Source organism: Triturus cristatus, chromosome 10 (assembly GCF_964204655.1).
Source record: "Triturus cristatus chromosome 10, aTriCri1.1, whole genome shotgun sequence".
NCBI classification, from domain to species: Eukaryota; Metazoa; Chordata; class Amphibia; order Caudata; family Salamandridae; genus Triturus; species Triturus cristatus.
The window spans coordinates 760,802,485-760,874,573 of NC_140593.1; the positions used below are offsets into that span (position 1 = coordinate 760,802,485).

Genomic DNA, 72,089 nt, shown 5'->3' on the forward strand with positions numbered 1-72,089 from the left:
TTTGTTCAATTTAAATTAATATCATTTAATTAAATTTACTAATATATATATATATATATATATTTTCAAAACCATTGAAGTTAATAATTTACATGAAATATTTTGAAAAGTAACGAATGGGTCTCCTAATTTTTTGGGGGATTGGTTAGGGATTTTTTTATTTTTAGTTAGATTAATTATTATACCTTTTGGGGGACACAAGTAATATTATTTTTATGTTACTATTGTAATTGTGTAGATTTTAAGTACGCCATTGGGGGTTCACTGTTTATGATTATTTATACATTTAAATAAAAAGTTACATTTTATAATAATTGGGGGTTCATATTTAGTTTTTATTATTTTTCAAATGAAAGCTTTTTATGTACTTATATATTAGTTTATAAACAAAATTATGTAGTAATTTTAGAAATAAAAATAGCAGTAGTATTATTTACTACAGAATATTCAATTAATATTAAATATTTAAAATGTCATTATTTACATTTTCATATTTAATCAGTTATTAATATATATTTAGATTTACTACAGTTTGCTTATTTCCAATTAGGACATCAAAGCAGAAGCCCCTACCCCACTCTTCAGATCACTTATTATTTGGACAACGTTTGTGGGACTGGAGCTAGAGTAAACTCTCTGTCAAGCCAATACATTAACTTTTTGCAACATTTGTAGGAGTGGAGTTAAAATAGTAAACCTAACACTTCCTCCTCAATATAAGCATTTTCCCCAAAGTAAGCTGGGTTGTAGTTAGATTAGTAAATGTGAAATTTCCCTAATGTAATTGGATCAGGAATTGAAATAGTAAATCTGATGCCCACCCCAAATTATGCACTTTCCCCCAAGGCTTGTTGGACTGGAGTTAGAAAAGTACATCTGAGAACCTCTACGCCAAAAAATATATGCTGTTTCTCCTACGTTCGATGGACTGGTGGGAAAGTATTAAATTCCGTCTCTCCAAATATTTGTATTTTCCTCAGTGATTGCTGAGCTCAAGTTATCATGCTAAATCTCCATCCCCCCACAAGATGTGTATTTTCCACAGTGTAGGTGGGAATGGGCTTAGAACAGTAAATGTAAACCCCAGTAACTGCACTTTTTCCAGTGTAAGCAAGTGGTCCTGAAATTGGAGTAGTCACCCCTCCCCCACACACGCACATTACATGCATTTTCCCCATTGTTTTTGAACAGGAGTTGGAATAGTACATGTGACTCTCTCTCATGTATGCACTTTCCTTTTTTGCCAATGAGGCTGGAGTTAGCATAGTAAATCTAACCACCACAATATATTCCAAAATGTTTGCAGCACTAGTGATATAAAAGTAAAAATGAGCCGTCCAAATATACCTGTTTTCCCTACTGTTTTGGGGACTGGATTTAGAACAGAATATCTGACATGTGGGACTGCAATTCACACAATATGACTGACAAATCTGCCTCAACATCTGCATTTCCATCAATATAAGTTGGGTTAGAGTTAGATTAATCATTCTAACTCCTAATAAATACAATTGAAGTAGAATATGAGTTGAAATATTAAATGTCAACCACCAACATACCATATTTGTTGAACTACAGTTAGACTAGTAAATCTGACACCAACCAAAAATATATGCAGTTTCTTCCTGGAGTTAGAGTATGAAATCTGCCCTCCCAAATATATGCTTTTTTCCCAATGTTTGGTGGACAGGAGTTAAAACAGTAAATGTGACTTGGCTCACAATATGTGCACTTTCCCCATTGTAAGTGGGATCAGAGTTAAAATGGTAAATCTGACCTGCCCTAATATATTCACTTTTCCCAATGTATGTTGGATTGCAGTTAGAGTAGTACACCTAAACCCTACTCAAAGGTGCCGATTCTGATGATGGAAAAATTTTCCCCGTACGACTCGTATCCGGTCTTTTCACCGTACGAATCGTACAAGTAGCGTACAAACTGCCAAGTACGATTCGTATGGGAAAAAGTCCATACGAATCGCATTCGGAAAATTTCCCCACACGTCCTCGGGTCAGAAAAAGTGTCCGACACATCCCCGGACGATTTTACGTACAAATGTGAAAAGTGAAGTCCGAGCGCGCAAGTACGATCCATCCCGTGCGTCCGATGTTACAACCGTATGGAAAATGCACCGTACGGACCGAACTCCCATAGCAACCATGGAGACATGTGCCCGCATACGCGCCGAACACCCCCCCAGCCCCCGTGAGTACGCGCCGTACCCCCCCCAGCCCCCGTGAGTATGCGCCGTACCCCCCCCAGCCCCCGTGAGTACACGCCGAACCCCCCCCGTGTATGTACACCCGTGTACGTATGCATCGAACCCCCCCGTTCGACGCGTACGTACACGGGTGTACATACACGAGGGGGTTCGACTCGTACGTACACGGGTGTCCATACACGGGGGTTCGACTCATACGTACACGGGTGTACATACACGGGGGGGTTCGACTCGTACATACACGGGTGTACATACACGGGGGGGTTCGACTCGTACGTACACGGGTGTACATACAAGTATGTATTTGCTCCAGTGTTGTTGGACTGGAGTAGGAATTGTAATTCTGACCCCTCTCACCCTGTATAGCCAATTTCCCAGTCATTTGTGGGACTATAGTTAGAATCATAAATCTGTTCTCCTAAATATATGCAATATTTGATGGACTGGAGTTAGAATAGTAAATCCGACTACCGCCCTCAAATATATGTACGTTCTCCGATGTAAGTAAGTGCCTATTTAGAATGGTACATTTGTTTCCTTTCCCCTGTGTATGTATTTTTTCTTAATGTTTGTTGGACTGGAATTAGAACAGTAAATGTGACCCTCTCCCACTTATGAACCTCCCCCTATCAAAGCAGACCATAGCTAGAATAGTAAATATCATCTCGCACAATATATATACTTTAGGAAATGTTTGTGGGACTAGGAATAGAATCCGAAATATTACCCTTCCAAAAATATCCACCTTCACAAATGTTTGCGCCTCACCGTTTAGAATAATAAATGTAACCCATTTTACTAAAGCCCTTTCCCGAATTTTAGTTGGATTAGAATTATGTATGTATATCTCACCCCTATGATTTAGGTGACTTCCTCACTGTTGGAGTTAAAACAGTGACTCTCACCCCCTTTAATTTATTCACTTTCCTCTCTTTATGTTTCATGGGAGTTATAATAATAAGGCACATCCCAAAATTAGCTTCCAGTACACTGTATCATTAAGGGGCCCATTACCAGCATCCTGAATGTTCAGTGTTAATTCCACACCCCTGGAGTTACCAATAAACTGAGGGGTCCCAGTAACTCTGGCGGTGTGAAATGTATGGCTGTAACAGCTGGAACCCGGAAGTTCCTCAGAGAAATTAGGAACTCGAAGGGACAGCGGCAATTCCATGTCTGATTCTCCTATTTATTCCAGTTTTTCCTCAGTGTCTCACTCAGCGATTTCAGCTGCAAAAGCAAAAGAAATATTGAGGGGAAAATAAACATCTGTGATTTTTATGGCGTTTTATAATTGCAGCTCAGCAAGAAATCCACCATTATTGGCCCCATTAAATTAAGGTGCCCCTTTAAATCATGGTCTAATAGTAATTCGAAATTCAGTGCTTCAAAACTTGTACTTTCTCCAAATGCACTTCCCCATACCTAAACTCAGTAAGGAATACCAGAGCAATTGCTCACTGTGGTAATTTAGTTTATACCATAGCTTGGTTTGCACACCATCATGAAACGCTGAAAATCTTCAGGACAATTTATGTTTTGTGACTTTTCTTGGGGGCCGCTCATCCCTCAGTTTCTTGGAATGCAGAAGCGAAATTGCACGTACCGCTGCAATTTCGCTGCAGCAGGCTGCAAAAATAACTGACTCATTCTTTGGCTGTGAAACAATCAAATGAACGCTTGCCCAGCCTCAAAGGCCTGCCTGCAGAGGCGTGTGCTGATACATGTCTTATCAAGGACACTGGCACCCTTCCAAAATCTTGCTCATGCTGTGGAAAAAATGTTCTTCCTCAATGAATTCTTCAAATAGTCGGGTTTTGGTAACTATGGGGCATATTATCAAGCCAGGCGATAAACTTATCGCTAAAACGGCGATAATGGGCTTGATAATATTCTCTATGGAATTCCAATTGAAGCTCAGGTTAGATGTCCTTCACATTTAACAGTTTTCTGCCGCTAAAGTGGCGATAATTGTATCGCCTGGCTTGATAATATGCCCCTATCTTCTTGTAGGAGTAAAGGGCAATATATAACTAGTTCTTCGTGGCTGATTTATTCAGAAAGTGGAATACGATAACTGGGACAGCAGTATTTGGGGAACATTTTTGATTTTTTTCCATCCATAAAGCACAGGCCAATACAGGCGTCCATAAACCCAGAAGGGAGAGCTGGAAGATTTAAGAAGAGGGGAGAGGATGTGGCCTAAAGGCTAGGGTGGTCAACCTCAAACTGGGTTAGAGTCTCGGCAACGATGCTCAACATCCTGTGATTCTTGGCAGATCACTTAGGGCTATATGTAGAAAGCTATCTAGCATTCGCAAACAGGCCAATTTACAGAATCGTCCCGTTTGCGAATGCTAAAAAGGCTTTTTACATGTATCAAAACCCATTTTGCGATTCGGCAACCTGTTACCGAGTTGCAAAATGGGTTTGCGTTTTGCTATAAGGAAGGGGCGTGTTTAGGGCGTCCCTTCCTGAAACTGAATCGCATCAGTATAGAGGAATGTTTTATGACCGAAATGCGGTCGCAAAACATATACATTTTGTCACGTATTTCAAGTAGGTGGTAACCCACTCGCAAATGGGAAGGGGGTCCCCAAGGGACCGCTCCCCCTTTGTGAATGTTTGTAACAGATTTTTTTAAGTGCAGGCAGAGCCTACTCTTAAAAAATAAAACTTTTAATTTTAGTTTTTGACACGCATCCCATTTTCCTTTAAGGAAAACGGGCAGCATTTCAGATGAAAAGATTGCTTTATTTAAAAGCAATCACAGAAATGGTGGGCTGCTGACCCCAGCAGGCCACCATCCCTGTGATTTTAGCGATTCCTAAGGGGTCGCAAATTGCGATCTGCCTCAATAATATTAATGAGGTAGAGCAATTTACTACCCCCTAGGAATCGCTATATGAAACTCTTTAAGTTTCATACATTCTAAATTGCGATTACCTAATTGCGATTCTCAGATATTCGCAATTAGGTATTCACAATTTTTTATTTTGATACACGTAGACCTTAATCTTCCTGTGCCTAACAAAAATGAATGTGTCGGTCTGTAACAAAACTGGTGCTCATGTAAAGTGCTCTGATACCCAAAACCTACGTGTCAAGGTTGCGCTATATGAACCTCCCAAAAAAAAAAACACTAAAATGAAAATTTATTTCTTGATTGAGATTTCGAAGATGCCAAATTGCCATGTTATTATTCCCCCCCACACCCCCACACCCCGAGAACTATTTTCATCAATGTCGAACAGGCAAAGAGTCTTCTTTTTGCAAATTTAGTGTTGAAACTGCCCTGCTTCCTGTTTAATCGTAGCATTGAAAAGATACTTGCAAGAGCTTAAGCTATTTAATAGTTGCCTTTAAATGCCTTTATCTCATTATCAAAGGTTCTGTTATCAGCATGCAGAATTATTGGGTACTTCAGGCTGGAATGTCAGCCAAGGGCACGATGATAGCGCCAGAAAATATTTCACTAGAAATAATCCGAAAGGTGAATAATGAGTGTGTTTTGATGATATATTATAATATTGCTCCACCCTAGTTCCTAGATACTATTTGTCAGCGTTATTGGACATACTTTTGACTGTTTTAAAGCCCATTGTGTTGCTAATCGCCTCATACAAGAGGGAAGTAATACCGGAAGGTAATATTTGTCTTACAGTTGAAGATGTCACTGGTTGTATTACTACATGGAGTGCCCTGGGCAAAACAAAGTTTAACCCCCCCACTTTACCTCTTTAATTGCCTTTGTATCAATACTTGGTAAGGAAGGAGGGAAGGTGAGGTTAGGGAGAGCCAGGAAAACTGATGCAGGGCGCTCCAGAGCCCCTATGCAGGTCATCGCCCTGGGTGTGGGCACAGCTCGCCCATATTAAAGGCCTGCCCTGACTGGCACAGTAAAAACTGTAGATATATTCTGTTGCTGATTTTCAGCTGTTACATTGCACTGTTACATGTAAGGTGAAAAAAAATTAGAGAGACCGTGAGGCAGATTTACTACGGTTTACGCAGTGCAGACACGCTGCACCAACAGACACATTTAGGGGCTTATTTACAGGCCCCTTGTGCCGTTGGAAGTGATGTTCCGGTGGTGCACAGCGTTTAGTCGTATCTACAAGGCCACGTAAGGCCACCCCGCATGGCTTTTCATGGCCTTGTAGATATGGAGTGAGGCAGCGCAGCGCATGTCACTGCGTTGCCTTACATTGCGAAGGGGAGGCGTGCCATGTGCGTAACTTTGGGTGTTCCCATGTAACACCCACGGCATTTGACACATTCCCAGATTTACAAGAATCTGTAAACCTGTGGATGCATCAACATCTCACGCCGCCCCAGGGGAGGCGCAATGAGGAGAAATATCTTTATTTCTCCTAATTTCTCCTCATTGTTTCCTCTTGCAGCACATATAGAAAGAGGAAGAAGCCTCCATGGATTTTTGTACAGGAAGGTGTCCCTTCCTACACAGAAACAATCCTGGGCCATATTTACAAGCCCCTAGCACCACAGGGGTGTCACTTTTGCTGACGCTCCAGTGGCGCTCTATTCAAACCCATACTTACAAGGCAGCACTAAGCCACTTCACATGGCTTAAAACAGTCTTGTAAATATGGCCCTCTGCAACGGTTTTTTGTGGCAAGAGGGATGCAATGGGCGTTGCTGTGGGCATTCTCAGCAACCCTCATGGCTTTATGAAATAGCTTCAGATTTACATGGATCAGTAATACTGAGGCAGCACCAAAAACTAGCGCCTTTCAAAATTCAAAATTTCAAAATTCTGCAGCACATATAGAAGGAGCAAAGCTGCATTAATGAGTGTTTCTATTCAGGAAGGTGTTCCTTCCTGCACAAACACAATCATCCCTGCAACATAGACAGACACCCTTGCACCATGGTACAAGGCTGCCTGCATTGGCGTTAGCCAGCTTTTTTAGCAGCAGCGCAGGTTTGAGCACAGGGATGTGCACTATTCTCATTAATACAGCGCATCCCTTCTTTTATAAATGATGCAGCTCGGGGCAGTAAAATTGCTTGCGGCATCACGCTGTTCCATTTCCATGTAAATATGCCCCCGTCTGTGACACAGGCATCCTTGCACCATGGTGCAAGGATGCCTGTGTCAGCACTAGGCAGCCCATGTGCACCAATTCAGGGGATGATGACAGAAATGCGCTGTATCTTGTAGATATGGTGTATTTCTGCCCTTTTCTGTGGCACAGGGCAATGCAGCACGGTTACCTGCTGCGTTGCCCTGCACCACAGGGCTTTTTAATGAGCCCCTCAGTGCAATATGTCGCGAAGCGATAAGGTCATTGCTGACTCAAATGCAAATAATGCAGCTAAATGTGATTTAGCAATGCGCTAGCTGCGCAGGCTATCAAGCTTTGTCTTGGGTGACTTGCCCACTCCAGGCAAGGCATTGAGTACAATTATCATCACGCTACAGTAAATCGCCAAACATGGGCTTTCTTTGTGATGGTTCCACATATTGCGCACTGAAAAATCACAGGTCTCGATTCTCAGCTTTCGCTCATCGTTTGCACATTTTTCATTTGGCGTAAATATTCCGCGCAACGCTAGGTAGCACCCTTCATCGTGATTTTAACGGGTAGAAATTTGTGCGAAATCCTATGGGCACTTGTGCTATTCGCACTGCGTCATGCCCACTTTGCATGCACAATTCAGACGTTAGCGCTACGTGATGTAATGTAATTTAGCATTACAATCAATCTTTCAATGCAAAAACATTTTTGACCAGTAAGGCTGATCGACACTTGTTTCTGTCACACCAGTGGCCGAAAAACAAGTTGAGTAAATCTGGGCCTTTGTATAGTCGGCTCCAAATGTGAATTGGTGACAATCACTGTCATGGTTGGATCCTTGATTTGTCGGGCTGTGTCTTGCCAAAACATCTTTTAAAGCAATCACATAAAGAATGAAACGTTGAAAGACACAGCTTTCTAACTCTGAAAGAATGCACGTGCTGCATATTCTTCCGTTTCAGAATTGTAAATTGATGGAAGTGTTCCAAATCTGCTACAATAGGCTGTTGTTCAGACATGGTGAGCTTGCAAAAACAGGTGTGAATAAGCGATCACCTAAGTGAAGCAATCACATTTATTTTGCATGTGAATGTGAGGCAATAAAAGTATTTAAAAAATGCAATTTACTTAAAAACACTTTGGCACTTTATTTTGAGTACAAAGCAAATCCTTCTGAATGTTGGTAGCTTAACTTTGCAGATAGACAAACTAATGATGTAACCATTCAGTCATGCAGCTCGCCTACAGCACAAAGATATAAACGCACTACCATGGGAGAGTGCACATTAAGTCGGGGCAAGATTTATGTCAATTTGATTTTGCGTAATTTCTGGCCTTTCACATTACGGATGTGATGCTTCAAGCTTGAGACTACACCATTACGCCACATTACTAAAACGAGATTTCATTTGGGTTTAAAATCTATTGTGTGGACACAGGAAGAACAGTAAAAGGCTTAAAACCAACTCGAGCGGCTATTGTTTTTAATCAACTTCACATTTTTTAGATGAATTTTTACCTCAGTGAACTGTTAGGCTCGCTTCTGTAGTGCAGAATGCATCTTTATTTATTTCCACTTTTTTACAGGGAAAGTGCCATAGAGAGTGAGGTTATCATACATAGGTGATAGGCTTCCATTTCCAGTGTTGAAGACTCTTTCCTACTCTTTGTTGAGACCTTTGGGGCATATTATCAAGAACGGCGTTAAAATTATCGCCGCTTTAGCGGCAGGAAGCTGCCACTAAAGCGGCGATAAGGGGCTTGATACTATGCCCTTAAGAATTCCCATAGGAGCCCATGTTCTGGTGTGAACCTGGGCTTCTATGGGAATTCACAAGGGCATATTATCAAGCCCATTATCGCCGCTTCAGGGCATTTTCCTGCCGCTAAAGCGGCGATAATTTTACCGCCGTTCTTGATAATATGCCCCTGAGTCATTTTGGACTTGGATTCTGGAGTCAAAACATCTCTCTCCCTTTGTCTTCGCTCTCTGCAGCTTCATACTATGGGCCTAATTACGATGTCGGTCGGAGTTGGCTGCGACCGACACCGTTTCGAGGAAGGAACCACCCGACCATAGGTCGGCGGTTCCAACCGCGCAATTAGGATGCGACCGCACATGGTGCCGCCGCAAACTTCCATTATTCAAATGGATGAAGGGTTAGCGTCTCACTGCTGGCTTCCTTTAGTCTGTAGCAGAGTTTAACCTAACTGACTGGTGATGGATTGCTTGACTAAGCCAAATTCAAGGCGAAGCTGGGTTGGAGCCGAGTATGTTAGCAAGAAAAAGACAGCCTTGAAGAGTTTAATAATGGCATTGTCCAGGTAGACAGTGCCTCTCCCCCTTAACATTTCTCGTACATAGGCACTGGTGGGAATTACTTTAACCTAAATTATTTTCAAAAGTGGTAGAAGTGTGGAGGACCTGTGGCTGCTTTGATGTGCTTAAAGTGCCAGTGAGAACAACTGATTTCCGGCGCTGAAGCTCCAGGCGTGGTTTTAAAGAACCCTGGCTGTCAAAAAGGTTAACCCGGTATTTGTGTTCTCGTACCTCATCAATTGCATCCTTGCCCATATGCCACTAGTCTGGGCTCCAAGAAGGGTTGGTGACAAGTGATGTTTCCCAATTTGCCATTCAACCCTGAGCTTGAGCTGTTAAAGTCAGGGACGATCGTGTATGGGGAGTAGATCAATAGCTTACTTCTTCAGTAGTTCTGGTATGCCATCTTGCAAGTCAAAGCATCTTGCCCGATGCTTTGTCTATATAGTACTTACCACTGTAACATCTGGGGGTTGGCTCTTAATTCTATCCAAAAGTTGTTTATCACTATCGCAACGCCCCTGATGTATCATAGATTCTTCCAATGTGCTTACAGCTGACACCACCAACTTCTAAACTGACAACCCACTGATAATCAGGGCTACTTCTGAACAATAGATTTTTCAGGGTCATATTCTGTATGCAATTCTAAGGCGAATATCTGCTGACTGGCTTCCAAGGCTGTTCTGCTTATTAAGGCTGACACTTTAATAGAATGTATATTGCTGTTGCACAGCAACTACTACTATTCAATGCAGTCTAGAGTACACAGGCAGTCATCTTCTTGTATGTATAAGGGAGCTGAAAACATTGATACACATAATATTCCTTTGCCCATGTTATTATAATCTATGGGCAAAGTGGATTATCCCCCTTTGCAGGAATTCCAATACTAGACTGCACCTAGATGCATACACAATACTCAGTACTGATACAAGTAGAGCAGTGGTTATTGGTGTGGCCAAATACTTGATGGCTCATTGGATTGGGCACCCTAAATGCATCGCTAAAAAGTGAATAACTGAGGTGGGGATTGTGAGCATAATAGCACCCCCCTCTAATATCTAATATACCAATCAGTTTATACTATACTAGCCAAGGCTATCTTACATAGAGGGAATGCAATGTAGGCAACTCTTGCTCTGCCTTGTCCATATATGCTTTACTGTTGGGTATATGATCCTGCCATGGGCAAATGATGCAATTGCATGAGTACTCCATATTGAGATAAATTCCTTTAAAGTTTGTTTTTATTATAATTTTGTGCCCACAATATACTGAAAAAAGTCCGGGGACTGTAAAACACGCAGCTTTCCCCCCCTCAGTATATTGAGTGGGCCAAGCTGAAACTGTGTGGGTTTTATTTTATCCTATTTTATTTAGTGTGGCTAATGCTGATTTTGGTTTTAAATGTATTTTAATTGAAAATAGTGTGGGGTTGGTCACCACAAGCTATATTTGCACTTTCCACTTTAACTATAATGGCATATTTAATTTTGTTGCTGTTGAAAAGACCTGTATCATTAATTGACACTAGTTAAAAACTATACAACCCAGTCCATTTTGAGATAATGCCATGCTAATGATCAAGATTAATAAATGGTGTGTGTTGTTGCTAATGTGTTTTGATTCATATATTTTGATGAGGCTTTTGGGGATTTTACTGTATTGCATATTTAATTCTGTGATCTATTTTTCTTTTCCATATGTTTGTATGTATATTTATGTGTAATATTTATGTGTGATGTAGTTTTATGATCTTAGTGATCGAAAATAAAGTTTATGATTAGACAATATTTCCCTTTATCCATCAATGCATAAAGGAACACAGGCCTCTCAAAAGAGACTGGACATATCATCCCATAGTGGTTGATTCTAATTGTCATAGTAGACTGGCATAAATCATTTTCAATGTGTCCTACACTTTTTTATCCACTATATATGATGGTACTATGACTATTGTCTGGTCTATCTACCAGACTAGGAATTAAGGAATGACTCTCAAGATATATGAGAAGATTGCCCACAGGTTACAATAGTGATATTGCAAGTGGCATGACTATGTTATTTGATTCCTTCCATTCTCACAGAAGTGCCTTTTTAATGGAAGCCAACACAACCCACTTTAGGATGATTCTTAATGTAGGAAATTGGGTTACTGGTTGAGGGGGGTGAAACCCTTCTCAAGCAGCAACCACAATATTTCTCTGGGTGAAGTCAGAAGCAAACCCTAAATTAACTTGTGCTCAACCCTCAGGGTAGCTTGGCACAGAGCAGGCAGGTTTAACTCAGAGGGAATGTGCAAAGTATCAGTGCTACACTTTAAACAGTAACATAGTGAAGACACACCACAAAAGGATCCCACACAGTTTAGAAAGATATATTACTTTTCATAAGACAAGACCAAAAAGACAAAAATCCAATCAGTAGAACCGGAGATATTACATTTTAAAGATTTTTGTAAAAATATCATCAAAAGGCATAAAGAGCCAACTGTGGAAATCTGGTTGTTCCGGATCGGGAGAAAGGCACAAGTTAAGGCATACTGCGGTGGAGTGAGGGCCAGCTACAGGGACCCAGCTAGGCCTGCAGAACTGACAGGAGTACCTTAAATCTTGGTTTAGGGAGCGCGCCAGGATCTGTGTCACAGATACATCAGTTCTGAGATGCAGCGAGGCTGCTGTGCGAGGTCCTGCGTCACCGTCAATGATCCCGTCAAACAGGGCTTGAGATGTGAAGTCCAGAGGCAAGGATATGAGTGACGGCACTGAGGATGGATTGCACCTTGGTGGTTCCAATGAGGTCATGGGGTGTGAGGCGGTTCGGGTATTTGGAGCGGTTCCGGTCCACGCAACAGAGGCAATGTGTCAGTTCTACTTGGGTTGCTCCACTTAGCATAGGAGAGGTGTCAGTTCTGTTAGATCCACAGAGGCTGACAGAGCACCTTAGGCCCACTTCCATAGATCCAGTATTGGGGTGGCACCCCTTGACAGAGTAGACTCACTGATGGCAGAGTCCAGGTGCAGGAGCAAGGTTGTGCGAAGCCTGTTGTGTCCCTGAGACTTCAGATCATGAGGCCAGTCAGCTAGCCCTTGGAGTCACTCTGGGGTTCTAGGTCCAAGAGATGCAGGTCCAGTCCTTTTCACAATGGAAACAGGCAGCAGGTCAGCACAACAAGGTATTAGTCCAGCAAGGTAGTACAGCAGGGTAGCATCCCAGCAGAGTAGCAGTCCTTCAACAGCACAGCAGTCTTTCTTGCTGGAAGAGTATCCACAGGTCTAGAAGTATACTGAAGAGGTGATGTCCGAGGTGTAGTATTTATACCCAGTTGTGCCTTTGAAGTGGGGTAGAAACTTCAAAAGGTTTCCCATTGAAGTCCCCAGACATCCTGCCTTCCCTTTCCTGGCTCCAGAATCCAGGTGTATGGAACCCTTTGTGGGGAGGCAGGACACAGCCTATTCCAGTGCAAGTGGGGCTGTGCCAGCTCCTCTCTCCTATCCTGCCAGCGATGGACCATCCAGACACACCTAAGCTCCCTAGTATGTGTGGCTGTCTAGGAGGAATACAGAAAGCCCATCTGTCAACTACACCCAATCATGTGACCCAGAGACAGGCTATATTCACTAAATGACTAAGGCAGGAAAATACCAACTTTCTAAAAGTGGCATTTTCAAAATTGCTATTTAAACTCTGACTTTACCATAAGTTATGATGTTTCATTATAGTTCCAAAGACACTAAATATGAACTGGTTACCTGTTCCTATTTAGAAATTACAGCTTATTAAATGTAATAAGAAAACTCCAATTTTATCCTATGAGAGAGGTAGGCCTTGCAGTGGTGAAAAACGTATTTCAGAGTTTTTCCTGCCCGGACATATAAAACGTAAAAATACATGTCCTACTTTTTACATATACTGCACCCTGCCCTGTGGACTGGCCAGGGCCTACCCTAGGGGTGACCGATATGTATTAAAAAGCAACATTGGGACCTGACAAAAGGTTTGTTTTGTCTAAACTGAACACACAGGCTGGAATGGCAGGCCCGAGACATGTTTAAAGGGCTAAGTGGGTGGCACAATTAGTGCTGGAGGCCCACAGGTAGCATTTAATTTACAGCACTGGGGACATGTAGTACCACGTTACTAGGGACTTAAAGGTAAATTAAATATGCCAATTGGGGATAAGCCAGTGTTACCATGTTTTAAGGGGTGAACACATGCACTTTAGCACTGGTCAGCAGTGGTAAAGTGCACAGAGTCCTACGGTCAACAAAAACAAGATAAGGAAAAAGTGGAGGAAGAAGGCAAAAGGTTTGAGGAAAGACCACCCTAAGCTCTAACACTGCATGATTCATGCTAAGCAAATCTGTATTTGCAGAATGTCTAGCTTTCTCTGCTGGAATCCCTAGATGTGTGTGGACATACATCCTTATCTTTGGCATAGCCACGTTTGCTGTTTCATGATACATTTTCCTGCTGGACTTTTAACCTTTTTTCCTTCCACGTTTAGGAAAAGGAGCAATCATCATGCACCCCTCTGATCCAAAGGTGCTTACTAGCCATGTTGACCTTTTAATTATGGCTTGTAATTTCCAGAGCTAATTTAAGAAATGAGCAATAAGGGAAATTGTCCATAGCCCCCATCTTGGAAGACCCAAGGGTAAAGTAATCACTCTATCTCACTTCTGCCTCTTTCACTATCTCAATCTCTCCCCTTCTGTCTGACAGAGAAAGAGAAAGAAAGATTACATTGCACATGCCTTAATGCGGTTCTGGTGTAGTGAAACAGCTGGTTAGACATGGAATGCCACGTAAAATGTAGTTGCAGGAAAATGTTTAGATGCAACCCTACGAAAGTGGCTTATCAACGCTTATTCAAGCTTTCTTTGGTACTATATGTAGGAAAGTAGGATCTGCTTCTTATGGTTACCCCCACTTTTTCGCTTGATGTTTCACTGTTTTTGGCTAGTCTGACTGGGATCCTGCTAATGAGGACCCCAGTCTATCTGCGTTCTCCCTTAAACTGTCAGGCATGTACTTTGGTACACTCCAGATTGGATACTGGGGTACCCTTATAAGTCCCTAGTATATGGTACCCGTGTACCCAGGGCATAGGTACCCCAGAGGCCTCCCATGGGCTGAAGCATGTATTATGACACACATGAGAGGCCATGCAAAATGAAACTACATGTCTACTACTGAAACCTGTGTAAGCTGGTGCTTGCACCACTTACTTAGATATAGGTTCACTATATCTATAGGTCACTACACCTAAAACGTATAAGTCACCCCTTTAGCAGGTCTTATCAATCCTGAAGGCAGGGTGCTGGGTTTTTAGTGAGAGGGTGCTCCTGCATGAGCAGAGCCCTTCTGCAGCCTTCGGAGACCATTCTCCCGGGCTGTCTGTGACTCAGCTTGACAAATAGGTAGAGGTGCATTGTAACCTTGCGGTAAATGCTATCTCGAAAACGGCTGCATAGAAACATATCATGTTTGGTATCAAACACCTTGGAATCATACCTCCACACCAGTAACTGGTGTGGGAGGTATGATTGCACCCTTCAGAGGTGATCTTCGCGGGGTCACTGGTCTAACCGGTACCAGCCTTCTCGACCCAGACAGCACAAAATGGATGCTGCCAACCAGAGACACATTTCTGCCCTCCTGCTGCTGAGCCAAGCTCGAGCAGAGGAAGGCAGCACAATAGGCATTCTGTCACAGGGAGGTGTGACCACCTCCCAAGCGGGATTTAGTGTATTGGGGCTGGGTGGGTGCACTCTGAGAGTGCCTGAAAGTCTGCACTTGGGTCACTTTTGGTGTCCCTGTGCATAGTCTAGCTCAAACCAGTTCTGGGAGTCATTGGCTCTGGCGCAAAACTGGACAAAGGACATGAGTGTAACCACCCCTCTGTCCTGCCCCTCCCCTAGGAGGGTCCCCTGAATCTGTCCAACCCTCTCCCGTGGGTACAAAAGGGCTTACCTGGCTGTAAGACTTTAGATTTTACTTGGACAAGATCCGACAAGAAACCATTAACCTTCAACCGTCTGGACACTCTGGACTTCGCTGGACTTCGACTGGGTTCGACTTAGTCCCCCTTTCCTTCCGAAGCTTAGTTTGTACCTTTGCTCCATACAGGCTCCATGCAGGACGTGTGGTGCACTTAAGACAACTGAAGAATCTCCCTTGGAGTGAAGGAGTCACTTCCCTGCATTCGCAGGCACCTAACCGCAACTGACCAGTCTGCTGCTCCTGCGAACTCCAAAGATTTCAGCAACACAGGAGGTGGGTTTCCGAAAGTCCCTGAGGTTGATCTGCCCTCTCACTGAGTTTGAGGCCAGTATCCCTTGTGGGGGCTGCATAACCCGAACCCCTGTGCACTGTGTCCATTTGTAGTTGCATATGCTTGTTGGTAATTCCTGAGCTTGTGCATTGGAATCTTTGTAGTCCTGACCCAGAGCAGTATTTGCACCAAAGAACTCTGGCCTCCTCACACTGAGTGCTCCCTGGGCTGGTACTTTGCAATCTTGCTCGAGGTCCTCTCGCGACTCCTGGTCCTTTGGCATGTGGGTCCCCCTGAGGGTCATCTTGATTTCTGTTGGGCTTTCCTGGTTGCTCCAGACATGCCCTGACTCCCCATTGCTTCGTGAGTCCCCTGTACCTTGCTGGTCCACACCGTAACCTGTTTGACCTTCCTTCGTCGGTTGCGTTTGCCAAGGCTTGTTGGTGCTCCCGCCGGACACCGATGCCACAGCACTTGACATCCTTTGTGGAACAGCTCACCTCCGGCTCCTGGTCATCCTCAACATCTCCTGATCCTCGTGGCTGCAGAGTCAAGCATCCCTTCTTCGCACCTGAAGCACCCGACATCGGTGGGCATTCTTCTACCGAGCCCCTGGTCACCCTGAAGTGACCCAGATTCTGTCCCCTCTGCTTTCAGGTTCCTTCCTTTTAGAATCCAGGTTTGGATTCCGCCGAACCCTCTTCACCTTCATGGCAGCAGTACTTCTTCACAGCCCTCCATTGAGAACGACAGCGGTTTCCAACACCACTCCAGACCTATGCATCCGGCTCCTCTGGGATAGGTAACTTGGGTACTATGGTATCCATGGGTGGGGTGGCTCTCCAACCTCTTACGTTTCAAAGGGTTTGCTCGAAGTCCTCCTAGAAGGATTCTTAAACTTTAAAACTGTAACCAAGACTTTCCCATAGAATTGTACGGCGCCCATGGTCGTGTTAGCAGACTGCACCCTTCCTCCGTGGGATCCCTATCTACTCACCTTGGGTGGTTCCTTGAGATCCCAGCGATTCTACATGTTCTAGACTGTGTCTTGACTCAAGTCGAGATTGTTATACCACTATTTTAGTATATGGTTTGGTCTCCCCTTGGAGCACACTGTGTATTGTGCTACTTACAACTGTTCTATTGATCTCACAGTGTGTGCTTTGTGTTCTATCCCCGTGTAGAGGATAGTAGAGAATGTTAAATTAATAAATACATATTTTGATATAACTAGTGTGTGGTTCTCCTTTGTTTAGTCATTCAGGAGGTGACATTCTGGTAAAACAAAATTGATTTACATTCCTTCAAGATTAGGCCTGTAGGCTGCTCTCCACAGCTACCACTAGGATAGCTTTCTAAAGGTTATCTTTGACCTCATACATCATAAGCGTTGTTTGGACTGGTGCAAGGTGCCCACTTTAATTAGTGGACAGCATATACCAGGCCAACGTCTCACACTATACAGCTGTCAGACATTAGGCAGACTGAGCTTACGTCATGCCCCATTTCTGAAACGTTCTGAAACATTCATGTATAAATTTGTTGTTTGTTTCAAGCCCTCCAAGAGGGCTTGGATTGGCTAAAATGGGTAATAAATTCAATGTTGCGCCACAGCAAGGGCCACAAAATATGTCTTGCCCACAGCCTTATAAATCCTTTAGATGGCACTGATAACGTCAGGTTTGTTATGGCAAATGGTTGGAATCTTTCCCTGCTACTGTACCTGAGGCTCTCAAAGCTTTTTTTCTCCATGGCCCGCTTTTTAGAAGCAGAAGAGGGGGGGGGGGGTGTCTTTGGTGCCTTCCATGAATGGGGTTTGTTGCCTAATTACAACACCCAGTTCTTTTTAGGCCGAGCATTTGAGAGCTCTTTTATATACTTTAGTATATACTTATCTGTGTATGCACTTTGTGGGCTTTGGAGATCAGCCCTAGGACTTGTCTGCTTCCTCTTAGGGACTTCTTTTTCTGTTCAACTGCCTCTATTTAACTGTCTTGATAGAAAACGACCAGCAGAGGTCAGTAAAATACCAGAATCACTTTAGTATTCTCTAGATTCCAGTCCATAGAAATTGTCTTCCACGAGCACCTGTAGACAATAATATTTACTTTCCCTCCATGTTTAAGAACAGAAGATGTTTCAGCACCCAGGCTAATGTGCTGCATAGCTAAATACATATATGGTCCCACAGGCAAGACCGATTGCATTGCAAATGCTTGTTTAAAAAGCATCTGAACTTCCTGCTCCTTGGTTCTCCTCCCCTTATCTGTGGCGCCAGTCCAGAGCCCTCTGCTGCTCAGAATACTGCATGGGGTCATCCTCCCCGATAACTAGCCTCGCTGCATCTCACAGTCATATGCAATGGCTACCAACCGCCAGGCGTGGGTCTGACAAGTCAGTATGCTAACAAAACTCAGCAGTGTGGCCAGCCTCTAACGGTCAGATTTTTGCCCTGCCTAGCCTTTATTGTCAGTGCAACCCAGAAGTGAGGCCAGCCCCACACCCGAACTTCCACCCGTTATCCTGACGATGGTCAACGTATTCTAAGTTACGTACGTATCAGAGAGTACCACTACAGACATACAAACAGGAAGAGGAAGTGAAAAACCAAACGATCACACTGCCGAGAGGGTGAGGCTAAAACAAAGGAAAGGGTTTAGGATAAGAAGAAATGTCTGCCGCGACCTATACAAATACTTATAGAAGTATGTACTGTTTGGAGATAGATAATATACAAGGGGCGTAGCGCTTCGTTTTGCTGGAATAAAATGAACCCTAGACAGCACATGGCATGCATTTAGATGTAAAAGTGTTTCTACTCTCCTCCGTTTCCAACGAATAAACTTTTATTTGTACAAACAGATACTGCTGACTCATGTAAATTAACCTCAAATCTACATCCTTTATAAATCAGCGTCTCTCTGCTCTGCCATTTTACAGTTTGTGGTTTTTATTCTGCAGTTAATTTATGGTATTATCTGGAGCCAAACAAAGGGTGGGGTTCTGTCACTTAAATTGAGAAAGCCAGAGACTCGTCAGCAGCTGGTGGTTCACCGAAATTCTATTCGGGGGAATACCAGCCATAACTTCTGTCTTTTACAGCCCCTCTCACTTGATTAATAAGTCATGACTAGACGATTTCTTTCAGTCATTTATTGACTCACGGGATGTTCGTCGTTCCAAACCTAATCAGTTCAGAATGAATGCTGAGTTAGTCACCAACCGCCTTTGACCAGCTATCTTTCTGAAGAGCAGACACTTTTGCGGGTTTATTTTTTGCTCCTGGTGTATGGTGGCAGTCTGTGGGAGGTGGGGCTTGAGGGAGGGGGTGGCAGAAATACTCCAGCATCGTGAAACTGAAGAGGGCCCCATAAATCACGAGAACTGCAAGGTGTGAGGTCTATTTAAAACCAACTCCCAGTCATGTCACATATCTGCAAAACCGTTTCTCACGTATGCCATGAGCACACATCAAAAGGCGGGTTCAAGCTCTTTCTGATTCCTGCTTTCTGATTGGTGAGTTTTATGCATTCAGCTGGCCAATAAGAGTTGCAATAATCTCCCTTCCCATTCGCAAACTGATATTATGTGGTGAAAATTAATAGTAAAAAATAACAGCATGTAAGTTCCATTTCTGCGCTTTCATATATTGTGATTTTATTTATTTATTGTGCAAGAGCACGTTTAATACAATGGGCATAGGGGGAATAGGATCGACAAAATTCCACATTCCCAAATATGAACTTTAGTGTCCTACCATTGACACAACCCTAGTGAAAATTGAACATTTTTTTAACAGTTTCCAATGGCTTCTCCAGGATCTGGTTGATTGATCTGTGTTCTGAATAACTTTGGAGATTCCCTGTGATTCCTTTGTATCTTGGAACTGGTTATGGGGGATCCAGGTGATTGGATATATTCTTTCTTTTGATAATGTTCTGAACATTTTTTGAAAATCTTTCAGACGCCTGGGGGAGGATTTATTGGTTTACCTTCAACCTGCCCACCTCAGGAGCATATTAAATATCAGGTAAAGTATTTAAGAGAAAAGCACACTCTGTCAGCTTGATGGAGGTGCTGTCCCAGGGAACATTTCAAGCATTGACAGGAACAGTTGTCATGGCAGTTTCTGCCAATACAGTGTCAATTTGCCAGATAGCTGCATCAAACATGATGGAAAAAAATATGTAAAAAAAAAAAAAATTCCCAAGTATGATTTTGTCTTTAAAAAAAAACAAAAAACAATGCCGCCCTCAGCATGGACGTTTCCTCCCATGGCAAGGGGGGCATTGAGCACTTTTCAGGGCCCCTTACCTCGAGGTTACTCGTGGGGGTGATGGACATTAAAAATGGCTATATGTCCACCCATCTAATTGAGGTGAACGGACATGTAGCCAAACCTCTGACAACCATTACTCCGCCGGGCTGTCAGAGAAGTTTGGCCAGGGCGAAGAAAGAATAGTCTCTGCCGTAGTTACATAAATTTAAATTAGGTGGGCGGACCATAGTATTGGTGGGAGAGAACTCTATTGTTGGAACGCTGTTCCTGTTCCCAAGATACAAATCAGGCCCTGGGTCAAAAACACACCATTAATACTTTATTTTCAATGGGCAACAACTGCAGTATTTAAGCCCAGGGTCAGCTGGGACCAAGGGAAACTAGAGACCCTGGGGATCCAGGGTGGTGTGACTTGCATGGATACCAATAAACCTTTTCTCCAAGAATACACTGCAGGCCCAAAAAAACAATTTATTCTCAGTTTCTATGGGGAACTTTGCTGTATTTGGGCCCGGGTCAGCTGACACCGAGGGAACCCCTTCAACATTAGTCATTTCTGGAAAACTATACACCCAGAGGAATACACAGAATGCACTACAAATATGAAAGTATGAATAGAAAAAAGATAGAATCCCTCCAAAACGTCTGGAGAATGGGTAAGGCTGTACCACCCAACCACCCAACATTCAAACACATCTGAAAAAATATTACTCCCTGAAATGGAAAGGAATAGATTAAAACTCAGTTCATCTGAAAACTGCACTAACCCTATATTAACTTCACATGGTCACAGTTTCTTCCCATTCTTGTCCATTGCAAAAGGCTCATCCATGCATGAATGATGCTATTATCATTAGGAGAATCTTGGGATTGCTGGGTGGTACGAACTTTCCATCAAAGAAATGTAAGGAAATACTGTTTTTCAAAGTGTGATATTTTCAGGGCATTCTGGGTAGGAAAGGTGTGGGGCATTCTTATAAGCCACAACACCCCATAGTCTAGTTTTGATGAATATCTGAAGTAAGTAGATTTCCATGGGTGGAAGTCGAATGAAGCTTCAAAACTGCAGGTAGGCACATCCCAAAAATGAACCTAATTCTAAGTATCTTTACTGCCCTTTCACAGTCATATTCTGAAGCATTTTATTTGCAGGGATTTGGCATATGCACACACGTGTTGTTTCAATTGTTATCTTCCTTTACATTTCATGTCCCAAGCCTATTGTGCACCTGTGTATATAAGGAGAGATCTATGAACACATGGCACATGCAAAATGTGAAACATTTATTCTTCAATGCAATTTGTTTGCACTGAATGTGTCATGTAGTTTCCACTAATCAGTAAAAACTGCGCATTTGTGGATGTCATAAACATAGGATGTTGCCAGACTGATTCCATACAGTTGTAATAAGTGTCAAGACAGTGAATAAAACAAAGAGTTCCACCATCTTGCTGAGACAACTTATATATGCATTCATATTCAGTATTATAACAGTCTAGTGAACTCCTACAATGCAAACCCTAATCCACATAGTGAACTCCTACAATGCAAACCCTAATCCACATGTCTAAGGTGTAAATGTATGTTCAGCCAAAAAAAAACCTTCTGGATGGCCTAACCCTTTACCTGTTGGGTAAGAGTGTAGGACCCTGTCTTGGTCACGAACTGGTCAGCTGCTGGGTGAAAGCTTTAGCATGGAGGTACCCATTGTAATCAGCAAAGGTTTCTCCTCTGATTATACATGGGAATATATAGAACAAGCATTTACAATGCAACGGTCTCGGCATTGTTAAAGTTAGAGCTATTGGAATTGCTCATGACATTATTTTTGTTTATGTTTTTGAAACATGTAAAGAAACGGCATTGTTATTTACAATGTCAATAGCTTAATCTGTGTGTGGGTGCAAATGCACTAGGTCTCGCATTGGAGAGTGATTAAGCTATTGACATTGTAAATAACAATGCCGTTTCTTGAAATGTTTTAAAAACAAAAACATAAACAAAAATAATGTCATGAGCAATGCCAATAGCTCTAACTTTACCAATGCCGAGACCATTGCATTGTAAATGCTTGTTTAAACAGCAATCTCAGACATGGTGGTCTGCTGCATGGCTGCCATTCCTGATGATTCACAAACTGTGACCTACCTTATAATAATATTCATGAGGTTGGTCGATTTGCGACCCATTATGAATCTCTAAAGGAAACTCAATGAGCTTCATACATTAGGATTTCCGATGTCCTAATTGCAATACACAGCGAATCGCAACTAGGAAATAGGCATTCCTAATGCTTGTACAGCTGCACCGTCCGATGTTCTGAGCATGTCTGAAAAATTAAAGAATTTCAAAAAGAACCATCTGCGTTTGTCGCAAGTACCATTCACAGTCTTTTCGAGCCATTATTTAACCAGCAGCAGGATCAGATTATGAGCTTTTTCTCCAGGGATCTTCCAAATCCACACTCCACCTATTAGCACAGGAACACACGCTGTGCTGTTGTGGGCATGTTTGTGAATGGTCTGAAATGGCAGGAATGTTCATTTAAGGGGCCTGACACATTTCACATTTCATTTTTTTTCAATTAAAAAAGGATTTGAGGCAGATTGCTTGCAGTATTTTTTAAACTGCGGCTTTGATAAAGTTCATATAAAATATTTGTAAACCGTATAAAAAAATAAGACACATTATTTTTTAAACAATCTCACTAGAAATACCAACTTATTAGCACACTTAAAAAAACTACATACAGCTGAAAAGTTCCCAGAACCAATGTAATTTTTAAAGCCACTAATCCTGAACTCAATTTATTCTTTGCAGACAACAACGCTCTGCGTACAGTCAGTAGGGTACTTTAACCTCCTACCAACCCCCTCCCCCTTAGGACAACCTGGTAATCCAGAAAAATACGTAAGTATATATGTATGTATGAAGGACCTGCCCTTGGCAAGCTCATGCCACCCTTGTTTATTAAACCCAAAGCATGAAATAGTTTAGCAAACAATTTATCACTGTCTAAACTTCCTCAAAATCTATATGAATGGAGGAACCATTTGTCAAGATTCTGGTAGAAAAACAAGCGCAGGTGTGGCTAAACTGCATGGGTGCTCAAGACACTTGTCTCGTGCTCACGTGGCTAATGGTACATAATGTGCAGTTTGGCGAGCTAAGAGAAAAGCAAATTACATATAAATAAGGGTTGTGAGAATCAACCATAAAATCATTTCATCCTATGCCTTTTAATAAAAAAAGAGCAGTAAAACGAGAAATGAGTTAAACTAAGCACATTTTCCAGTAACACTTTTCCAGGTATATTTTCATAATAAACGTTCACAAAAAAATAGGTACGAGTGGTCAACATGTTTTGGTCTTTCTGTGAGCCACATGTCTTCCAAAATGTGAACGGGTATTTTATGGGCGGGGCGGGGGGAGTTCCCTTAAACGTCCCACTTCGATGCAGACAGAATCCCTGCCTCGGCCATATGTTCAAAAGATGTGTCCTTTGCAGTTGAAGTTGCTGGCTTGTTGTGAGGAACCCCTCTTCTGGACAGAAAAGAGGACGGTAAAAAATGCATTTTAAAATAGAACTCGGTTAAAATATCGAGTTGGCAGCAGGATTGTTTTAGCATCTCACCGATATTTGGGCGGGGTTGATTTAGAATCTCACAGTGTGCCATTGAGGTTACTCCAAGCACTCGTGGGATGACAATGACTTTATTTACAAAAGCTCACGGAAATACTGGCCCGTGGTTCATGTCACTGTGAAAGGACGGTGTGTTCATCGGAATTAGAAAGTTGTACCGGTTGTAATGTCCCTGTGTGAGGAAGGCTCACAATAGGACTCATCGCAGTGTGGTCATGTGTTCACTAGGCATCAGTGGATTCGGTTTAAAATTTCACGACAGGAAATACGGTTTGGTTTGAATCAGAGGTGTCCAAAGTTGGGCCCAGAGCCAAATTGGGCCCACAATTCAGGATCAACAGGAGTTAATAAACTGTTCTCATTTGATTTATTGTATCTATAAAGATCACACATGGATCTCTGGAAGATCTGTCATGGCGTGGGCCCTCGTGGACCAACATTGTCTTAAAATCTCCGAGAGGAAAAAAATGATTTGTTAAAAAAAACAGTGTAGCAGAGAGTTTGCTTAAAATCTCGAAGGACGTCAGCAGGGTCGGTTTGAACTCAGTCTGTTGGTGAGACCGGTTACATGTAATCAGTGTGTCGGCGGAGTAGGTGCCTGTGGACACGATTCATACACCAGGCCTCAAGGTGCTGAATTATTCACCCACAACAAAATTTACGAGCATAAACGGTCAATTGTGACGACTCCTGGCAAACTACGAAAATCACATAAAAGTTGAACATTAATTCCAAAAGTATGGGTAATACTACAGGAGCAAACTTCAAAATGCTTTAACCGGTCTTTTGAGAACTTTACCGTCTGTCAGGGAGGGTCAAGCTCCGCTCCACAAATCCACGGAACATCCGGTGAATGATGTCATTCATACCAGGTCTATAAGCCCATCGGACGTCATCAAATCCTCTAGCGGGCCTATTGTTAGTGAGTGTCCGACATACTGGGCTGGGCAAAGAGAATAGTTTTTCTCTTTACACTATCTGGCGATCCCTTGAAAAATCAGAGTTCTAATAGTTTTAGTCAATTTGTTGAGATACATTTCTCTGCTGAATGATATACCTCATTTCAAAAGACCTCAGGGTGCCCAGCACCCACTGCTTCTGTGTTAACGTGCGTTCCTTGCTGGCTTGTGTGCTGGACATTTAAGGGAAGAGCGATTAGGGCTGGGCTGCTCCCACCCTGATAAAAGGGCCGTGGAATGACTCGCCTTATCTAGGCCTGCGGGGACATGTGCAGTCCCTGCAGTGACGAACGCCGCGCGCCGATAGGATCACTTGAAACACTGAATTAATAAAAAGGCTCACGTGGAAACCGGATCTGCGATCACCCACATGGGGAGGGGAACGCCTGTTGTGTGCCCTAAGACAGGCATCCGGGAAGGATGGGGGAATGGCAGCGCCCGCTTTTAAAGCAGGCCGGGCTGCAGCCGAAGAATGTAGCACCCTTCACATACATAAACACGGAGAGGGCGATGGTTTGGGGGAGGGGACTAGACTGCCAGAGTTTACAACAAAGAGAAACCTGCCCTCCAGAGAGGCAATCCTCCCCTACTCTTCCTAACGTGTTTCTTTTCGGAAATTCATACACATTCTCTTTCAGACGCGTGTAAATTATGCACAACACAATATACTCCATTATTCACGGGCACAGGTGATTTGAGCTCATATTGATAAGATGTCAACTGTAAAACCACCTATGGCAAAAATAATTCTAAAACGCAGCCTAACCAAAATGTGTGCATAGATTATGATCTAGAACCCTGCCTTGCCAGTTGTCGCGTGAGCGCCTCACCATGCGCCGAACGAGTTCAATGAGCTTCCATTCTGGGCTTGTTTTTTTTTTTTAGAGCCAAGCGACATTGTATGAAGACGAGACCTAAAAACGTTCCGCCCGCTGCTAGGAGTTAAAAAATAAAAATTAGGAAATGTGTGTTTCCGGTGTACTGCTACAGAAGCCACCTTAACAAAACAGAAATAAAAAAACAAATTACACGGCCGATACCTAAAAAGTGGCGGGCCTGTTAGCACTATCAGATTGTTGCTGGGTGCCTGAACGCAGTTGTCCGTGTGTGTGCCTCTCTGACCTGCACATGCTTCGGCGTCCTGCTGCAGTGTGACTCTAAACTCCTGCTTGGAGCTTTCTTCCAGGGAAAAAATGTAATGTCGGGTGAGTGGAAGCTTTTTAAAGTGGTTCACGGTGCACATGTGCGAAATGCAGTCAACGGATAGAAGTGCTGAGCCGACCAGAGCAGCGACCGGACGAAGGGGGAGCGGACGAGCACAGAAATGCCTCGGAGAAAGGCAGCCTCCTTTTCGGATTCGGGGGCGTGTTTTGCTGTTGTCTCCTCCCTGAGACTTTTCGCAAAAAACACGCCCCCCGATCCGAAAAGGACGGGGCATGAGTGGAGTGACGGGACCTCTTCTCCAATGGCTGGCCAGCATTTACGAGGCCAGCCAATGGAGAACAGGGCAGAAGAGGGGCGGGTTCAAGCCCCTCTTCTCCCAAGTCATTAAATCTCCGGACTTCCGGTCTGCCGACCGGATGGTCCCGAGACCTAAAAAGGCATCCTTGCCTCTGGCGGAAATTGTGATCAGGCTGCCATTGTCTGTATTCCACAGATTTCTGTTTAGCCACAAAGACATGATAACAAACACATTTATATTTCGCATTTGAGGGCCTTGTACACAGTGCCCACGCAGTGTGATAGTGTTCTCATTAAGTTCTCTGTGTTAGCACGGTCGGTGCTTCCAAGAGACTAAGCCAAGTGTCACAAATACAAATGTGTGTCAAAGTGAAGACAACTTTAGGAACGAACCGTGTATATGTAAAAATGGCACTATTTCCTACCAGCCCAAACTCGGGCACATAACACCACTCCTCATACATATGTCAGGAGAATGGGTAAGGCTGTACCACCCAACCACCCAACATTCAAACACATCTGAAAAAATATTACTCCCTGAAATGGAAAGGAATAGATTAAAACTCAGTTCATCTGAAGACTGCAGTAACCCTATATTAACTTCACATGGTCACAGTTTCTTCTCATTCTTGTCCATTGCAAAAGGCCCATCCATGCATGAATTATGCTATTATCATTAGGAGAAGCTTGGGATTGCTGGGTGGTACGAACTTTCCATCAAAGAAATGTAAGGAAATACTGTTTTTCAAAGAGTGATATTTTCAGGGCATTCTGGGTAGGAAAGGTGTGGGGCATTCTTATGAGCCACAACACCCCATAGTCTAGTTTTGATGAATATCTGAAGTAAGTAGATTTCCTTGGGTGGAAGTCGAATGAGGCTTCACAACTGCAGGTAGGCACATGCCAAAAATGAACCAAATTCCAAGTATCTTTACTGCCCTTTCACAGTCATATTCTGAAGCCTTTTATTTGCAGGGATTTGGCATATGCACACACGTGTTGTTTCAATTGTTATCTTCCTTTACATTTCATGTCCCAAGCCTATTGTGCACCTGTGTATACAAGGAGAGATTTATGAACGCATGGCACATGCAAAATGTGAAACATGTATTCTCCAATGCAATTCTTTTGCACTGAATGTGTCATGTAGTTTCCACTAATCAGTAAAAGCTGCACATTTGTCGATGTCAAAAACTTAGGATGGTGCCAGACTGATTCCATACACCCCCGCAGGGCATTTCCTCCCTTGGACCAGCTAGCTCACAGTGCCACCACTAGCATCCCTAACCTACACAGAGAACGAACAGTTCTGGCAACTACTAAACATGACAGCCCTGTTCCCTCAGGAGCCATGGTGACAGATCTAGAACCTTTCGCTCAGACACTCGTGCTCTCTTTTGATCATAGAAATATACAAAGAATACAGAAAGGGACGTTTTTCAATATTTATTAAAACAAAGTGATTCTTGCATAGAAAATATGTGCTGCAATGACCAATAGACAGAAGCAGACAAAAGTTGTAATAAGTGTCAAGACAGTGAAGAAAACATAGAGTTCCACCATCTTGCTGAGACAACTTATATATGCATTCATATACAGTATTATAACAGTCTAGCGCACTCCTACAATGCAAACCCTAATCCACGTGTCTAAGGTGTAAATGTATGCTCTGCTAAGACATACCCTTCTGGATGGCCTAACCCTTTACCTGGTGGGTAAGTGTCAGGACTACTACAAACAATGACCTTTCACTCTGTTCCATTTGTGCAAAACAATCTTTTACAAGCAGCAAAATGAAGAGAATCCTGACCTGGAGTGAGGCTTGGAGAGCGAGGAACTCCAAGATGGCCGACACTCCCAGTGATGTTACATTCTAGTCTTCTGGAGCCCGTCTCAGATTTCTTTGTGAAGCGCTCAACTGAGAATGTTGGCGCACTTCACCTGAGTGCGAGGCTGAGGCAGTAGTGTTTCCAAGAGTTCCCTAGTTAGTTAGTCAGGGTTTTCCGTTCCTAAACGTTTCCCCTTAATTTCTTGTGCTTATTTAGATTCTGAATCGGAAAGAAGATTCTCGGAAGGATTTCGTAACAATTCCCTCTGGCGTCCGCTTTCTTCATTGAAGTAGCGTTCAGCTCGGGGCTCAAGCACAGTACCGGAGAGAAGAGAAAATGAAGAAAGATACATGGCTACAAAAGTAAACTTTTGCAGTGACAATAAACAAGACGCTGATGAATTGACGAGCAGCCCAAGGAAGCAAACGGAGCTATAGACGAGAGCACCGAGTTTTCCTGAATAAGCTATGTCCAATTCTCATTATCTGTGTTTAGTTAGAGTATGCAACTACGCTCCTTAGGAAAATAATTACTGAGACAATAGTGACAAGAATTATACTCACCTGAAGGATTTTTCCAGAACCTTGTACCTGAAACGAGAATAAAATAAAAAAGGGTTAAGAAGTAGAAGAATAAGAATGGCACGGTATTAGGTATGTAAGAGTCAGCAATAAATAACATCAAGTAGCAAATAGAAATACAGATAAGATAATAATAAACAACATTGTGTTAGTTCTTTCTGATACAGAATTCAATAAGCTGTGACAGACACAAATTCGCTGACATTTATAATAAGCATAATACAGAGGAGGAGCAGAAGCCAAGGGTTATCAAGGTACGTCAAGCATAGTAAAATTAGCGAATTCAGACAGAATGCAGAGAGGAAGTAGATTGTAGGATTAATGCATGTTGTCATTATTTAGCCTCCAGAGCACCAAGTTCCCAAGCAAACTACGCTGAAGAGAAGATTGGAGCAGGAAGCTGGTAGCCGTTGGCAGTCTCTTCTATCTCTTTGTTGTTTTATACAATCCCCTACCTCCTCTCAGGGGAGACATTATGCAAAACGTTTCCATAGTGGTGCGCTGGTGTTTCCTGCAAGGGGCATTGGGAATAGGCAACTCTGTTCCTGCGCAAGTACCAGTGAAGTGGCTCTGACAGTAAGAGTGTAGGACCCTGTCTTGGTCACGGACTGGTCAGCTGCTGGGTGAACGCTTCAGCATGCAGGTACCCATTGAAATCAGAAGAAGTTTCTCCTCTGATTATACATGGGAATATATAGAAAAAGGCATCCTTGTCTCGGGCGGAAATTGTGATCAGGCTGCCATTGTTTGTATTCCACAGATATCTGTGTAGCCACATAGACATGATAACAAACACATTTATCTTGCGCATGTGAGGGCCTTCTACACAGTGCCCAGGCAGTGTGTCCGTGTTCTCACAAAGTTCTCTGTGTTAACACTGTCGGTGCTTCCAAGAGACTAACCCAAGTGTCATGAATACAAATGTGTGTCACAGTGAAGACAACTTTAGGAACGAACCGTGTATATGTAAAAATTGCACTATTTCCTACCAGGCCAAACTCGGGCACATAACACCACTCCTCATACATATGTCAGTTAAGAAGCTATCCAAAGCAAACTAATCCTTTCACTAAAAAATGCATCAGTGTATATAAAGGGAAATACTAAAACTTGTATGATAAAATGACTTCAAAATCAGGCACTCATGCTATTTGGAGGCCAAAAGTATAAAGAACACTGATAGATGTTAAAAATATTTTTTTTAAACTATAAAATGTAAGACAATTTAAAACAAATTTGGAAGGTAAAAAACAAGCCGATTCAAAAGTTCCCACCACTCGGAGAGCCAAATGTTTACATGTTCTGAGTAGTAGACAAAACATTGCTTTTTCCAGTGCCTGCAGACAATGATTCCAGAGACAAACCTCGGAGCAAATTGATAGAGCAAGTATATTCCCACCCAACCCTCACAGTCCTCCACTCGATGTTTCAATGAAACAGCCTACATCCAAACCACCAGTTGCAGAGGAAACCCAGGGAAGCTCATAGAATGCGGTCAGGAGCAATGGAATCCGCAAGGGACAGCTGCACAGATGGGCCTTCAGCGGGTCCATTAACACGTGTATGTCCGAAGGTACAACAACTTGGGACCCCAAATACAAGTCCAGCGCACACTCGTAAGTGTAGAATTGGCAGTGGAACACAGGCTGTACACAATGAATCCATACAGGCAGAAATGATAGGAACTAATGCACATCCAGTTCTCAAAGCAAAGACGTGCCAAACAAATACACCCATGCATTCACGGCACAGCAGGACATGAGGCAGTGCCAGCTCCATTTGATCCTGAACTGGGACATCCATTGCTGGGAAAAGATATTAAAAAGCAATATCCCTGCAACTAGGAACAGGACCAGCAGAGGACCTCCAAAGATGCTTCCGTGAATGGAGTGGGTAAATGATGGAATAACTCCAAACACCATCTGGAAGGTACGGACCAACCCAGAGCCAATGCTCTTAAAAACCCTACAATTCCAGTTGCACTAGAAATGGTAAAAATACGAAGGACCAGCTCCCCTAAATGTCATGGGAAGTTTATATGGAGAAGCGCCTGTATCTCCGAAAAGGAACGTGCCACCTGAAGATCAAACGTAGGCTGGGGCGGAGTTTTCCGAATTCTGCTACATGGAACTCCATGAAGTGGCTAAAAAACGATGGCATGCTTCGCAGTGATCCACGTGTGGGCAGAGTTTGCCAAGCACCCATTTGTGTTGCCATGTGAAACAGGGAGTGCGTCTATGCATGGCAAATCGCATGCAAATGGCACTACGTGGTTCTCATGTGTGACCTTGCTTTGGAAATTATGCACGAACGGCACCACGCGGTTCACATGAGCGTGGGCATCAAGTTTTTCCACTCTCTGTTATGGTGCTGGGCCTAATTTTCACAATACCTCTTTAATCTCTTTAATATTCCCTCATTAAAACGTATCTACCCCTCATTGTTATGTATTACATTAGTATGTGTCTTTGTGTTTGGGTATTTTAAGTTTTTTGGAAAATATATTGGTGTTTTTCGTGACTTTTTTGATTTTGTTTTTTTTCCCCTTACTTCCTTATTTCTTCTTTCCTTTCCTTTCCTTTCCCTTCCTTTTCTTTCTTTTGTACCCCACCCAGCGCCACGGCAAAGGAATCTTCCTTCAGAAAGCAGGAGGTGGCAGCCCTCGTTTTTTTTTTGTGCAGCACCACCTCACCCTCCGAGCTGGCAGCAGGCGGCAGGTCCGGCAGTAGATACATATCTGCGGAGAGTCAGCTACGTTGGGGGGGGTACCGGTGTGTGGGGCGCATAAGCAAGATTCAGCACACCGTCCAGCAGTTAATGCACCATTAGGCAGATATCTTAGACTGTGAACAGGACCTGTTTGACCTACTAGGCGTTGAGATTCCGGAATGGGTGAGTATTCATTATTTGTTGTGTTTGTGTTCTTCAATGCTAATATTTGTTTTCCAAATGGCATGCAGCTCACAATCACAAGTTATGTTTAGTTTACGTTGGAATATTATTAGGTGATCCAGTTTCTAGTTTCTGCAATGCAGGTGCCCAGCGCTACCAAATCGTACACATGATTGGTGCTCGCTTTGGCAGATTAATTAAGAAGCCATTGCAGACTATCCTCCTGTCACTATAGTGAATTTGCGATATCAGTGAGTAGCGCATTCTGTCTGTGACTTTGTTTATGTAGCTCTTAAAGTTCCAAGCTATTTCACACCAATATGTAGTATGCATCTATGCATTACAAAAAAGGAATAATGAGTTGGCCCATCACGAGGGTTGAGAAATGAGAATAGATTCAAAGATCATTCACTGCAATGCATTTGTTCCAAATGTAGTTTTTGTTAAGGAAATTTGGACTATTGATTTCAGGATAAGTATGGGCAACTCAGCGATAGATGAAAGACTCAAAACTAGTACTATAGGTGACCTGTTTTAGAGAAGCACAATTATGTGACTGTGTTTGCCTGTCATATTAATTTTGTGGAGATTAACTGAATAACTAATCTGTTGTTTTTTATCTTCTTTATTTCTTATATCAGCACCCAAGGGCAAGAAGGGAGACATTGTAGAGGGTCCGGGAGAACTGGTCAGCAGGAGGTGCCGACCAACAGTTCCGCTAGCAAGGGCTCTGCTAACCCCAGTAAGTCCAGTTATTTATTATCATTAATTCCCTAATGTTGGGATTTATGATTGCTGTGAACTCACAGTAGAATCTTGGGGTATTGTAATGTTGATGCTGGGTTCCAGGATGGGAGTTGATGCCTGGAGGCTGGTGTTGCTGGTGAGAAATAAATTTTCTCTGACACACTTACCAGCCATCTTCCTTCCACGTGGTGACGAGGACGGGATACAAACCCACTGATGTAAAGCACAACGGATTCCATTTTTGATTCATTCCTGTTATCCCTGGATTATCTTTTTTTTCCTTATATTACATGGTTTTCTTTTTTGGTAGATGGCTTTTTACGGTCTCTAGTCTCTAGTACACTTATCTTCTGCTTTGCTCTTATATATCTTGTGGTATTGTAAGAATAAGACTAAGAGTAACACATTTTGGTACTCTAACGTCTACTGTGAAGATTGTAGGCCCAAGTAAGCTAGTATTATCAATAATATTCACCATGAATGTTTGTTGGAAGGCTTTCTTTTTCCTGCTCATGCTCTAAGAGTGGCCATGGTCATGATCTCCTCCCTCAATGATGTGTGCTGCCTCATTCATTTATACAGTATACCACCAGTTTTCCATGACAGTGCAGCATGGCTGCTATTTCCCAATCAACACCATATGTCTTTCATTGACCATTATTCCATGCCTGGTTTGTCTAACAATAGGAACCAACCAAATGCCCACCGTGATATTTTTGTTAGAAGATACTACAGTGCTAACCAAACTGTAGTGATGCATTGCGGTTGCATTTTTTGATTACAAAAATTAAGGGGTGGCGTATCTGGCATCTAAAATATTTTTATTCTAGCCACTCACACCTCCAGTGATGGCAGTTCTAGTACCACTGCAGGAAGAGAGTCAGTTGGAGGTGGAGAAGCGGCGGTTGGGACCAGCACTGGTAAGTCACATACTTGCTTGCTTATTAACAATTACTATCATCCTCACTAGCAAATACCAGGGCGTCGACAACTTTTGACCCTTGTGGTACTTTAAATTCTGGACCCGTGTTCTAAACATCGTCATATCATGACGATTTTGGTATCAGCAGACCGAGAATGATTAGGATACTATGCACAAGCATTTTCGCCATATTCGGGTGAAGAAATCACCCTGAAATCATAGTTTCCGTTCTGAACCCTCGGTTTCCATTGAGCGGCAGCCATTTTGTGGTTGCCCTTACATAGGCCAATGACTAGGCCAAAAATAGAGTCTGAAGGACACATACTCCTTTGCTGACTCCTTTGTGACCTGGGCAAGCTGACTCCACTGCCTGAAGCCAAACCTGTCCGGCCAGTTCCTTTCCCAGTGGCCTAATGAGATTAGTATAAAGGCACAACATATCATAAAACCTTTTCATCACACACAAACCATGCCTAATCTTACACACACCTGTCCCTGTTTTTTCCTTTATGACTTGCTTTACGAGGAGGAGGTGCCCGTTTTTATTGGAGGTCTGTTGGAAACGGCCCTTTTTGCAGGGTTATCCCCAAACTTTTTGCTTCTTCCTCCTTTATTTTTTCTAACCCGTGGTTGTTGGCAATAGGACTCTGGGCACTTTACCACTGCTGATCAGTGCTAAAGTGCATATGCTCTCTGTATAAATTGTTATATTGATTGGTTATCCATGATTGGTATATTTGTTTCACCTGTTAGCCCCTAGTAAAGTGCACTAAGTGTGCCAGGGCTGGTTATTCAAATGCTACTAGTGGGCTGCAGCACTGATTGTGCCACCCACAGGAGTAGTGCTAAAATGATGTCTTAGGCCTGCTTGCAGTGCCTATGTGCAGTCCAGGACTGCCATGTCGACCTGGCCAGTGCACCCACTGACCAGGCCTTATCCTTCCCTTTCTGTACATGTCAGGCATCCCTATGGTGGCCCTAGGTACCCCCCTGGGCTGGGTGCAGCGTATCTGAAAGGTAGGGCATGTACTGAGGTTTGTAACATACCCTGGTAGTGAATTACAGCCATTTTCGTTTTTCACTGCTGAGAGGCTATCTTGCCCATAGGATAGAATGGGGAAGGCTGTTTATATGCCTATCTTCCCATAAGGGCAAGATAGAAAATCCAAGTTTGGTATCTCTGTGTTCAGAATTTAATTATACATCTTTTTAGCAAGATGGTTTTTAAATTCACTGTGTGAGAATAGCACTTTTTAGAAAGTAGCTATTCTCCTGTTTAACCTTCCTGTGTGCCTGTGTGCTGGTTGGCTGACTGGTGTCATGTGATGGGCTAGGTGGCTCCAGGAGCCTGGATGAGTCAGCAGCAGGGTGAATAGGGAGATCTGCTTTAGATGGGTGGGAGGAGTAGTCCCTGGGTTTGAATAGGGCTGCCCCTGCCAGCACAATGCTGGCTCCACCCCCTGCTGGCCAGGCTGAGGACTCTGCCTCTGCTGGCACAAAGAAGGCTCCACCTCCTGCTGAGCGTCTAACGACCCTGCCCCTCACTCTGAAAGGAACCAGGTGCTCCAGGGCAGAGCACACCCAGGAACCGGTTTGAGCAGGGGAATCCCCCCACTGAAACACAGAGAGACAAAGACTTGGAGGGGTATAAGAAGAGGACCCCAGACACCTAAACTTTAGATCACTTTGGAACTAAGAAGAAACCTCTGCCAAGGAGAAAGCTGAAAAGGACTGAAGAGGAGAAGACTGCCTGCTTGCTGTTTTGCTTTGCTGCCAAGGAGAGGGGAAGGACTTTGCTGTGTCCCCTTCTTTTGATTCTGATCTCCAAGGGCCTGAGAAGAGCTGGCTCCCTGTTAAGAAGTCACAGGAACAAAAGGACTTCCCCACCAGCTCCCCTGGAACTCTGCTGAAGGAGTTCTGACCTGCCTTGGAGTGCTTGCCCAGTCTTGGGGCCTCAGGAGGTCGTTTTGCTGTGTTTGGGAGCTCGGAAGCAGAAGCGTGAAAAAGAGTAACTGGTACCCAACGCATCATCCGATTGCATGTCGCAAGAACGAGAGTGCGAGGAGAATTTCATTGTGGCGTCATCGCAGCCCCCGGAGTCCCCGCATCGCCGAGTGCGTCGAGCATCGTTCCGGTGCGAGAAGATTCCTGACGCTGCGAGGGTCATCGCAGAACCAGTTTGCAGGCCGCACCACTGCCGGTGCGTGAAAGTATCCAGTCGCTGCGTGTGTCGACGCAGAGTCCCGTCCCGTGACGCATCGAGGGTTGCGGCGCCAGAAGTCAGCGCTGCGCCGCGCTCCGCGCCGCTTTGAAGATCGTCGCATCGTACCTGTGTGTGAAGCTTCCCCCCTAAGAAACCTACGCAACGAAAGCCAAAGTCATCGCATCCTCCCCCTACAGATCGGAGCCGGCGCATCCACCTCTGCTGCATGAAGCAGGGCTGCTGCAAAGCCTCCCCAAGATCTCAGGAGTATCGCATCGCCTTTGCCATCTTCCTTGTGATAGCTTTTGGGAACCTTATCGCAACTACAGGTACTGTTGGGCACGAGAGTGTCGCATTTTGTGCATTGAGAGTCGCATTGTGCAGGACACTGATTTTTACATCCTGGAGTACTTTCTGCAAACTCTTGAACTATCTTTAAAGTAATCTTTTTAATTGTATGTTGGTTTTTCTGTAGTATTTGGTCTTGTGAAGTTTTTAGTAAAGATACCTTATTTTTCTAAAACTGGTGTGGAGTAAATCTGTGGTGTTTTCACTGTGTTCCTGTGAGTGTTGGTACAAATACTTTACACATTGCCTTTGATAGCCTAGACTGCTCAGGCCAAGCTACCTAGAGGGTGAGCAGGGGTTATCTTAACAGTGTATCCCCCTTTCCCTGACTAGAAGCAAGGGTCCCTACTTGGACAGTGGTACCTACCCTGCCAACTAGAGACCCCCAGATCTAACATTGGTGGTCAGCGGTGAGGATTGAACTTGTATTTGTATTTGACCCACAGTAATTGGTGTACATCACTAGTTTAAGTGCAGACCAATACGCAACCACATACTGTATTTTTTATTCTATTTTTGAGTAACTCTTCAAGAGCATCATGTCTCAGGTGGCAACAAGTGAGAGGGCAGAATTGGAGTTTTCCATTGCGGATTTATATTCATACAAAGTTGAGGAGCTCAAACAATTCTGCAAAGACCTTGGTTGCCCTGTGAAAAGCGGAGCTAGAAAGGATGTGCTACAAAGAATCTTGAAGGCCTGGTGGGAGGCCCAAGAGGAGGATGATGCAGATGAAGAGAATGGTTTTGTTCCCCAAGATCGGCCCGTGGGCAGACCAGTCTCAAGGGCTGGCAGCTCCCATTCCAGTAGGGGTCTCACTCCAGTGGAGTTGGAGGAGAATCAAAGGGTGAGAAACCATGAATTAGAAATAATGAAAATGGAAATGAAGCAATTGGAAGTAGAAAAGGCGTTGGAGGAAAGAAAATTGCTTTTGGCTCATGAGTTGAGGATGAGGGAGCTTGATTTGGAGCTCGAGAGGCTTGAGGCCATGAGTGTCTCAGCTGAAGAAGAAAAATGGGTAGCTCAAGAAGTGAGCTTTGCTGAGTTGGAGGTGGAGTCCAGCTCAGATGGTGGCAGCAAGATTGTAGTTTCTAGTGCTGAAAGAAAGGTACAAACACCCAGAGATGTGGCACCTAACTTGAAGGAGGGGTTTGACATACACCAGGGGGTTCAGGTTTATGATGTAGTTCCTGTGGGGTGCAGTGTCCCTGAAGTAGATTGGGGAACTGACACAGGGGACCATATTCCTAGTGGTGGGAGGGACACTCTACTGACCCTAGAGGAGAGGTACAGGGAGAGGGGTTCCCCCATGGTAGAAGCCTTGGTGTGTGAGTGTAAAGACCGCCCAGAAGAGTGTGAGTTGTGTGACAGAGACAGTCAGGTATTGTCTTGCCAATCTCAGGAGAGTGGTGTGGGGTACTTGTGTGAGGCACTGGAGGGTGAGGCAAAAGGTAGCTTGGTTAACAACTGTGGGGGGCTGTGTGATTCATTTGTTGGAGAGCATATTTTAAGTCCCTGTTTTCCAGAGCTATGCCAACACCCGGTGGAGTGTGAGTTCTCTGGTTCCAGAGAGCTTGCGTTGGAGGCAGACCTTTGGTTGGATGCCAAAAGGTCTGGAGAGGCATTGGGGAGTGATCCCAAAAGGAGTGGGACAGATATCTTCCAGACCTGTGAGGTGGAAGAGGTTCAGTGTAGCCCAGTTAGGTCCCAGTGTAGTGGGAGGGGTGTAGGGGCTCACGTCCTGTCTCAGTGGAGAAGGGGTGAGTGTGGGACTGTGGGTCCCAAGGTGCCCGAAACCCAGTCTCAGGGCCTGGTGGGTTCCTTAAGGGAACACCAGGTTGGGGGCCTAGACAGTGCTAGTAGGCCATTTGAGGAGGATCTCCTAGTGTCAGGAGAACCTGGAGCCTCTGTAAACAGAGCTCCAGTGGTTCTGGTGTCTGGCGGTACCGCTCCAGTTGGGAGGGTGCAGAAGTCCAGACTGAGGGGTGAGAGGGGGATGTGTTCCCCAGTGGGAGAACCAGTGGGTCAGGGACCAGCCAGAAGGGCTGAGTCCCCTAGGAGTGACCATGGTGACACCACTTCTGTCCTGGGGGATCTTCGCGGACTGTCAGGTGGACAGGGGCCGGGAGATCTGCGCCAGGCAGACTGTCACGAGACACATGAGTCATGTGTCACCCTCGGGGAGATACTGTGTGAGTCCCCAGAAGTCCTGGAATGCCAGGCAGGTGTGCAACCGCAGGGTTTAGTCCCTGGGTTGGGAGGCCAGGTTCAGGATCTGCCTGACCTGGGGGGAAGGACATCTGTAAGCTGTGTCCTGACCGGTTTGGCTTCCAGGGGTACCCCTCCAGTGGGGAGGGTGCAGCTCTCTGGAAGGGGGTGCAGAGGGAGAGAGTCTTCGCCTCTGACCCCGGTGCAACCTGAGGGTTTAGACCCTAGGTTAGGAGACCAGTTGCTGGAGAGAGGTCCTGAACTGGAGGGAGGGACATCTGTAAGCAGTGTCTCTACCAGTTTGTCTTTGAGGTGTACCGCTCCGAGTAGGAGGGTGCAGAATTCTGGAAGGGGTGCAGAGGGAGGGAGTCCTCGCCTCTGACCCCGGTTCACCTGGAGGGTGTAGACCCTAGGTTGGAGGGCCAGGTCCGGGGTGTCCCCCCTAACCTGGAATCCCAGTTGCAGGATAGAACCCCTGAACTGGTGGGCGAATGGTGCAGGACACCTGCCACAGGTGCCCTGACTATTTTAGAAGGGGGTACTGCTCCAGGTGGGAGGGTACAGATCCCCAAGGAAGAGGAGGACCGGGTATGGAACAGCCCACCCCAGCCTCCTGTCCAGCCACCGGATACAGGCCCGGGGCTGGTGGGTCAGTGCCAGGTTGTCAGACCAGACCTGACAGGAAAGGAAGTGGACAAAGGGTACCCAGCACCTGGGGCTACTGCCCCCACCTTCTGATGCCACGGGGTGTGAGGGCCCTGAGAGGCATAAGGCCTGGGTCTCATCCCTGACCACTGCCACTGGTCACTGCGGCTTGCTGTCTGTCTGTTGGGACACACCTGTGAGCAAGTTAAGGCTAGGTGCTGCACAGGTGGTGTCCACAGGTGAAGAGAAGGGTTCCACATGGGTTGGCGTAGTGGACCCTGAGAGTATGGATGGAGAGATCCAACCGGGTTCAGGAAGGCGTAGAACAGGAATAGTACCCTGCTGTTTGGGCCAGTTTCCGTGTTCTAGCGCCCTAAGCAGGGAATCCCATCGAGGTATCGCTTGGTCTACCCTGGCTCTAGGCTGGAAGGGGTTTGTATTGGAAACGGCCCTTTTTGCAGGGTTATCCTCAAACTTTTTGCTTCTTCCTCCTTTATTTTTTCTAACCCGTGGTTGTTGGCAATAGGACTCTGGGCACTTTACCACTGCTGATCAGTGCTAAAGTGCATATGCTCTCTGTATAAATTGTTATATTGATTGGTTATCCATGATTGGTATATTTGTTTCACCTGTTAGCCCCTAGTAAAGTGCACTGAGTGTGCCAGGGCTGGTTATTCAAATGCTACTAGTGGGCTGCAGCACTGATTGTGCCACCCACAGGAGTAGCGCTAAAATGATGTCTTAGGCCTGCTTGCAGTGCCTATGTGCAGTCCAGGACTGCCATGTCGACCTGGCCAGTGCACCCACTGACCAGGCCTTATCCTTCCCTTTCTGTACATGTCAGGCATCCCTATGGTGGCCCTAGGTACCCCCCTGGGCTGGGTGCAGTGTATCTGAAAGGTAGGGCATGTACTGAGGTGTGTAACATGCCCTGGTAGTGAATTACAGCCATTTTCGTTTTTCACTGCTGAGAGGCTATCTTGCCCATAGGATAGAATGGGGAAGGCTGTTTATATGCCTATCTTCCCATAAGGGCAAGATAGAAAATCCAAGTTTGGTATCTCTGTGTTCAGAATTTAATTATACATCTTTTTAGCAAGATGGTTTTTAAATTCACTGTGTGAGAATAGCACTTTTTAGAAAGTAGCTATTCTCCTGTTTAACCTTCCTGTGTGCCTGTGTGCTGGTTGGCTGACTGGTGTCATGTGATGGGCTAGGTGGCTCCAGGAGCCTGGACGAGTCAGCAGCAGGGTGAATAGGGAGATCTGCTTTAGATGGGTGGGAGGAGTAGTCCCTGGGTTTGAATAGGGCTGCCCCTGCCAGCACAATGCTGGCTCCACCCCCTGCTGGCCAGGCTGAGGACTCTGCCTCTGCTGGCACAAAGAAGGCTCCACCTCCTGCTGAGCGTCTAACGACCCTGCCCCTCACTCTGAAAGGAACCAGGTGCTCCAGGGCAGAGCACACCCAGGAACCGGTTTGAACAGGGGAATCCCCCCACTGAAACACAGAGAGACAAAGACTTGGAGGGGTATAAGAAGAGGACCCCAGACACCTAAACTTTAGATCACTTTGGAACTAAGAAGAAACCTCTGCCAAGGAGAAAGCTGAAAAGGACTGAAGAGGAGAAGACTGCCTGCTTGCTGTTTTGCTTTGCTGCCAAGGAGAGGGGAAGGACTTTGCTGTGTCCCCTTCTTTTGATTCTGATCTCCAAGGGCCTGAGAAGAGCTGTCTCCCTGTTAAGAAGTCCCAGGAACAAAAGGACTTCACCACCAGCTCCCCTGGAACTCTGCTGAAGGAGTTCTGACCTGCCTTGGAGTGCTTGCCCAGTCTTGGGGCCTCAGGAGGTCGTTTTGCTGTGTTTGGGAGCTGGGAAGCAGAAGCGTGAAAAAGAGTAACTGGTACCCAACGCATCATCTGATTGCGTGTCGCAAGAACGAGAGTGCGAGGAGAATTTCATCGCGGCGTCATCGCAGCCCCCGGAGTCCCCGCATCGCCGAGTGCGTCGAGCATCGTTCCGGTGCGAGAAGATTCCTGACGCTGCGAGGGTCGTCACAGAACCAGTTTGAGGGCCGCACCACTGCCGGTGCGTGAAAGTATCCAGTCGCTGCGTGTGTCGACGCAGAGTCCCGTCCCGTGGCGCATCGAGGGTTGCGGCACCAGAAGTCAGCGCTGCGCCGCGCTTCGCGCCACATCGAAGATCGTCACATCGTACCTGTGCGTGAAGCTTCCCCCTAAGAAACCTACGCAACGAAAGCCAAAGTCATCGCATCCTCCCCCTACAGATCGGAGCCGGCGCATCCACCTCTGCTGCGTGAAGCAGGGCTGCTGCAAAGCCTCCCCAAGATCTCAGGAGTATTGCATCGCCTTTGCCATCTTCCTTCTGATAGCTTTTGGGAACCTTATCGCAACTACAGGTACTGTTGGGCACGAGAGTGTCGCATTTTGTGCATTGAGAGTCGCATTGTGCAGGACACTGATTTTTACATCCTGGAGTACTTTCTGCAAACTCTTGAACTATCTTTAAAGTAATTTTTTTAATTGCATGTTGGTTTTTCTGTAGTATTTGGTCTTGTGAAGTTTTTAGTAAAGATACCTTATTTTTCTAAAACTGGTGTGGAGTAAATCTGTGGTGTTTTCACTGTGTTACTGTGAGTGTTGGTACAAATACTTTACACATTGCCTTTGATAGCCTAGACTGCTCAGGCCAAGCTACCTAGAGGGTGAGCAGGGGTTATCTTTACAGTGTATCCCCCTTTCCCTGACTAGAAGCAAGGGTCCCTACTTGGACAGTGGTACCTACCCTGCCAACTAGAGACCCCCAGATCTAACAGGGTCCGACGATATCTGATGAAAGTACTGAGCCTTGCCGGGTAATTAATTGAGGGCTGGACAAACTGAAATATGGGCTTGTCATCATGACTCTGCTTTTTCTTTGTAGTGAAAATATGTGAATGGTCAACTGTAAAATAAGGAATGTTTGCCTAAAGCATAATATTCTGTATAAAAAGAGAAGGCTGGCTTGTAAGGTTGAGTAGTCTCCTGAGAATATACACCGTGTTGTACTTCTATGATACCTGTTACTAGTTGCAGCCAATAAATACGATCTTTGACTTCACCAAGAAGACTCTGTGTTTCTGTAGTCTGAAACAGGAAGAACTCGAAGTCTTAGGGTGTGTTCCCTGGCACCGCTGGGTTCTGAAAAACCCAGTACTTCAGTTGGCGCCCAACGTGGGGCGATTTCAGCGGTACCGGTCCAAGCCAGAGGTTCGTGAGGAGCTTCGCGTGAAAATTCTGGAGGAAGGCCGCCACTTCATCGACCCCTGTATGTCGACGTGGTCCGAAAGTCTTTGCTGCGAGGTTCCCCGCTTCCCGACGGCTACGAAGGACTGCTGCCCTGACTATTGCCCTGTTTTGGACCCTTGATGATTGGTAGAGCGAAACGATAGACGAGTCTTCTGGTGACGTCATCGATATCTCAGTTAAGTATAAGTGGAGCGTCTCCCAGTCCTTAGTTTGGTTCTTAGTTTGGTATCCCCTTGGGATCTTTGATTTGGAACTTGCAAGTACCAAAGCCGAGGGACTCGTGTATTCACGAGACTATCGTATTCGATAATCCTTTGAAGTTTGAAGCTAGACTAGAGAGCGAAGATGCCTGGTCTTAGCAGACTTGGAAATTTGTTTTGTCTTGGTTGTAATAGGGATTCCGGATTGGAGGACTCGTGTCCGGTTCCTCCGATTGGAACTCCAACCTATGAACTATATGTGAAACATGGCGTAGGCCCCATCACATATAATGAAGTATGGATCCGATACACCAGGAAAGATGGTGCTTTAAAACGGCCCCAATATGGTAGTTTTGACACAGAGATTCTGGATAATCTGGAGGTTAAACTTTTTAAGAAGAAAGCCCGGCCGGCGATGTTTGACTCTTTCCGCCTATGGTGTAAGGAAGCCAAACAGAAGGAAATTCAATTAGCAAAGAGAAAAAAGAGAGAAAAGGGTATCTCGATAATGCAAGCTGCTATGCAGTTTAAAGATAATGAAGAAGAACAGATGAGTGAGCAGTTGCACAGGCAACGTAAAATGGTGATCGATAAATGTTATCCAGTTTTACCGCTTCTCCAGCAAGATGCAGCAAAAGAAATTGAGAAAGATCCTTTAATGTCACACTTGTTGAGTTCGCCACCCCCTTATGCGCAGAGTGCTACAGCACCTCCGCAACCTTTAGTTGTGCAACATCTGGTTATTGTGCCTCAGGTTCTTCCACAGCCGCCAGCTCCTCTTCAGCTAGCTCCTACTTCTATGGCGCAGCCCCCTCAAGGGCCGCCGACTTTGCTACCTGCCTCATCTGTACTACCTACGACTTTGTCTACTACATCGACTGCCTCTTCTGGTGTTCTTCCTGATACTGCCTCTGCGTCTGCATCTGCGTCTGCCTTGCCTCTCTCTGTTTTTTCTCCTGTTCTTTCGTCAACTTCTCCTTCTATCCGACAGAGAATGACTGATACTGTTGCTAGCATTATATTTCCTCTCTTCGGGTCAGCTGGTGTGACCCCTGATTCGGAGGGTAAGCAGTCGCGTAGTCAACTGCCTGATTCTCGAGAGAGAGAGAGAAGTGTTTGACCATATGGCGCGTAAATGGGTTACTTTCCCTTTTAAATATGATGTAGAGTCTGTTATGGATGTCTTCCGTCAATGGGAAGCACCAAAACAAAGATACGTTTTTGAGAAAATGTGTGCTTTCCTTTGTGAGGAATTGGAGAATAATGAGTTAGAAACAAATCCGCCTGAGTTGTGCCGTGTACGGCTTGAGTTTTCAAAGGGCACGATTGTGGGTTCCAATGTTGAGAAAGCAGTTGCGACGTTGTTATCCTTTAGGAATAAGGATCTTTCCCAGTCGCTGTTTGAACATGACTCCTCAGTTAGGAAAAAAGTGCCACAGTACCCAATGAGAGAAGTCCCTCCGGTATGGAAGGAGGTCGTTGCGGCTGATGCCGTTAATCAAATTGCTGCTGCTCCAGCTCATTTTCAGCGTGTTTGGGTACATGTTCCTTGGAAGCGAGCTGAAGTTTTAGCGCTTAAGCAGACCTTGCCTGACCCTCGTAAAAACCCTGCAGGGTATTATAAGGAATTATCACAGACTGCAGACTCATGCATTATGAATTTAGCTGACATAGACATGTTATTTGGGAATGTTGTTCCACAGCCTTTGTGGGGATTGATTCGCCATGCAGATCACGCACAAGAATTAGGTGACACATAGGTTAATATTAGTACTGCAAATGATAGACAAGTTGGTGGTGCCAAGCCTGAGCCTTTGGTAGCAGAACTTCCTGCTAGGATCATTACTTACATGAAAACTTTAATGCCTGCAATGCGTGTGAATTGGGATAAATTGTCTGCTTGTAAGCAGAAGAAAGATGAAACAGTGTCTGATTTCTTCACCAGGTTTGAGGAAACGTTTATCGACCACAGTGGTCAAGATATGAGTACAGAAGGTGGTCAACGGTTGTTCGTTGACAAGTTTGTGCACAATTTGCTTCCCGAGCTGTGTAAGAAATTGAAAGATTCAGAGAGTTCTTGGGCCGTTTCCTCGTCAGCAGAAATATTGGCTACTGCACAGTACTACGAAAATAGGGATAAAGATGAGAAGGATAGAGCAGAAAAAAAAACTAAAGAATTAAAGATGAAGGTTCTTTTACAACAGGCGTATCCGCCACGTGGTGGTCAGAGTAACTATCAGCAACCTCAACAGTTTCAGAGAAACTCGCAAAGGTTCGAGTGTTCTCAACCACGTGTTCCTGTAGGTCCCAATCAGTGTTCATATTGTAAAGAAGAGGGTCATTTTAAGTATTGTTGTCCTATTTTATTACAGCGTACGAATGGTACTTCTGGCGCAAGAGGTCGATGTGTTCAACAAGCCCCTAGAGGTAGAGGACGTGGAAGTGTCCCCCAGAACGCGTGTTCCCTTCCGCCTCAGAATTCAATGAATAGTTTTGACCAGCAAAATCACGCGTCTGGTAGGACGGCTCAGTACTATGCTGACGACTATTATGCAGAAGATGAGAATATCGAAGGTAATGATTGCTAGGACAGCCATAGACAAAGAGAGGGAGTTGTTTCAGTTCCAGTAGATCAGAGTGGGCCATATGTTAAGGTGATTACATCAGGTGTGTCAGAGCCTTTTCTGTTGGATACTGGTGCTACAAAGAGTTCTATTATGCACTCAAAACTCCCTGGCGCACCTTTGTCTGGCGAGACGAATGTTTCAGTAGGTTTTTCTGGCGCCCCGGTTAGGAACCCGATTTCTAGTCCTATGTCCCATTCTGTTGGACCTTGTGAATTAGAAGCACCCCTTATTCTGACGACAGGTTGTGGTGAAAACTTGTTAGGATTGGATTTGTTGAAAAGATTGTATGCGACGTTATATTGTTCTCCTTCGGGAGTACAACTTACACTGGGTAGGAAAGTGATCTCTCCAATGTATTTGTCGAAGGATAAACGTCCGACCGAACTGTAGTTTCTTCCTGATATTCTTTGGGCTACTGGTCCTAATGCTGTGGGTCTTTTGGAAATACCGCCATATGTTGTGACATTGAAAGCCAATGTTAAATTGCCACGCATTCCCCAATACAAGATCTCTAGTGAAGGTGAAAAGGCGTTGCTAGCTATCATTTATGATTTGATTGAAAAAGATGTAATTGAAGAGACAAGAGGCAACGTTTGTAATAGTCTTGTTCTACCTGTTTTGAAACGTACTGACCCTTCTCAGCCACCTGTTTACAGGTTCGTGATTGATCTTAGAGAGGTCAATAAAATAGTTGTGCCACAGTTTCCAGTTGTTCCTGATATCACTGCCCTATTGACTATGATTCCAGCTTCCGCCACCTGGTTCTCGGTGATTGACTTGAAGAATGCTTTCTTCAGCATCCCGATTGCCGAGGAGAGCAGGGATATTTTTGGCTTCAGTTTAGGAGGCCGAAGCTTCCGCTTCAAACGCGCTCCTCAAGGCTACTGTGAAAGTCCATCAATATATAGTCAGGCTTTAAAAACACAGCTTGATGCAATTGTTTTACCTGATGGCGCTACCCTTATTCAATACGTCGATGATTTGCTAATAGCTGCAGATACTGAGGAAATTTGTAAAGAAGCCACCTTGTCGTTGTTGCGTCATTTGTCTGATTTACACCACAAAGTGTCTCTTTCAAAACTGCAATATTGTCGACAAGAAGGGACCTACTTAGGTCATCTATTATCGAAGGAGGGAAGAAAACTGACCCCAGAAAGAATTCAGGCAATTGCAAAATTGAGTGTGCCAAGGACACAAAGAGAAGTACGTGCTTTCTTGGGCATCACATCATACTGCAGACAATGGATACCGAATTTTTCTTTGCTGGCCAAACCTTTGGTAGCTTTGACCTGTAAAGATATACCGAATCCCGTTCCATGGTCTGAAGATTGTCAGAAAAGTTTTTCCAAATTGCGTAATGCATTGTGTTCGGCTCCTGTGTTGGGTACTCCCGACTACAGTAAGCCCTTTACACTGTATGTCCATGAGAAAGAGGGTTGTGCATTGTCAGTGCTGATACAGTCTTTTGGAGACAAGCAGCGTCCATGCGCGTATTTTTCGTCGACTTTGGATCCGGTAGCTAAAGCATTGCTGAGTTGCTTGAGAGCCACAGCGGCAGCAGCTGTTTCTATTCGACAGTCTGCTGGGTTAGTGATGAATAATATGTTGATTGTGATGGTTCCACATGCAGTGGACACGTTGTTAAACAGGACCAAGACACAGCACTTAACTAGTGCTCGATTGTCAGGTTACGAGTTGACACTGTTAGCGAGTCATGTGCACATAAAGAGGTGCAATACGTTGAATCCAGCCACGTTATTGCCGATTTCAGTAGAGACAGATGATGTTGAACAGCATGATGGTTTTCTCAGGACAGGAGAAGAAACGAAAGGGAGAGTAGATCTTAAAGATACTCCTCTTGTAAAGTGTGATGGTACCTTATGGGTGGATGGTTCATGCTTCAAGCTTCCGAATGGTGATACGACTGCAGCATATGCTGTCACGACTTTGCATACGATTGTTGAAGCTGCACGTATACCACATAATTCAGCTCAAGCAGCAGAGTTAATTGCACTTACGAGAGCGTGTGTGTTATCAAAAGGAATGAAAGTGACCATATATACCGACAGCCAGTATGCGTTTGGTGTAGCTCATAGTTTTGGACAATTGTGGAAAGAACGTGGGTTCCTGACTTCGCATGGAGCTAAGATTCAGCATGGTCAGTTGGTGAATGAACTTCTTGAGTCACTGACCTTGCCGTTACAAGTTGCGATTGTGAAATGCAGTGCACACAAGAAGGTTACTGATGATGTTGGTCGTGGTAATGCATTTGCTGACGAAATCGCAAAAGAAACAGCAAAAGATGTGATGAATCGAATGTATGTTGCAGGCCCTGCAAGATGGGTTGGTGACGATGGAATGTGTGAAGACACGATAGAGAGTGTGAAGTCTCTTCAAGCTGAAGCTTCAGAGAAAGAGTTGAATGTGTGGAGAGAAAGTACGGGTAAATTGGATGAAAATGGTTGTTGGGTTGACTTGTCAGAACATCAGCGATGGTTGTTACCCGATGCGTATGTGCTTGCAGTGGTGACAATGGCCCATGGAATGGCCCATATCAGTGTGAAAGGGATTTGTAAGTTGTTGGCTCCAGTATGGCAAAATGCTGGAATTCCTAAATGTGCAGAGAATGTGGTCAAGAATTGCATGGTGTGCCTGAAATACAATCCTGGTAGGGGAACCCCAACTCCAGCTGGTCATTTTGCGCCTCCAACGTATCCGTTTGAGGTTTTGCAGCTAGATTTCATCCACATGGAAAGGTGCAACAATTTGAAATACGTACCCGTTGTTGTTTGTGCCTTTTCAAGATGGGTAGAAGCATATCCCTTAAAAGACAACACTGCCTTATCCACAGCTAAAGCCCTTGCCAAAGAATTCTTCCCTAGGTTTGGAATGCCGAGAATGGTCTGGAGTGATAATGGGAGTGAATTTGTGGGTCGAGTGATGAAGAAAGTATGTGAGGGGCTAGGTATCCAGCAAAAATTTCACGCTGCAAATCACCCCCAATCAGCTGGACTAGTAGAGTGCTATAAGGGCACGTTAAAATTGAAGTTGGCAAAAATACAAGCGAGCTCTGGTCTTAAATGGCCTGACGCTCTGCCTTTAGCACTCCTATCAACAAGAATGACTGTGCATTCGCGAGTGGGACTTAGTCCCTATGAAATTGTGTTCGGCCGCCCGGCCAACATATGGGGAGTGCCAAGGCCGACAAAATTCAGTGAGATCGAACACCCAGTACTTCTTGATTATTTGTATGAATTGACGGCTAAATTGCGTGTTTTACACCAACAGGTTCACGATACTCTGCCTCAGGTCTCTGAAGCTCCAGGACATCTTATCGATCCTGGATCATGGGTGCTGGTCAAAAACTTCCAGCGGACGAAGAATGACCAGCCCCGGTGGACCGGCCCCCACCTTGTCCTTCTCTCAACAAGATCAGCTGTTCGAGTGGAAGGGAAAAAGAACTGGATCCACGGCGTACACTGCAAGAGGGTCCCTTTGCCTCTACCGTACGAACGGTGGGTCCAGGAGGGGATCGCTGACTCTGAGACTGAGACCGTGCCTCGTTTTCTGCCTTTTAGCGATGCACGGGTAAAAGGAACACTTTCTGAACAGGAAAGTGACAATATTTTGCAAGAAGCTGTGCCACCGTCAATTCGATTGAACACTACAGAGCCTGAACTCTTGTTCCAGAACCAGACAGTACCTGGAAAAAGCCGCTACAATTTGAGGCCGAGAACTATGAACAAATAAAAATTCTTTTTCTTTGCTATTTTTGAAAGTGCAGCTCTCTCATCTGAGAAACTTTCTTATTTTTGTTTTTCGAACCGCCATCCGTGTTCAGCTGTAGGGTCGTGGTTGCCCAAGTCTTTGAAGTGCAGCTGAAGACGTTAGGTCGACAGTTCTGGTCGGTCTAAGGGAGTTGCCCTGGACTGACAGAAGCATTCCTTAGCACAGAACACCCTACCACCACGAGCAGCAATTAGAGAGGATCGAGTTTTTCGAGAATGAGAGACCTGCCAAACAGATTAACTTTAAAGCCAGAATGTGTGTAATGATGACAAAGAAACGATTTTTGATATTATGTATTTTCATGTTGCTTAGTGTAATGACGTTTTTAATAGGATATGTTTTATTCTCTTTTCAAGTGACATTTGCACCCACTACACAGCCCATACCTCCTTCTACTGTTTCCTCACATTCTTTTCACCCTCTGCCTGAACACGAGTCTGCTAGAAGATTAGAATTCGTCAATAATTTGTTCATTCAGCTTCTACACCAACACCAATTAGTAGTTAACACAACTAACTGTTGGGTGTGTGGTCTTATGCCTCATACTACTGATAAAGGTATCCCTTATCTGGTCCTGTCTTTCATCCATAATGGTTCTGTGTGGGCATATAGAACGATATTCATATACGCTCATGAAGCCAACCCCCTACGTTCTGTGAATGATAATCCTAAGAATAGTGCTCTAGTTAAGGGTATAGTAGATATGATTAGGGAAGATATTTCCTATGAGACTATCCCGAGAGATGAAACACTAGCATATATTGGATGGAACATAACAGGATATGGAGTTACTCTGAGTGAGAACCAGTGAGCAAAGAGATCCTCCCCGATTTGGATTGTACCCCATCAGGGTCACCTATGTCTGCAAGGTAAGGGCAAGAATCCCAGAGCTAAGTTAGGGAAAAGTACCTGCACTGAAACATATGTTCTTGCGTCTCAGACTTCCCCTTCGTTCTTAGCAGCTAAGGGTACCTATTTCATCTGCCATAATAGAGCCTATACATGGTTGCCCCCTGACTTCTCAGGCACATGTTTTGTTTTGTTCCTGTTGCCTCCCACCTACAAGGCCGCGGCAGATTACCATAAGACAAGGATAGTTAGAGGTGTCATCAGTAAAGAAGACACTACAGGACAGGAACTTGGAGATTTCGTAAAGTGTTTTCTGCCGTTTTGGGGGCCTATGGTTAACAGCAGGAACATAAGGCAATTGACAAGGGTGGTTGAATCCACGGTAGATGAAATCGCCGGTTCCCTTAGTAATTTGACAGCTGAGCTCCAGTCGGATCGCCTTATGACTCTTCAGAACAGGGTCGCATTAGACGTCACACTTGCAGACCGAGGTGGGGTATGTAAAGTGATCCAATCAAGTTGCTGTGTTTTCATTCCAGATAACGCTCCGACAGTTTACCAGGCCATTTCCAAACTGCATAAGATCTCCGAATCTATTCACGTGGATAAAGGAGATTGGTCATTGATAGGGTGGTTCTGGGAACTGATATCCGCCTGGGGATGGAAGATTCTGATAGTCATTGGGATGATCTTAGCCATTCTTTTCCTGTTCTGTCTGTGTGTACAGTGTGCTCCTGCAATATGTGGCCTCTGTGCTACATCGTGTGTAAGGAAACCTGTATCAAGGGACGAGCTAAGTAATAGGATGATGCTACAGCAACATCTCAACGACTTCATGAACATAGACCTGGACTCAGACCTGGACTCAGATTAACGTGAGTATAGGTTATTGCCTATGTAAGGGCAAAAGGAGGGTCTGTGGTACTTTAAATTCTGGACCCGTGTTCTAAACATCGTCATATCATGACGATTTTGGTATCAGCAGACCGAGAATGATTAGGATACTATGCACAAGCATTTTCGCCATATTCGGGTGAAGAAATCACCCTGAAATCATAGTTTCCGTTCTGAACCCTCGGTTTCCATTGTACGGCAGCCATTTTGTGGTTGCCCTCACATAGGCCAATGACTAGGCCAAAAATCGAGTCTGAAGGACACATACACCTTTGCTGACTCCTTTGTGACCTGGGCAAGCTGACTCCACTGCCTGAAGCCAAACCTGTCCGGCCAGTTCCTTTCCCAGTGGCCGAATGAGATTAGTATCAAGGCACAACATATCATAAAACCTTTTCAGTACACACACAAACCATGCCTAATCTTACACACACCTGTCCCTGTTTCTTCCGTTATGACTTGCTTTACGAGGAGGAGGTGCCCGTTTTTATTGGGGGTCCGACGATATCTGATGAAAGTACTGAGCCTTGCCGGGTAATTAATTGAGGGCTGGACAAACTGAAATATGGGCTTGTCATCATGACTCTGCTTTTTCTTTGTAGTGAAAATATGTGAATGGTCAACTGTAAAATAAGGAATGTTTGCCTAAAGCATAATATTCTGTATAAAAAGAGAAGGGTGGCTTGTAAGGTTGAGCAGTCTCCTGAGAATATACACCGTGCTGTACTTCTAGGATACCTGTTACTGGTTGCAGCCAATAAATACGATCTTTGACTTCACCAAGAAGACTCTGTGTTTCTGTAGTCTGAAACAGGAAGAACTCGAAGTCTTAGGGTGTGTTCCCTGGCACCGCTGGGTTCTGAAAAACCCAGTACTTCACCCTGTGTGAACACCCCAGCTTTACCAGATGGCCATTGGCGAATTAGAATGAAAGTATGAATTAATATTTAGATTGTGTTGATGAATAAGCAAGAAAGGCAGCTCTTCTCATGGAGAGGGTCATGCTGCTCATGTAATTTGCCTACTTTGTTTATGTAGGGTTATCAAAGCTATGGTTCATTGTAGGGGGTATTTTCTTTTTTACTCCCTCACTGTTTTTGTTAAGTGAACCAGATGTACTCACCCATCATTCATCACCCCCCCCCCATGGCATTTTGCCTCTTATGACTGAAGTGCAGTATGGTTCAATTTGTGACTGCAGTGTTTGCTGTGCAATGTGCAGCCACTTCAGTGAAGGTGGCATTTACGTTTTTAATTTATTTCAAACCAAACACACAAGGTGTGTTTCCCTTCGCCCACTCTGCCACCTCTTAGCACTTCACTCCTTTATTTTTTCCTAAGTTCTTCTGTCCCAGCCTACCAAAAAAATGGAAAATCAATTCTTGGCATGTGCTACCTTTGATTTTAGAACCATGTATAGTAGAATGGTTCCAGAATATATTTCATGGTTTCCCATAACGGAATCATTTTACACCTGTTCAGATTTTTGTCTTTCGACTTCCGTCAGTGACTGAATAAGCCAAATATGACAAATCGGTGATGAGTGTAGAGGCCCCTCTATTTTATATCAAAAGCTCTATCCTGCCCACCTAATCCCTCCACCCTAACCTGTAGTAGAGTAAGTCAAGTTTCCTTTCCTTACTTACTGCCCAGTAAAAGAATTTGTTGGAAATAATATGTGGTGCTGGACGAGGCCAGTGAGAAAGGTGGGAGTAAGTGCATGATTTGATGTCAAGTTTGATGTACGGAAAACACTGTGATTAACGTGCCAAATACAATCTATATAGCCCATTCCTTTCCCTGTAGTGCAATCCATCATTTCCCCAACAACTACTTACGGCAGACAGGATAATATCCGCATTTCAAATGCGAGGTGTGTGATGTAGTATCTTAGCTATTATTCATCTGCCTCTTTGGAGTCAGGGTAGAAAGAGAAATGCATTTGGAGAAGTGCAGGGCCATTGGAATTAAAAATGAGATAATTGTCAACTACAGCCCTCCCAACTGCAGACAGTAGCAAAATACCCAACGCGCTGGCTAATTATGAGCATGGCTCCATTATTTTAGCACAACACACAACTTGTACTCCATAGTGCATAATGCCGTACTCATTAATGAGAGGTAATTTATTTTTCCACTCAAAATGTTTGTTTAGAGTTACTTGGAAAGCCTTTAGAAGAAAATAAAATAAAATCACAATCTTTTAATCTGGTGTTATTCTGCTTTATAACTTTTTGGCCACACAGTCAGTGCTTTTCCTGTAAGGCATGTGTGGGTAAAACAAAATTGTCCTCTTGACTCTCCGTATCATACTCTCATCAAATTCCAATGGCCCTAGGGGACCAGCAATGTACTGCTAGTATGCCACCCACACATTTAAGCACAATTGTTTGCAAAGAGTATTATTTACAATGTGTCGTTTTTCTTTTTGTTTTTCTCAATATATAGCTACTCCAGCTGCTCCACCCATAGGACCCAACAGGCAGGAGATAGCTGCCCATCTGTAGCGGCAGAGGCTGGAGCGTATCCAGCAAGAATGCCAGCTGCTGGTGGTCCAGGAAGAGGAGGGGGAGGAAATAAATGCCTTTCAGCTAGGCCCCAGTGCAGCCGGTTCTCATCAGCCTCCAGCCTCGGCCATCCCATTGCCGCCACCAGATGACATCTACTGCTGCCACCCCCTTTCACACTGACAACAGCAGGCTATTGCTGCAGTGCATCCTGCAGCGGCTTGACACCATAGATGGAGCAGAGCCTGGACCAGCTCCGGACCAAAATCTAGAATGCCCTCTTTTAGCCCATTTAAAAAAATGTTCGTGGGAGGGACTTGTTGTGACTGGGTAGAGATGGTGGGAAGGTAGTTGGGACCGGGTTTCTTTGGACATTTTCAGATTTTGGGACATTGGGGCTTGGGTCAGTTTATTTGGGGAGAGGGGTGGGCATGTTGTTGTGTGGGCGGAGAGGGTGGGTTTCTTTGTAAAAAATAAAGGGGAAACTATATTTTATCAAAATTTCTGCCTTAAGTAGTTTGTTTTACTTTTACTTTGCAATGCGGCCTTCAGTTTTTACGCAACCTGTTCATGTGCTTGTAGGAGAAAGTGCACCGCTTAGTTGTAGAGTTATACCTCTCTATTTTCACCATTAGGGGTGATGCTGTCATGACCTATATTGTCTACAACAACCAAGATAAATGATTTATTTGTAATAGCAGTTAGTCACTTACTAATTTAACTATTTTACTTCACTCCATAGTTGTCTTACCTGAATATAGATGAAGCAATAACAGGGAAGGCATTACAACTTCACAAGCGAGGTCCCACTTCCACCCAGGTGAGCTCCAACTGTAGGATTAATTGGAAGAATTATCCATTGAAGGCAACTAAATGGGAATAAAAACACTGAGTTTGTGGGTTATATCAAAGCTTTACAAAGAATTGACACCAGAATGCTGCATGATGACACAACAAACATTTCTGATAGTGATAAAATAATAAAAAATAGCGATAGTAATAGTAGTAATATCTGAGCAATGGGGAGCTACTAGTAACTTATGAAATCCTTGAGTCATAAAAAATGGACTCAAAGTCTGGAGTGGACAAGCTTAGGTTGGCGTTTACAGTTACGCACCACAAGCCCTGAATTATGATGCTGACGACTGATGTTCTTCATTCTATATCTAAAATAGGGATCACTTTTTATATGCGGGTGGGTAAATGGGGCAAGTGCGGGCTATTGGTTATCAGATCCTGCAGTGTGTTGGTGTTGCTTTCACCACATTTGCCCCACTAAGTGTGTGATACATTGATAGTGTAAATTAAGCCACACCTCAATAAATCACACAGCCCAGGGGAAACGTGTTAGGAGTTTGATGAATGGATGGAAAAGGGCATTTGGGGAAAAGTTTGACAAAGACTAACACTACACAAGGACAACATTCATCTGGGCAATGAGCAGCACATCATATGTCATTAATCTGTTGTGGAAAGAAACAAAGGAATGAGTATGAAACAGTACAGTTAAATGAATTGCCCCAGAGACCCAAGTTATCAGATATCTAATGTTCTGTCTTCTAGGTTGGGAGTGAACCCACACAGCCAGTTCTCCAAATATGATTGTTAAAAGAAAAATGATACAATATTGCAAAACTAGGTGATACATCTGCATTCTTCTCGGGAATGTCCATCACTCTTGGGTGCTTATCTGGAGTGGTCCGGTAAGTAAGTAGGTGTGTTGAGCTCAGCTTGCACCTTTTGTTTTGTGCAGGAGACTAGAAGGCCTGCAGATTGTAAAACAGAAACTGTATTTTAGAGTCAAGGAGAAGGACAGAAGGAAGGTAAGCTTCATGAGGAGTATATTAAGATGACTCTGAGGCAGAGCAAAAAACAGAAGAGGGGGACTCAGAGTTTCACTTTGACACTAGGGCAAAACACACACTCACTTCTCTTCATTATACATAGCTGAGTACTTGGTGTCAGACTCATGGTTTACCTTTGAAGTCAATAACTTCTTGCTTCTAGCTGTTGATGAGGTAGTTCTGCGGCTCCCATCCTGAGATCTTCCATCCTTCTCCTCCTAACTCTCAGTAACTTCATCCCAGACCAGTCATGACACAAGCAAAATAGACGTGTCGTGCACTGCTGTTGAAGAACATATAGAGAAACAGTATTTTGCACAGGCTTTTGTTTGTCAACTAAGGTGACTGTTCTGTTCTCTGGAAAACCAGAAAAAAGGAGAGGGCCCTGCAAGTAAATCTGGCTAAGTGTGAAAGGCCCAATCACCTCCAGGGAAACAATTATCGCCCGTCACTCAGGCCTCAAACATTGCAAATCAATCATCTCAGGCAAGTTACCACATCACAGTTCAACACCCTCCCTCACTGTCTGCTACCACATGAATCATCAATCATCACTCACAATCACTCGATAATCAGATCTCTCATTGATGTAATGGTTACCTGTTCCAATCTAAGCACGGTGGAAGGTACACTATCTCCCCTTTGCTGCAAGCAACAGATTGAAAATTTGGCAGTCTTGTAAATCAAACGGTTGTCTGGGGCATTGTTAGAACTGAGGGTCTCTAGTTGGCAAAGGTAGGTACCTTGGACCAAATAGGAACTCTTGCTTCTAGTCAGGGTAAGAGGGTATACTCCTAAAATAACCCCTGTTCACCCCCTTGCTAGCTTCGCACGAGCAGACAGGATTATCGCTGAGGCAGTGTGTATAGCATTTGTGAACACATACAGTAACCCAGTGACAACACTACAGATGGACACCACACAAGTTGTAGTATAAAAATAAGTATTTTTATATAGGCCTAACACAAGACCACAAAAGACAAAACCCCACAATACTGTACTTTAAAAATGGTAGCAATAGCTTAGTTCTCTTAAGATGGTAAATGTGACACTTTAAATTCAATGTACCTTTGGATGCGTATCGCTATACAACGAAAGTGTTGCAGGGAAGGTGATGCATCGGTTCCTTACACGCAAGAACGGTGATGCATCGGGTCTCTACTGATGTGTAGGGGATGCGCCTGTTCTTCTCGGCGTGGGAAGGTGATGCGATGATTTCTTACTGCGCTTCCGTGGTGATGCGACCAGCAGTGCCCTGGTGCACTGAAGATCCGGTACAATGAAACAAAAATGGCGTCTTCTTCTTGTTGTGACATGATGTGTGCACGCCCGGTGCCAATGCGGCGACTCAACGATTCTTCTGAGCTGCGACAGACCCTGTGACACGCTTCTCCAGTGATGCGACGGTGTCTGATGCCACGGCAACACTCTTCTCCGGTGATGCGAGATGCTTCAGCGATGCGATGCGGCAGCTGCAGCGGCAACACCCTTATTCGGGGAAACGACGCCAGCGGCTGCGACGGCGACACGCTTCTCCTAAGATGTGACGGCGTCTGATGCAACGGCGACACTCTTCTCCGGTGATGCGAGGCACTTCTGCGAGGCAAAGCAGCAGTGGCGACACCCTTCTCCAGTGATGCGGCGACAGCAGCTGCGGCGGTGACACACTTCTTCTTTGTGAGTCACGCTTCCAGCTTCTTGCGACATGCAGTCCCTCAGAAGGCCCAACGCAACTGTAGGCACTTGAGAATAACTCTTGGGGAGCTGGTTGGTGAAATCTGTTGTCCCTGAGACTTCAGCAGGAGGCATGCTCTATCTCAAGCCCTTGGAGATCCTTTACAAGTTGATTTGAAAGTAGCACAAAGTCCTTTCTCCTTCCTTTGGCAGTCAGGCAACCACTGCAGACCAATCCCCCAAACAGCACTCAGCTAGGGATAGTCTCTTCCTCAGTTTCTCCCGGTTCTCTCCTCAGCAAAGGTTCTTCTTGTTTCCCAAAGTGATCTAAAGTTCTGGGGTCTGGGGTCATATTCTCTTTGTTCTCTGAAGTCAGCGAGGCCTTTGCCTAGTCCAAACCAGTTCTGGTCAGTCCTGGAGCACCTTGTTGACAAGACTCCTTCTTTCCTTTCACAGTGCAGGCCAGGGACATCAGACACACCACAGGAGGTGGAGCCAGCATTGTGGAGGGAAGGCACAGCCCTATTCAGGTCCCAGGTGCAACTCCTCCCACCCATCTACATGCAGATCTCTCTATTCAGCCCTGTGCTGACTCACCCTGTCTCCTGGAATCCCTCAGCCCCTGTCACTCAAACTCCAGACAAGAAATACACAACCTAGCAGAGGCAGGCTTGGATAGTTAGGCAAGAAAATACCGACTTTCTAAAAGTGGTGTTTTCAAACACAGAATGTCAAAACCAACTTCACTAAAAGATGTATTTTATCATTCTAAGTTCAGGCATACTAAACTCGAATTTCTACCTAGTTCCCTGAGTCAGTTAGGATTATAAGATGTAATAATCAAACTGCCTATTCTGGCCTATGGGGAACAGGTAGCCTTGCAATAGTGAAAAACTAAAATGGCTGTAATTCACTATTAGGACATGCCACACACGTCAGGGCATGTCCTACCTTTTACCTACAATGCACCCTGCCCTTGGGCCTACCATAGGGGTGACTAATATCCAGAAAAGTGAAGGTTTAGGGACTGGCAAGTGCGTGCACTTGCCCAGTCAGCATGGCAGTACCAGACAGCACACAGGCTCTGCAATGGCAGACCTGAAACACACCTTACAGGCTGCTTCTGAGGGTGGCACAACCAGCGCTGCAAGCCCACCAGCAGCATTTGGTTTACAAGCCCTGGGCACACTCAGTGCACTGTACTAGGGTCTGACAAGTAAACCAAACTAGCCAATCATGGAGTCACTAATCCATACATCAATTTACCATAGGGAGCACTTGCACTGTGGCACTGGACAGCAGTGGCACAGTGCCCAAAGCATCTTTAACCAGCAAAAACACATGAGGCAACAGCAAAAAATGGAAGGGAGACCCACGCCAACGGTGCCAGGTCTAACAGACATCCATCCTAGAAGATGAAAAAACAGAATGATCATAGGAGTGTGCAGTATAGGATAATTAATTTTCACTAAGTAAGTTTGTAAAGGCCAAACACCTTCAGCAAAAAAATGATCGCCCCTCAATCAGGCTCTAAACATTGCAAATCAATTATCTGAAGAAAGTTCCCACATTACAGTTCAACACCCTCCCTCACTGTCTGTCACCACTTGAATTATCAATCATCATCACTCACACAATCACTCACTCACCATTCCAATAGTTTTAGCTACCTCTTCCAAACCAAGCATGGGTAATTTAGGTTTTAGGTATTCTTCCTTGATGCAGGCAACACATTGGAATTTGGTATTGGCACTCTTGTAAATTCACAAACTTCTGGGACAGACCTGCTAGTGATAAGTGATGTAAAAAGGGATAGGCAATAGGCATGCGAGGGGCATAGGCATTGTCTCCAATGTCATTAAGGAATTGTGGAGGCTTCTTCAATGCACACTGGTCCAACTGCAATCCAGCAATACATGTGACTAAAATATTGTGGGGCAGCATAAATCTAAAAAAAAAATGTTTCCACAAGCTACGATTTTTGTTGTTGCAAAGATAGAAGTTCAATGAGAAAAAATGAAAAGGTTCTATTCAGGCACAGGAATACCTAGTCTGGGAAGTAGAGTTGGTCCTCAAACTCAGGTGGTTCCCCCAGAAGTTGGTCAGATAGCACACTTGATTCATTGATTCAATTTCTGACCAATCATTCTCCTGTGCTGTTTCAGGAATGGTGTAATTGTGTGGTATGAAATGTTGCTTCATTTTGATCACAGTCAATCTCTCCATGTTGGGAGGCGAGAGACTGGCCCTTCTCCCTGTAACAACCACACCAGCTGCATTGAACACACGCTCAACAGACATACTGGCTACAGGACAAGCCAGATACTTTACTGCCAGCCTGCTGAGCTCTGGGTACTGGTGCATCCTCCCATCCCAATTCATCAGTGGATTTTGATCCACATAGACCTCTTTTGGATCATCCAGATACTCCTGGAACGTCCTGTGGATGGTCATTGGTGCTGCCACTTGCTCAACCTCTTTGTCATTGCCTCTGCACTGGACTTCATTAAGCCCTGCCGATTGAAAACAATACAATGAAGAGGTTGGGTCCAGTCCTTCTGTTGCTGTTGTTGCCGGTGTTCTGGTTGATGGTGTTGTTGGCTGTTGTGAGACAAGACTGCCCTTTCTGAAAGTTAAAGCCGGCACCCCAGAAGTTGTAGGTGGGACCCTAAAATCCAGCCGTTATTCTTCCAGGTCTGTCTCAAGCTCCTTTCCTGCTCCACTTTTGGCTGGAGGGAAGGCAGGAAAATTAATAAAATTAGGAGAAGGGTCCCCACTTATCCTACACCACCCCTAGGGCAGGCAGGTGATATGAAACCCTCTCCTGAAAGTGGGAAACCATCCTATCAGGGCTAGGGCAGTGCTTCTTCCCACAGTAAGTGGACACTAGAGGGTGCAGACACCCTAAAGGAAGGTAGCCCATTGGCAATACCTGTCTCTTCTTGTAACGCCCCAAAATTCAGTATTTAGGTGGCACCAAAAGATCTGGACATCAGATTTGATGGACAAAAGAAGACCATGACAAAGAAGACCTGCTGCATAAAAACGGAAGCCCTGCTGCAGAAGAAAAAGGCACCAAACCCTGCCTGCTGCTCCCAGGACTCAACAATTGTTACTGCTGTGTCATCCTGAAATCTGAAAGGACTCCAAGAACCCCGGAACACCTCCAGCCTTCATAAAATTGCAGAGAAGCTCCCTTGGAGTGAAGGTATTACTCCCCTGCACACCACAGGCACTAATCCATGAAGTCCGGTTTGTCAACTTGCTTCTCCCCAATGACCCCGGCAGAGCACCAAAGCAAGAGAAGGTACACCAGCTTTGGAAGGTCAGAACTATCTCCCCACCAAGTTTGGAGACACCAGACTTACCAGAGCTGTGGTGTAACAAGACAGTACAGGACCCCCAATGGCAAACACCAAAAACAAGAGTCCCCTCCGGACTCCAAAAGCACCAGAAGCCAGCACCAATCAAGGGACATCAAGACACCCGAGACCCACCACCTGAGTGGCCCAGCTGTCCCAAAATTGCCTCTCCAAGTTGTCTGCTCCTGACCACAAGAACTTGAAGGTGCAAGGTGCCCGGCTGACCTGTTCGCTCTGCACCCAGCCCCAGCACCGACAAACCAGCTCTGCTTCCATTGTCTCCAGGCCAATGCGACCTCCTCCCTCTAAGGAGACCCACCAGACTTGCCCTTAAGTCCCTCTGTGCAGTGCATTTTCAAGTGTCCCCCTTCGTCTTTGCGCACCAGCTTCCAAGACCTCAGCACTCTGCTCCCAGCCGATCTGGGACGCTCCCAAACTGATCCTGCTGGAACTTTGGACTTGGTCCCGACATTGACCTAAAGCAGGAAGGTGAACTTAGTGAAAGCATTGCCTGAATTTTGATGCATTGTTCTGCTTTTTCCCCATTGTTTGCTGTGGTTCATAATTGTGTATAGAAGTGATATATGTATCAAACTTTGCAAAATCATATCTCCAAAAGTACTTACCGTAGAACTGTGTTCTTAAAAATTATATAAAAGTTGATGTTATTTTTATAAATTAGTCTTAAATCTATTCTTGAGTGTATGTCTCATTTATTGCTACTGTGAGTACAACAAATGCTTAGCGCTACCCTCTGATAAGCCTAACTGCTCACCCACACTAACGCAAAAGAGAGTTCGTATTATCTACTTATACCTCTGCCTACTTATTTGGGATTATCCTGAATCTCTATATAGGGTACTTCATTTTAGTACACTGCACAGAGAGCCAGTCTCCTACAGTACTGAAACGGGCCCCCTACGCACAGGATATGCCATGCTACGTATATTTAAACTCCTTACTCAAACTATGTCTATCGACAAATGGCAAGATGGCAGATATGAGCTCTACTCAAATGACAGGTTTGTCACATTGAAAAATGCTAAAGAAACATTTCAACTAGGAACAGGACAGTTTCTGTAGTTTGAGAAAACTGTGGCGACAGCCCGCGAGATATGACCAACTTTCCCAGAGGTCCCTAGGGCGTCCCAGACCGTGGGAATGTTGTCAAACATGGTTGGTGACCAGAGACTGATCTTACACATTTATAGGGCACTGAGGAAAGATATGCCTATGGGTGCGCTGCCGGTGCAGGCCAAGTGGCAGGCCTGCTGGAGGCACCTCTATATAATAAAGACTGTGAGAAGACCCAAGAGGGGGTTAAAACCACTTCCACTAATGGCCGGTTTAAACTTCTTCAGTATAATGTGGTGCACCAGGTTTACCTCACCCGAACACGCTTCATGCATTATATACCCGGCATGGCCCTCTTCCTGCCCCCGCTGCTATGGGCAATGGGCAGACTTCCTGCATATGTTTTGGGTTGCCCGAAACTTGCAGATTACTTGGAGGAGATCTTCAAGTCCCTGACCATGGCCACAGGGTGGGCTATTCCTAGGGAGGTGAGTCAATGCTTGTTATGGCTGATCTTGGTTAAGAAAAAGAAGCTCAGTAGAAGGTTCCTGAGCTAGATCCCTGCGAGGAGGCTTATGGTTACAAATACAAGTTAAAATGTATTATGTGTTATTCATATGGAAGATGTAAAATGCTAATAAAAATGTACACCCAAAAAAAGTATAGATTTAATATTCATAACTCTAGATCAATGTATCTTGAAGTTATACATATACCTTCGAGGTTCTAGCTTTTGCAGAAAACCTTTCTCTTTGTTTTTAATTGCAGGAAATGTCTAACACAAGAAGTTTTGAGCATGATTAGAACCTAGAGCAAAGTTTCCTAGCATCATGAAGTACAAACTTGGCTAACTTTAAGGGCAAGTTTGAAACTTTGCCTATACACACTTACATGTTGTAGATAGTGTTACCTTGTATTTGGCTGACAAAAGAAAGTAAAAATATGGTGCAGTTCGCCTGCCTTTGTTAATATAATCTGAAGGACTTTGAAAGCCCTGGGCAAAAATATTTTAGGGGTCCCTGTATGGACCCAATTTTAATTTTTTTACCAGTTTCCTGATAATTTATCCCCTCTATGATGCCAAAGTTATATGTTAAACTTGAACAGGGTCAAATGACAGTTGAAATATGTCTTGCCCAGGACTCCAAAAATCCTCACGATGACATTGGGTAGAGAGACTGAGTCAGCGGTAGAGGCAGGCAGAGAGAAAGAGGTTTAGAAAGAGATAAATAGAATAGACAATAGTGATGTAGAGATAAAATTCACTTTCACAAGGGGCACCTTGGAACATGGGGACCCAGGGCAATTGCCTAATTTGCCCATGCCTGAAAATTTTCTGCAGAAGACATTGGGCCGAATCATCATTCTTTTCTTTGCGTCGCACCAACGCAGAAGGGATCAATATATGTGTTTTCCGTCTACAGTGCATACACAGACTAGACACAATCTTCGAGTTAGAGCATGTGTTTCCTGACACTAGAGTTCAAAAGCACCGGGCAGTAATTATCTTTTTGTGTTTCTAGTGCAAAAAGAACAACTGATGGACGGAATGCTGAACAATTTCAAACACTCATCCCCAGTCAGAGATTTGGGCCTAAATCCATTGTTTGTTTGCTCAACACGCCATTCCAGTTTGGACCCAGACACATGCAAATCAGTCTTGACCCTGCTCCCCATGGTTACAGTCCAGCCTGAACTGCCAGTCCAGGTCCGCCGTGGACCAGAAACAAGCATCCTAGGAATGGCTGTGTGGTATCACCCATCATTAACCAGGATAGCTTGAATCATGTGGCATGGTGAGCTCGGGACCCACGTCTGAGCATACCCGTCCCACTTGGGGTGACAAATGCAAAAAGAACTATTGAGGGACAGAATGCAGAACAATGTCATACATTCACCCCAGTACAGAGATCTGGGCCTTAATCCATCGCTTTTTGTTTGCTCACCATGCCATTCCAGTTTGGACCCAGACACATGCAAATCAGTCTTGACCCTGCTCCCCATGGTTACAGTCCAGCCTGAACTGCCAGTCCAGGTCCGCCCTGGACCAGAAACAAGCATCCTAGGAATGGCTGTGGGGTATCACCCATCATTAGCCAGGATAGCTTGAATCATGTGACATGGTGAGCTGGGGACCCACGTCTGAGCATACCTGCCTTTGTGTTTCCAAGCACTGCTGTCTGCAGCCTTCGCACTAGCTCAGATATTTTTACGAGCTAATGTATGCACTGTATTTGGAAAAGGAAATGGACAGACCTCTTTGGCGTCAGTGCAGTACAAATGATGGGATCATGACACAACCCCTGTGTTTTCAAGCACTACTGTCTGCAGCCCATGCAGTAGCTTACAGATTTGTAGTCCCTCATTATGAGTTCTGGGCTAAATTCTGGTCCCTGTGCAAACGTGATTGCACACGGATCGGAATTACAATCTGTGATTATCACACCCTCACAGTTTTCCTTTGATAAATTCCAGCAGTTCAAACAAACAATAAATTATCAGTGTGGTGGGGAAGGGAGGGAAAAATGTGGAATTCGCTGAGGTAAAAACCGCATGTTATGCCTCATTTTCCTGTTGAAAACTCGAAATAGGATGTTATTTAACACAAGAGGTAAATACCTCACCCTAGGGTAATAGTATTTACCATGTGTGGTGAATACCCCACCATATTCCAAAAAGCTTGTAAAGAGGGACTTGGAGTTAATTTATACGCTGAAAGACAGGAAAAAGACAAGCACCGAATCCATCTGCGTCGATGCACTACAGAGAAGGAAATATCACACATTCCCGATCTGCACAATTACTTCAACCTGCAAAAATACAATCCCTTCAACGCTCAGCCTTATTCTGGTACCAGAAAAAAATGATACAGAAAAAAAGTACCAGAGAAAATTATTAAAGAAATGATTGGGGATGTAACGGGTAGCATGAGTCAACAGCCAGCCAAAAGCGCAAATAATTTTGGAATTGGCCGTTATACTACTTCCAGATGATTAATGAATTTTGGATTATTCGCCTCTCTGGTTTCCATGCAAGCAGCCCACAGAGGTCTGCACATAGTACAGATTTGTGGAAAGAATTCTTATCTTTCACCACAGAAGCTTACCCATGCTGAGGGTTTGATTCCAACCAAGTGGGCCGCAGGTGTGCGAAGAGAACTTTCCTCTCGTGCAGGGTCACATTTCTTAACATTTTCCCGCCGAAGAGTTAAAATCGAGCCTTGTTTCCTTAGAGTGATGGTGCCAACAATATCGATTTCTTGAACGTTGGCAGAGACACATTACTGAAAAAAAAAGTTTTATTTAGAAATTATTCTAACGGTGCTTTTTTAAGGATGTCTTTCTGGTGGGGTGTTTGTCTGTGTCTTTTGCTCTTCAGTTACATGGGCATCATTTAGTTGTATTGGGGAATAGCAATGCAGCACTCGTTGGCTGGCCGCAGACACCAGGGGGCTTATTTATGAGCCCTTGCGTCACTTTTGCGCCGCTGGTGCGTCACTTTTTGTGACGCACCATATTTACTAAGGGACGAATCTAAGCAGATGCGTCACTTTGTAAACCCCTGCGCTACATTAAACCTGCGTCAGGTATAATGGGGCAGATTTACAAGCCCCTTGCACCACTTTTGCGTCACTTTTTCCATGTTAAAAGTGACGAAAAAGTGGTGCAAGGGGCTTGTAAACCTGCCCCAATGTATGCAGGGTGGGCATTCGCACGTAAGTAGGCCTCATAGAAGTGACGCAGTGAAATCTATGAGATTTCACTGTGTCACTTCTAGGACCCAAATGCGTCAATATCTTACGCCTGCCTCACAGCAGGCGTAAGACTGACGCAGGCACATTTGAAATGGGACTTGCCCATGTGAAATGACCCATTGCTGGAGTTGCGTCACTTTCGTGACACACTCCAACAATCATTTTTGTGCCTACAGATACATCAGAAATACTGACGTGTCTGCAACTGCTTGCGACATGATGCGTCATACTGTAAATATGATGCATCTAGCATGTCGCAAGGAGGGCGCAGTGAAAAGTGACGCATCGCTGTTTTCACCCAGCGATTCATCACTTTTGATAAATGAGGCCCGTGATTTTATCAAAAGGAGTACTATTATTTTAAGAATAAGTATTTCTTTAGCTTTTACTTGTGGCTAGTTATATGCCTGTATTCCATCACAATTTTTTTTAAGAGACTGACATTTCACCTTTTAAATACACATTGTGAAATTTGAGCAGAAGTTTATCAAAAGAATCAAAGAGATGTCAGCAGTGGGAAACTATGATTTTGGTGTAATTACCCCCTAAGCAGAGAAACTTGCCTTTCATGATTAGAGATTTTGGGCCTCATGTAGGTAACTAAATACCGGTTGGTAGCGGCCGAAACTCGGTAAACATCCCGTTACCGACCGGTATTTAGCTATTTGAGATGTAGGAGGCATAATTTCAGGATTCGGTAAATTACCGAATCGGTAAAATACCGATTCGGTAAATACCGAATACTGAAATCATATGTAGGGAGCACACTAAAGAGTGAAAATTAGTATTAAGAATTCGTTATTTACCACCAAATACAGGTTGGTGATAAATAACGAATACCTTGCAAAAAGTAATATTTTGCAGATTTAAGAGTGCCATGTGGCAGACATACATGCCCTTAGGGCATGTATGTGCGCCACATGTGCACACATGCAAGATTCAGGGGTGCAACAGGGTGTCAATGTGACACCCTGCCACCCTTGAATATGCTCCCCCCATTACCGAATCGGTATTTACCGAATCGGTAATGGTGAATGGCTTCCCATTGATTCCTATGGGCCTCCAGGCCCATAGGAATAAATGGGAAGGTATGCCTCATTACCGAATCGGTAAATACCGATTCATAATTGCCGAATTTTTCCGATTCGGTAAAATTTACCGAATTATTACCTACATCTTATTTACCGATTCATAAATACCGAATCAGTAAAATACGGTATTTATGAATCGGTAAATGTGATGCTACCTACATATGGCCCTTTATGTCGATCCTTTATTTGCTTCTGAAACGTTGTCACTTTAATCAGCTAATAGAGAAGGACTCGAGCTGCAGCTCACGGATGAGATCAAAGAAGGCAAACATCTTCCATGGTTACTAGTAATAGCGATCACCTCCTCACAGTCATTATGAATACTTTTTACAGTCCTGTACCTGCGTGTGACTGCCTAATGCATTCTGGGTGTTGTAGTCTAGTTTTACTTCCATTGAACCCATTAGACTATCACACAAGAAACCTGTGATTTATAAGTGAAAGGTTCAGGACTGAAGACAGTGTCCGTAATAACCTGGAGTCAGGTGATCACCCCACTTGTGTTTCTATTTAGTGTGTAGGTATCTTAGCAGTTGGAACTGGATTGTTTCATTTTAGATCTCTTTTGTGATGCAGGAGGTGAGTCATAAAGTGATGGTGGTAACTGTGACCAAGTATTTGCCGGCGTTTCAGATAAAGTCAAGCATACCTATCACTTTTTTACCTCTTCTGGGATCATGAGAGGTGAATGGCAATTCTGAGAAAATTACCCCACTGAGCAAAAACATGTAGGGGCGATTCACAAGACCCTTGCACCACTTTTGCATCACTTTTAACATAGAAAAAGTGACACAAAAGTGGCGCAAGGGGCTTGTAAATCTGCCTCCTAGTCTCTAGAATTTGAGATTTTATGCAAATCTCTTCTTTGCTTCTGAGACTTTCTCATTTGAAATAGTTTCTGTCACAAAAGCAATAAAACATTTTACCCCTGAAGATAGCTTGCTTTTTCTAAACTAAAATTCCAAGAATGGGCTAGAAAGCAACTCCATATACAGGCAGCTAGCCTAATTCGAAGACAGACTGTGACTTCCTTTGTATTGAGAACATCTCCCCTTGCTCTAGAGGCTCCTCAGGCACCACTGACTCCGAGACAGTTGTCCCAATACCTCCACCTGACCCCAATTCTCTACCGCAAACAATTTCTATACCTTCAATAATTCTTCTACTCACCCCCAAATCTCATCAAACGCAAGATCTCTCTATGCCCAAAGACCTCCCCAAACCCAAGACATTCTTCTCCAGAAGATCCAGGCCCTATTGATCCTGTCCATCACACTAAAATCTTGAAGACACCACCCGCATTCTAAAAGTAGGTGTCCACTTGACCTTCTGCTCCATAAGAACAGGGAGCCCCACGAGAAGGAACTTTAGAAGAATCTTGAGGGGTAAGATATGAGGTTTCCGTCTAGCTGTTTTTGGAGATAAAAAACATATGGGACTGATTAAGAGTTTGGTGGACGGGGATTACTCCATCAGGGAGATGGAATTAAGTTCTCTCACCCTGAGGCAGTAGCCACCTGCTGCATTTAGAGATGTCCACTGTACAGGTGAGTCCCCTCACAGAATGCAGAGGAGACGTTGTTGTACGGGTGAAGATGCTTTATTTCAAGACACGAAGTAACAGAGACCTCATCCAGACAAAGGGCCAGCTTAACAGCCAACAACAGCAGTTCTAACTCTGCCTGGCAACCTTCTATGCATTCCAGAATTCCGTGAATGTTAGAAAATTGGAGGTTGAGGACACCACATCCACCCGCCCTGTGAACATCTCTTGCATTGGCAGGAACTGCTGTCAAGGGGTTCTCTGTCAACATGTTGAAAGTTTGATGGATGGCTCTGTCAACATGAAGGAGCTGCACTGCAAACATTCATTTTTTTATTTTAAATCCCAAATCAGGATTTTATTTGTGAAAATATTTGAAAATAAAAAAGTAATGACCCCATCACTTTGGAAAATTTCTCCCATGGCGTTTTAATTGTGGACAGTGAGAACTGGCCATTTGGCCGTCCACTGCAGAGTATATGAGGGGTTCAGATGGCCAAACCTCAGATGGCCTTTACTCTGTTAGGGCGTCAGAGATGTATGTCAGTGGGGTAGAGATGAAATAGTCTCCACCGCTGACATACTTCAGTTCATCAAACTCTAAATGAGGTGGCAGGAACTACAGTTTGGCAGAGAGAGAGTACTTTGTTTACTTTGCGAGGGAGTGCCCTCTCGGCCAAACTCCAAGTCAGGCCCTATGTACTGTGATAAGACACCTTTTCCTCCTCAAGACCTTTGGATTTTTGGTTTAGAAATTGAACAATTCTTTGGACTTTTTTTTTTTAATACTGAGAGGATGAAGATTTTTTTGAAGTTTTTAAAAAAAGCAAATCATATAAATGTATTTAGTTGCAAACTTTTTCAAGTTTTTCTGGGTGGTTTTTTATCTTGCTGAAAGTGTCAACAGTTTTTCCATATCTTATTGCGTATGCCAATGTTATTTATGTTATTTGACTCAGTTTCCAGGTATTGTTATTTCCTAGGTGATGCATTGTGGGAGGTGTAGTTCTTCCATTTCCCATGTGTTTTAATGGGACTGGGAGTGGTGTGTGAGGGCATTGTGACCATGGTGAGCAGAGTTGGGTAGTGTATGGCTACATTAACCATTATTACTTGGTATACGAATTGTGGTTATATCCTTAAGTGTAGGGATTCATATCTAGTAAATGCCATTTTAGGCTAGATAAACCTAGGTTAAGTATATTAGTGCAATGTCTCATATGTGGTTGTGTATCCTGCTCTTGCTTTTAGGTGCAATATTTACTGTAACATAGCAGTGCATGGGATGTAGTAACATGTATTTGGGGTGCATGGGGGTTTGTATGATTGGGTAGTGTGAGCTAAGTGCCCACACAGGGATCATGGAGATTCGCAAATTAGGCATGTTTGTTAATAAAACCACTTCAGTTTAGAGTGATTACACGTTTACATTATACATAAAAAGCTAACAGGTTAGTTACAGTGTGCTTGCAGTAAATATTTGTCTCACCATGTACATTTAAAAACAATGTGCAGTACATTACAATTTGAAGTGGATGGGTAGTAAAATTGTGATACAAAAGTGTATTATATGGGTAGGTAGTATGAGGCATGTGGACAGGCAAGGGATACATAGGCCGTTGTTAGATATGTTTTGGATTACATAAACTTATGTTTGGAAACATTGGTAGTTAACATAGTGTATTAGAAAAACGTTTAAAATGTTTTGTACTTAACTTTGAATTTGTTGCGCATTGTGTTCATGTTACTCCACTACTGCCATATTGATTCCCAGGACTTGTAGTAGCTGCAACATGGTATTTGAGTAGGTTGTGTTTGGGTTGTAGGCAGAGTTTGGATATTTATCCCTTTTTCTCTCCAATAAAGGTGTGGAAGTTAAACCATCATCTTCCTATAGATGGATATTATACTCTAAACAGGGTGGAAGAAGCTTCCATTGGTCCATCCACCTGTTTTAGTGTATAGCACCATTGACTGAAGAAGTGAAATGCCGAAGAATCAGCGGACGGATCACTGCTTTACGTCTATCAAATTGCCAATCTCCAGATAGAGTGGATGGACATTTATGGAACAAAATAGTTGAAGATCCATTTTTGACAGTCTGTCCGCATCCACCAGACTCTAATCCAGCCCCAAGTCTGAACAGTTATCATTAAGACTTTTATTGTGATGGAGTGACCACCAGGGAGTCACAATCCAGGTGACTTGAATGCTGAGACCAGTTAAGGGCTGAAAGTTGGTGATGGATAACTAAACTCTGGGCCAGTTCTCAACATTTCTCCCAAAAAGATGTATTTTTCTATTGAGGTCTGTATCATGATATTTAGAGGTTTTTCAGTGGCAGAGTACTGACAAGCACCAATGGGCTCACAGCAAGTCAGAGCAATATCAGGAGCCACTGGTCACTGGTCTTGTTGAAGCTAAGGGTGACCATGATGTCAACCAGCAATATCTCTAAAACTCGGAATGTCTAAACCAATGATTCAAATTGTCCTGCATTTAGGAAAACATCCTCTGACCAAGGCAGGGGCGTCCATGCCAGTGGATGAAGACTGTCATCTAGTCACATTGGAGCAAAAGAAGAGGTAAGTACAGCCATCTGAACGGCACAGGGTACGTAGGTGATTATGTAGGCTCACCCTTGTGGACCTGACAAGGTGATAGAGCAGCTCCTAAACCTTAATGTCCCTCTTGGTCTTTCTGGGAAACTGGACTGGGATGATATTGAGGCTCCTGTGGAGTCGTGATTCCTTGAGTTGTTCTCCGGATGATCTTACTTGTTAGTTGGTACTTTGGGTCTCTTTCTTTGGATCAGGTCCCTTCTCCTAGCCTATTACCGTCCAAATCCTTGTGCAGGCAGGTTGGTTTCTTCTCTACTCAGATTAAGCAACAGGGTAATTCTGCTCATTACCCAGACTTGGGTTTAGTCTTGAGGAAGAACGGCAGCCATTATTTGGTTCTTCTTTTGCCTCTTGTTATTTACTCTCCTGTTGCAGTACACAAGCTTCCTTTAAGCCAAGTCAATATGTTGAATACATTACTGGTGGAGGGGGGTGTTACTTATGCTCCTCTAGCAGCCAAAGGTGGACTGTCAGAGCAAGTCAGAGAGGTTGCACTGTTCAAAAGTCCCTTAGGGCCATATGGAAGATAGCATTTTGTGATTTTCTAATTGCGAATCACAAGGATTTGCAATTAGGAAATTGCAAAATGCAATGTATGAAGGTGTATAGTACACCTTTTGGGATTCCTAAGTGTCACAAATGACCTAACTCATAAATATTAATGAGGTAGGTTGCAATTTGCGACCCCCTAGGAATCACAACAATCACAAGGATGGTGGCCTGCTGAGATAGGTAGACCACCATGCCCGTGAATGCTTTTAAATAAAACATTTTTTCTTTTTGTAAAGCTGCCTGTTTTACTTAAAGGAAAACAAGATGCTTTGCAGAAAGAAAAATGAAAAGTTTTCTTTTCATTTTTTAAGAGTATTAAAAATGGTATTGCAAACATTCACAAAGGGTAAGAGGTCCATTTGGGGCCCCTTCTTATTTGCGAATGGGTTACCAACTACTTGAAGTAGGTGGTAAAATGCAACTGTTTTGCGACCGCCATTGCGGTCACAAAACATTCATACATACCGATGTGATTCAGTATTAGGAAGGGACGCCCTAAACGCACCCCTTCCTAATACCGAATCGCAAACCCATTTTGCGATTCGGTAACAGCTTATCGAATCGCAAAATCGGGTTTCCTACATTGGAAAAGCAATTTTTGCAAATGGGCCCATTTATGATCGCAAAAAGACTTGATACATCTGGTCCTTAGTTCTGCTAATCATTAGAATGCTTTCCTGCTGTTGTGAGCGAAGTTCACTGGCATCCTATCCTGCTTTCAACCATGAGATTATTTTGAGTTGACTTAGCTTAAGATACGTTTAGATCCTGTTTGAAAGGCTACTGATGTTGGAAATGCAATAGCACAGGTAACAAAGGAGGGGTAGGTTTCACTGTGGTATTGGCATCTAAGGAGACCCCTTCTTGTGCAGGCCACCTGCATGAAGTTTAATGGACTCCATTATTTAACAGTCCAGGTACACACAGTAGAACCGCCACACATATTGTGAGAAGTTGGCCTGGTACATGCTGTCCACTAGTTAAAGTGGGCACCTTGCACCAGTCCAAATTACCCTTACAACCTTTATTGAAAGCTATCCTAGTGGTAGCTATGGAGAGCAGCCTTCAGGCTAAGTCTCGAAAGAATGTAAAGCAGCTTGGTTTACCAGAATATAACCTCCTGAATGACGAAATGAAAGGAGAACCATACAAGGTATATATAAAATATATGTATTTATTACTAAACACTCTCTACTAACCTCTTTATGAGATTAGAGAACAAGGTACACAGCACTAGAACGACAGTAAATAGCACAATACACAGTGGGCTTCAGGGGGAGACCAAACCCTATACTAAGAAAGTGGTATAACAACCACGACTTGAGTAGACGCAGTGCCTAGAGCACGTAGAATTGCTGGGACCCCAAGGAACCACCCAAGGTAGTGACACAGGGGACCCACGGGGGACGCGTGCAGTGTGAAAACACAGCCACGAGCTCCGCACAATCCTATGGGAAGTCGCGGTTGGAATTTTAAAGATTAAGGACACTTAGGGGAGGACTTCAAGCAAACCCTTTGGAACATAGAAGGTTCTAAGGCCAGCACCCTTGAGGGTACTGAGGTACCCGTGTTACCTATCCTAGGAGAGCCGGGTGCATAGGGGTCAAGTAATGTCGGAAACGCTCATTGATTTCAATGGCGTGATGCGAAGAAGTGCTTCTGCCGGGAAGATGAGAAGTGTCCGGTGTAATCCAAGCCTGGATCAGAGCTGAGAAGAACCTGAAAGCAGAGGGGACAGAGTCTGGGTCACTTCACAGTGACCAGGGGCACGATAGACGAATGCCCACCAATGTTGGGTATTTCAGGTGAGATGAGGTGAAGCTTGA

The 72,089-nt window shown here is 44.3% G+C and overlaps 1 long non-coding RNA gene across 1 annotated transcript; it reads left to right on the forward strand.

Annotated features, from left to right (window-relative positions):
* The first annotated feature begins 19,313 nt into the window (after positions 1–19,313).
* On the forward strand, positions 19,314–53,128 carry LOC146789966 (uncharacterized). Its single transcript, XR_014969885.1, has 4 exons — positions 19,314–19,379; positions 31,232–31,508; positions 32,150–32,250; positions 52,690–53,128. It is a non-coding gene; the product is annotated as an uncharacterized LOC146789966 (long non-coding RNA).
* The last annotated feature ends 18,961 nt before the right edge of the window (positions 53,129–72,089 follow it).